This window comes from Papaver somniferum, chromosome 5 (assembly GCF_003573695.1).
Source record: "Papaver somniferum cultivar HN1 chromosome 5, ASM357369v1, whole genome shotgun sequence".
Lineage (NCBI taxonomy): Eukaryota > Viridiplantae > Streptophyta > Magnoliopsida > Ranunculales > Papaveraceae > Papaver > Papaver somniferum.
In genome coordinates, this window is record NC_039362.1 from 143982499 (window position 1) to 144054587 (window position 72089).

A 72089-nucleotide genomic window follows, 5' to 3' on the forward strand; every position below is an offset into this window, starting at 1 on the left:
TAGTTAACCAAAAGGTTAGCCATATGAGCATTTCATATCAACCATGTTCTTCTTCATCATAACTAGTTCAAATGACTTCAAATGAACTAGTTAGAGAGTTGTTTAATTGCAAGGAAATCTTATGTACTACACAAGACACAATTGAAGAAAAGATGATTCGATTCACTTGAATCGGTTCATGAACTTTTATATCCACGTTTTGCAAACTGCATTCCTTAGTCTTTTTAAGTTTAAGTTCAGAAATCATCTTCAGATATATAACCTTCTCAAGTTCGCAGACTAGGTTCGCGGACTTAAGTTACTGGGCAGAGTTTACAAACTCCAGCAGAACTTCTCGGGTATGAGAACTTCGCTGGTTCGCGGGCTGAGTTCGCGGACTTAGCTTCGCGCAAGTATTTTGTCAACTGCAGCAGAACTTCTCGGGTTTGAGAACTTCGGCAGTTCGCGGACTTGGCTCACGCTATTCTTTCGGTTCTCTTGATCAACAAAGTTCGCAGACTTGGGTTCAAGGAATAAGACTTATAGATAAATGTGTTTCCACAAGAATACTTATGTCTACCATTGGTTATGTAATCTAAACTCTCATTTAAATCGTTGAAACATTCTTAGAGGACGTTATACAGTTGTTACACCATTTCTCGTCAAAGCAATATTCAAGATGATTGAAACATATCATGACTTTCGTCACATGGTAAAGATAAACTTGATCGAAGCGAAAATCTTACCAACACATATTTCGAGATATAGATAGGCGAGGTATACTCGGATCAAAATACCAAATGTATATAATCAAAGTCTATATATATAGCATACGACTTCTTATCTCAAAGAGTATGATATATAGTAGATATACTTTTGAGTGATAGATAATTTCAAGTCTTCACATACCTTTTTGTCGAGAAGTTCAACCGGTTCCTTGAGTAGTTCTTCTACTTCTATGATGAATCACCATGAAGTCCTTGAGCTCAACTACACTTTCTATCCTAGTACAAGACTTAGCTATAGTAGACTAGAAATCAAGACTTATAGTTTTGATCACTAACATTGACAAACATGCTTGAGATAGCAACGCATGCGAGTTCGATCGTGCAACGCTCTAACATATGTAAGATAAACTCTCATTTCAATCATTGAAACATTCTTAGAGGACGTTATATAGTTGTTACACCATTTCTCGTCAAAGAAATTTTCAAGATGATTGAAACATATCATGACTTTCGTCACATGGTAAAGATAAACTTGGTTAAAACGAAAAGCTTACCAACTCATATTTCGAGATATAGATAGGAGGGATATACTCGGCTCGAAATACCAAATGTGTATAATAAAAGTCTATATATATAGCATACGACTTCTTGTCTCAAAGAGTAGGAGATAGAGTAGATATACTTTTGAGTGATAGATAAGTTCAAGTATTCACATACCTTTTTGTCGAGATGTTCCACCGGTTCCTTGAGTAGTTCTTCTGCTTGTATGATGAATCTCCATGAAGTCCTTGAGCTCAAATACACTTTCTATCATAGTTCGAGACTTATCTATAATAGACTAGAAATCAAGACTTATAGTTTTGATCACTAACATTGACAAACATGCTTGAGATAGCAACGCATGCGAGTTCGACCGAGCAATACTCTAACAATCTCCCCCTTTGTCAAGTTTATTGACAAAACTATCAATACATATGGAATACAAAAAAGATTAAGAAACTTTAGTAGCTCCTATTCCACATGTCTAATCTTCAACATTCCTCGAAATCTTCGTCACTTCTAAGTACTCCAATGATCCCAAAGGTTGTAAGTTTAGCATCACCGTTATTGAAGATCCGTAGCTATAACAATGAGAAATCATCGGTCTCGATCATTGTTATACAGTGTCATGGTATTATTACACAACGTCAAAGTTCAATTGTATCACAACTTCAACAATAATACTATGGTGATATGTATCACTCCCCCTTAGTCAATACTCCATCTCACATGGAAACCACTCCCGCTTACATAATGATCCGAAAACCATATGTATTTGTAGTGTGAACTACATATTAATTCTCCCCCTTTTTGTCAATAAAATTGGCAAAGGTACAAGAACGGGATCATAATGAAATTTCCGAGAGAGACATTTCATGACAAAAGAAAAAAAATACATACCAACTAATTTAGATGCAATCATAAAGCCAAAGCTAAATGCATTCATCAAGGAGTTTAAAGATACAAGATAATCCCTCTAAAATTCCACATCCGCACACCCTTCAAGATATGACCATTAAGCACAAGTTCAAAAGAACTCTCCCCCATTTGATGTCATTCCCGAAAGAACAACAAGATCAACCTTAATTTTGAAAGAAAAGAAGAATTTTATTGGACACCAAAAACCATGAGAATAATTTTCTATATCCAAAAACTCAATTAAATTAATCACAAGTAAACCCATGATTAATTTAATCGGAATACGCAATCAAATTAAACACAAAAAACTGATCAATTCAATTGATTATTCAACATAAGAGAACTTATGGAGACACGAATATACTCAACTAGATTAATTATAAAAGAACCCATAATTAATATAATCGGAATACACAACCAAACTAATCACAAAAGTAATCAATTTAATTGTCATTTGTTTTTCTCGTCATAAGAAAACTTACGGAGAAATAACTAAATAACCAAACAGGATGATTATTTTTGTTCAATATGCTCGACATAACATATCTCACGAAAAACCAACTAAGCTAAATAAAATCAACTTGGTTGTATAGTGTTCAACATATGATACATTTCGGGGCCTCACAGTAATACATAAAATATGGATCAAGGCTGATCAATACTGCGGAATACACAAGGATTCATTCTATTTTCCACCACTATTTGCATAACGATATTAATAGACATAATCCTTGAAAACAAGAGATTTTAACCTATCTTTCATCAAATATTTGACAATATAAGCTTAAATTTTGTATTTGTCAAAATTCCATTTATTATTTTACCAGTACGTGAATATCGATCACGAACGACTTTACGTTTGACAAACTATGGTACAACCATAGTTCACGGACGTAAACACCAATATCCCATAACACAGTGCAATATAAAAAATCATAAAGATTGATACTGCAAAAACATCATCTTCCAAATAGTTTTAGAATTTAAACCAATAAACCTAAAAAAGAGAACAAGAAGATGAAAAATAATAGCCATCTGTAGTCACAATCATTGCTATTCAAAGCACTACTTATTCTTCCAACTAAACCAAAAGGAAGACATACTAGGAAACCATAAGACCACGAATTACTCATCTTCTTCCTCATCGGAGATACTCCAAGATGCTTGAATTGCATTCAAATCTTCCTTGATCTCGGGAAACTTCGTTGCAACCAAAGATAGTTGTTCTTGGACACACTTCACCCTTGAATCAACCTTACACACGCCCTTATGAATTTTTTGAAGAAGGCTCACGGTGGTAGGGTCACTAAAGTCAAGAGAAGCAATTCTTTGTCGCTTGCAAGCATTTTCCCTTATGCGCCTTAAGGTACACGGAAGAACTGGTTTGGGAACCCCAAGAGTGTTGCCAATTGAATCAAACCCACGGTCACGATAGATTTGACTAATCAAGCAAGGGTAACCTAACATCTTGACGGGTGAAGTCATCGAAATCATTTGAAAGATAATGAAACCACAAATATCGAAACTTGGAATACCGGATTCAAGGAAATAGACCAATTCCGCAAACTCATGACTCCACCAAGAATTTTCAATTGTGGAGGGACAAAGATTGGGGATACCAAGTTATCAAAAAGCCAATAAAGCAATACTAAGATCATTAGTAGGGAACTTTCCTTGACTCCAAAAAACCTTCTTGCCACAAAGCCCAACTGAGATATCATCACATGATGGACGTTCATCACTTGGTCTAGGAAGCCGTACGTTCCCCAACGGGATTTTGGTAATCCTTGAAATTAATTCTCTATCAACAAGAAACCTTTATCTAGCAATCATGGATTTGAACTCCATCTTGTTGTAATCAACAACATGACTGTTGGCATAGAAAATCTTTGTGAGAGAATCAAATCCTTCACCAAGACCATCAAAAATATTTCCAAGCTTACATTTTTTAAAGCAAGCCAAATCCTCTTCATGCCCACTAGAGAAATCCAATCTCTTTTCTAGAATGAACCCTTTTGAGGCAATCTTATCAAACACCCTATCACAAGACTCATTCACAAATCTAATTCTAGGAGAATTCAAGCTAGAGAAATTTGAGCTTTTTGAACACCTTTTTGAGCATCTAGAATTCATCATAGATCTAGAAATAAGCAAGGATCAAGAGAAAAATACTTACTTGAAGTGAGCCTTGAAAAACCTTCCTTTTGATTTCTCCAAAGAAGCTTTAATGGAGGAAAATAATAAAAACCTAGAGGTTCACGTACGCGGACTGTTTGAAAACATGAAGACGTCCGCGAACTTCTTTTATATACCCTACATGGGCTTTGACCCGTGCACGGACCGTGACCCATTTGAGGAGTAGGATTGTTTAAAGGTATAGACAACAAAAGAAAAAGTACCTACTGAAAATCTCTTATCACAAAAACATAAGAAAAGAGAGATTAAAAAAATAATCAACCTGTTACTTGCCCAATTTTAAGTTATATACAAATGGGGTAGAGCCAATCCTGGAATCAGGTGTTGGAAACTGCATAGAATTTCCCATGCAATTTTTCTGGTTGATATATGTACCCATAGTCAGGAGTATAATCGTAATGATAATACTTAGAGTCGTGTGGGTTCTTTTTCTTATTGCAAAGAGATGACCTTTTCTGACAAATGGTTCCTCTGCCTAATTCATACGAATCCTTTTTATTGGCTTCACATGAATCGATGTTGAGAACAATTTGTGCATCATTAGAAAATGATTTGACAGTCACAAAACTCTTGTCAGAACAATTCAAATTCTCTATGGAATTAATCTTTTCTAAGAATTGCAAAACACTTTCAAACGCTCTAAAAAACTCCTTGTCAATGGAACTTTTATGGTAGTATTCATCAAAGAGATTAAGAGTAATTCTTGTGAGAGTCCATACCCTTGAGCGTTGACCATGTTTTCTTCGACAATTATTTTTATTCTTTTCCTTAGATCGTTTCTTCACATATAGATTTTCTGACATGCTAGATGGTATAGGATTATCACGTGCTTCCATAGGAATGAAGTGTGATAATCTCTGAACAACCTTTAAGGAACTATGGTGTGCGTTACAGATGCTACGAGCAATCCTCCCAAAAATATTTCCCATAGGAATAGACTTTTGAGGATCGAACAAACACAAACTTATAAGGTTTGAGGTGTTTGCCTGCTCTGATACCAATTGAAAAAGCGGGGGTCTAACAACACTACCCAATATTTCTCTTAGAAATCTGTATGGACTAACCCCGAAATACTTTCTAGAGAATCAACTAGACAGTCAGACTCAATCTAGATAAAAGTATCCCAAGGAGTTAATATCTCTCTCTTGTTTTGATTTACTCGAGCTAATAGAAATCAACGAGTCTTTAATCAAACACAAGGAATAACTTGGATGGTACCAAAGACCAATATCCAAGGATCAATCAATGACAATCAACAACCAAAGGTTGGATTATTCTGATTGATGATCTAAACGCACAAACTGTATTATTTCAATTATATAAACAAATATAATGCGGAAATAGAAATAACACAGACACCAGAAATTTTGTTAACGAGGAAACCGCAAATGCAGAAAACCCCGGGACCTAGTCTAGATTGAACACACACTGTATTAAACCTCTACAGACACTAGCTTACTCCAAGCTAACTTCGGAATGGACTGTAGTTGAACCCCAATCAGTCTCCCACTGATCCAAGGTACATTTGTACTCCCTACGCCTATCATCCCAGCAGGATAATGTGCACTTGATTCTCTTAGCTGATCTCACCCACAACTAAGAGTAACTACGACCCAAAATCGCAGGCTTTGACAATAAACAAATCTGTCTCACACAGATAAATCTATCAAAGGATCAATCTATCTCCCACAGATAAAACCTAAAAGGTTTTGTTCCGTCTTTTGATAATAATCAAGGTGAATAGGAACAGGAACCAATTGATAATTCGGTCTTATATTCCCGAAGAAAAGCCTAGAGTTATCAATCACCTCACAACAATCTTAGTCGTAGGCTGCTATCTATACCCCTACTCTGGATAGGGGGCACCCTTTATCTTCACCAGAATTTTGGCAGGAAAAACAGAATTCAAATTCAGTTTTGCAGCGGAATTTTCAGGCGAGATTTTGCTGAAGTTTTGGCCGGATTCAATGGGCTCTTTGGATTGGATATATCCTGTTATGACTAAACAGGGCCGGTAGCTGTGACTGGATCGAATGAGTTGGGCTAGATAAGCCGGAAGAATAAATCAGAGGTGTGGAGTTTCACGGGACTGTTGAGATTTCATGAATCGGATTTGGAGTGATTCAAATGCATATTTTTGTTGGGATGGATTTCTTAAATCATAACAGGGTTGGTATAAGTTATTTAACGTAGCAAATTGGACTAGATTATCGGGTTTCCTACAAAACAGTAAGAGAAATATTATCGAGTTTGTGTGGGATTGTTTATGGAAGTTACGTGCAGAGAAAAGAAATATATTTTCTTTGGGAAGATTCGGTTCTATCTTTGGAAGTGTTTGGAACAACTCATATGCGGTAATAGAGAGAAAGAAAAGGAATTATGCTCGAAGCTTTAGAGAGAAGCAAAACAGAGTATAGTGTACTCTCGGGTAATTTGTTGGTGTTATTAAAGGCAGTTACATGGAGAAAATATTCCCTGAGATCTCATTCACCAAATATAGAGGAGTTTGGGTTGAAAAAGGGAAAGAGACGCGTAGAAAGATGCAAGGAAATCCCGTAACTTTGGAAGAAAAGTCCGAGAATTTTGATAGAAGAAAATAAGGATTTTCTCGAGTTTTTAGAGCCCTTTGGTGTATAAATATAGAGGTTCGAGTTCCAGAGAGGGATGTCGAGTAGTTTGGGGCCTTACGTAGTTTAGGGGAAGCTCTGGTACGAAGAAATCACGCTGCATAGAAAGTTGCAGCAACATGAGGAAGCTGAAAAACATTAAACGACCCAAGTCAGTCGCAGAAAAGTGTGTTTTATCTACGACACACATAGTATCGTTCCCAGCAGTCTTACATCTTCTGTATCGTTAGTAATAGTCGATCTGCCACGCATATAAACGTTGCAATTGATTTGTTTTATCTTTTTCTTGTATTTCCACTCTCTTCAAACACTTTGGAGCCATGAATAAATATTTTGAGCATGTTTTTGATATGAGGAGCTAAACCCAACACTGAGACGACGGAGGAATCCCTTTTTCATCATTGTGGTAATTCTATTAATTCTTTATATGACTTTTTGCACTAAAATTGAATTGATTTATGATTTTTCTTGAATGGTTGTGATTTCAATTGATGGGTCATGCTTAGCTTAAGTGTTTTGATGTTCCATGCTTTAGATTTACAGTTATTACTTTCGGAATCTACTGTGGCAAAGAATAAGAGTCAATAATCTTTATCATATGAGCTATAATTGTGTAGAATTGATTTTTGAACCACATGAGTATGAAAATTGGTGAAATTACGAGTCTCAGTACCTCTCTTTATTGTGACAACTTTTTTTTGTGTATATATTTTCTTTATTATTAAGTCTGAAATCGAGTCTACACAAGTCCGAGTTGAACGAACTTTATTTACCACTATAAAACTACATCACTCACCCACAACTAAGAGTAACTACGACCCAAAATCGCAGGCTTTGACAATAAACAAATCCGTCTCAGACAGACAAATCTATCAAAGGATCAATCTGTCTCCCACCGATAAAATCTAAAAGGTTTTGTTCCGTCTTTTGACAATAATCAAGGTGAACAGGAACCAATTGATAATCCGGTCTTATATTCCGAAGAACATCCTAGAGTTACCAATCACCTCACAACAATCTTAATCGTATGGTAGCAAAACAAGATGCTGCGGAATCAATAACAATAGACGAAGATGTTTGTGATTACTTTTTATATCTTGCCTATCAGAGATATCAATCTAAAGCCAATCAATCTGATTGTACTCGTACGATAGAAGATGCAAGATCAGATCACACAACTATGATAAAAGTAATATCGGTCTGGCTTCACAATCCCAATGAAGTCTTTAAGTAGTTAACCTGGTTTTAGAAGAAGAAAACCAAATTTTAAAGGAAAAATGACTTTAGCATGCAAATTAGTATCACACATGAGGTGTGGGGATTAGTTTTGCACAGATACTAGAGTTCCCCTTATATAGTCTTTCAAATCAGGGTTTGCAATTAAGTTACCTTTGTAACAAAGCAATCAATATCCACCATTAGATGAAAACTGATTTAGATTCAAGTTAATATTTCTCAACCGTTAGATCGAAAACTTAGCTTATTACACACACTTGACAATGCACGCTTCTAGGTTTGTTAACCGTACCCAAACGCATGCACTTGTTGGTTCAACAATAGGTAACCAAATGGTTAGCCATATGAGCATTCCATATCAACCACGTTCTTCTTCACCATAACTAGTTCAAATGACTTCAAATAAACTAGTTAGAGAGTTTGTTTAATTGCAAGGAAATCTCATGTACTACACAAGACACAATTGAAGCAAAAATGATTTGATTCACTTGAATCGGTTCATGAACTTTTATAGCCACGGTTTGCATAATGCATTCCTTAGTCTTTTTAAGTTTAAGTTCAGAAATCATCTTCAGATATATAACCTTCTCAAGTTCACAGACTAGGTTCACGGACTTAAGTTACCGGGAAGAGTTTACAAACTCCAGCAGAAATTCTCGGGTATGAGAACTTCGCCGGTTCGTGGACTTAGTTTCACGCAAGTAGTTTGTCAACTCTAGAAGAAGTTCTCGGGTTTGTTAACTTCGGCAGTTCGCGGACTGAGTTCGTAGACTTGGCTCACGCCATTCTTCCGGTTCTCTTGATCAACAAAGTTTGCAAACTTTGGTTCAAGGAATAAGACTTATACATAAATGTGTTTCCACAACAATGCTTATGTCCACCATTGGTTATGTAATCTAAACTCTCATTTCAATCATTTAAACATTCTTAGAGGACGTTATACAGTTGTTACACCATTTCTCGTCAAAGCAATTTTCAAGATGATTGAAACATATCATGACTTCCGTCACATGGTAAAGATAAACTTGGTTAAAGCGAAAATCTTACCAACTCATATTTCGAGATATAGATAGGCGAGATATACTCGGCTCGAAATACCAAATGTGTATAATCAAAGTCTATATATACAGCATACGACTTCTTATATCAAAGAGTAGAAGATAGAGTAGATAGACTTTTGAGTGATAGATAAGTTCAAGTCTCCACATACCTTTTTGTCGAGAAGTTTCGCCGGTTCTTTGAGTAGTTCTCAGTCTTGTATGATGAATCTCCATGAAGTAATTGAGCTCAACTACACTTTCTATCCTAGTCCGATACTTAGCTATAGTAGACAAGAAATCAAGGCTTATAGTTTTGATCACTAACATTGAAAAACATGATTGAGATAGCAACACATGCGAGTTTGACCGAGCAATTCTCTAACAATTTAGTTTCCAACAAATAAATTGTTTCTAACTAAACTCGTCAAGAAAAATGATGAACGTAGTTGAAGCAAAAATCTTTCCAACATATACTCCGAGAAAGATATAAGTGAGTTAAACTCAGCTCAAAATATCAAATGTGTATAATGTAAAAGTATATATAGCTATACGACTTAGTCTCAATAGACGATAAAATAAAATAGACTTCTGAGTGATAGATGAGTTTAAGTTTCCATATACCTTTTGTTGATGAAGTTCCTCAAATCTCTCCTTAGTAGATCTTCGTCTTCAACTGATGAATGTCGTGAATTCTAAAGCTCAAATACACATTCTATCATAATCCGAGACATATCTATGAGTAGATTGAGAATCAAGACTTATAGTTTTGATCCCCTAAACTTGGCAAACAAGCTTGAGATAACAACGCTTGCGAGTTCGACCAAGCAGTGCTCTAACCATTATATACTCTAATGTAACAGTCCTTTAGTAGTTTAATAATATCCATGCTTAAAAAAAACTTTCATTAAACGTTACATTAGGCTTAATTACTAAATCATAAAAACAAGGTAATAGAGCTTCCACCTTCATAAAGCGGCTGGTGGAGCGAATTGTGGAGAGGCTAGTGGAGCGACCTTTGGAGCGGTTGGTGGAGCATCTAGAAGGCAAAAGGGGTCGAACCTGCGAAGACCTCTAAGGATATTGAAACCACCTACAAACTGAAAAGGTCTACCATTAATTTCCTGCCATATCGCTGCAGCTCTTTGGATCAATTCATCTTCAGTTTCACCGATAATCCTGTTTCGGTTAACTTGCATTACCATATCAAAAAATTGGTTGATGGCATGACTAATATGTTGATAATGAGAAGATGCTCTTGTAATATCATGGTTTCTCGGGTTCGATGTTTCTGCAGTGAACATTGCAAAAGTTTGTTGCCAGAAAGTCATTTGCGTAAAATCCGTACCGTAGATATTATTTCTTGTTTTAAAAACATAAGTTATGCAAATTTTTGAATCTTTTTTCAGAGAAATCTTAGGACCACAAACTCTGATTGACATTTTTTGTGACCTAAAATTTTTGAGATTGAATGACGAAGACTGAAGTGAAATTATGAAGAATTTATAGGTGTAGAAGGTGTGACTTTGGAGTTGAAACCAATTCAATTTATAGGGACGGGATTCATAGCCGTTGGATGGACTAGCCGTTGTCGTCTTAGTCTGAACCGATCGACTTTGTAGGATACAATTCTTGTCTCTATTGGACCCGAGTCCCGGCTCTATGTGAGCCGCTCGTTGCAAATAGAACTGATCGTACCAGATTGAGTCAAATAGACCCTGATTTAATGGTTTAGTCATACGTTTTAATGATTTTCAGCCCCAATGTAGGTGTACAATGGGAAAATATACTTACTTGTTGGTCCCATTGGAGTTTCTCTTATGGGATACTATGGGTCACTTCCACCTTACTTCCACCCCCAACTTGTTCACACAATCGTTAAACTGAGCAAGTGGTTGGTAGTATAACACTAGACACGGGGAAGTCCCCCGTCTAGAAAAATAAAGCTACACGGGGCAGTCCCCCGTGTAGGAAAAAAATTTAGCTTACACTGGAGACTGTCTCCTGTATAGCAAAAAAGCTTGCACTGGACGGGAGATGGTCCCCCATTTGCCAGTCTTTTAGATTCATATGCATGACCGTCCCCCGTGTGGTTTTTTTTTTGTTGGATGGGGTACACTTCCCTGACTGGCTTCAAACTTTCATTTTTTTTTTAGTACACGGGATACTGTCTCCCGTATATGGTTTCTTTTACTTTCGCCTATAGTGGGTTCACTCGTTCATTTGAACGAGTCCTCCTTTATATGAAAGAGTTAGTCTCCACTGGGGTACTACCATAGCCCTTGCTCTAACAGAGTGCCATACTTTCGAGAGTGTCCGTGTCATAACCGACTACGAGACCATAACTGAATTTTTAATCACTCATTATCGCCTTATGGATAAAATTAAAAATTATTTTACATGTATAAAAATAATTTAACTAATTTTGACTCGCGAGATTGGAGTATACCAAATAAAATAAAATAGTGTCATTCGGAAGTAAAATTGAAAACTCCTTAGCCAAATATTTTTGAAAATGGCTAGATAAATCCGAAGTGATTGGCACTAATTCAAACTTATGAATCTTGTTAGAAAAAATTTAAATCTAACAAAACTAATTGTTTTTGTTAGATTTAACTTATGAATCTTGTGAGAATTTTTTTTGGAAAATGTTTGGTTTTTGAGAATTTCGTAATGAAATGAATTCTTCTAGTCAAACACTTCGCAAGATGGAATTAAACATGGTTTTGTTGGTTTAATTCGTCAAATGATCGCAAGAATTCAGATTTTCAGAGTCTAGTCTATGAAAAGTCGGCATGCTCGATTGGAAAAAAAGCATACCGACTAATCACTTTCAGAATTTTCAGTCCATGAAAACTGGACATGCTCCACTAAAACAATGCATGCAGACCAAACTTAGTCGGCATGCTCGACTGAAAGAAAGCACGCCTACCAAACTTAGCCGGCACTCTCGACTGAAACAAAACATGCCGACCAAACATTGGTTCTTCACATTTATAGTCGTTATGGTCGAAAATGAATCACACTTACGACTGTCTATTAGTCGTCATCTTATTTTTGCAAAACCATGCCTATGAATAACAAATTGTTCACAGAAAAACTTGTTTTATCTTTTATGGGAGTTATTAATCGTCAAAAGTTTAGCTTTTCAAAACCTGACGACTATTCATACTGCATCACTAGTCGTCAAAGTTTAGGGATGAAGACCATGATGACCTTGCAAATATTTTTCAGAAATAAGTTCTTTGAAAAGTCGTCACTTTATTCACTCTACGATCTTGACGACTGAAAATAAATATGAAAAATCGTCATGTTCGACCAATAAATACCATGACGACCGTATAACTACAATTTCAAATTTTCTCACCTAACATGTTATTCAAACAACAAAACAAAGTATTAGATAGAGTTTGAAAGAATTAACCGGCGATAAAAAATGTTTAATTGATGAATTTTTTTCATTTGAAAACGATGAAATATAGATAAGGAGCAAGGAATTGATCATTGGATGGATGATGAAGGAGAAGAAAAAAAAATAAGATTTTAGGGGAAGGGTAATTGAGTAACTTTACACACATTAGACATCCTTTAGCCCATTATTATGGTTGGGACCAAAATTAGTATACCCCAATTAATGTGGGAATACCCCAATCACGAGTTAATTTTGCGTGTATGGCAATTAGTTGACTTCATGTATACTGACATTAATTAATCGGGTGTAAATTAGCCATTAACGAAAATAGTTGACAAAGGCGTTTTTGAGTTTACTTCAAAATGATCTTATTTTGTCTTTTAGTGATAAGCTTCAAATTAACCAGGAAAAAAATCAGTGACAATTGATACATAATTTACAGCCTAACCTCAATATATGAATTTTCGATAAATGTATAACCTCGCGAAATGAATAATTTTCTTTGGTCCTAACTTGGGCAAAAAAGGGCTAAACGAATAACCTCGCTAAATGCACTAATGAAAAAAAATGGAATCCTTAAAGGCCCTATGAAAATATAAACGAATAATCAGTAAAGTTAATGCGAAAAATATATATAAATAAACCAAAATACTTCATCCAACCCACAATTTTCGTACTTTAAAAAATTCATCTAAAGTTCATTGTTTTTTCCTTCCACCTAAATCAAAATGCACAACGTCCTTAATTTTTTTTTAAGTGCGTGAATAACTTTTAAAATATTTTGCCTGTGTTCCAGCAAAAAAAAAAAAACTTTTGGAATATTATGTTCTCTTAACTTTCTTTCGGAAATTTGCAAACGACAAAAACTATTTTTTAAGAAAACAAAAAAAGTATTAGCAGTGTCTAACCTCTAACTGCTCTTGAGACTGACAAAATATTCATTTAGCGAGGTTATTTATTTATCATTAAGGACGGGCACTAAATGTACGTTAACTCTGAGCTGCGGACTATATGTCTGCCCAAGTATAGTCTAGTCTTCTCCCGTTGCGCTTAACCTCGAAAAATGCCAATCTGTTTTAGTATTTGATCTAGTATTTGGTCAGCTCCATAACTTTGGACGCTCTAAAAGCGGTTCCTATAAAACCTGGAAGGCAATTAAATTCTTTTAGCCGGGTAAACTGATAAACGGTGTGCGCCACTATGAAAAAATCTTAAGCAGTAGAGTTTTTATTGAGCAATTAAATCTTGCCCTCCAGTAGTCAAGACTCTATCATTCGACAACCATTTAATATTATATAAGTGATTTAACAATCTTAGTGTTAATTTTTGCTTGGCTTCGTCTAAGCGGATGCTTGAAATCGGTGTTAGTTGTTGAGGGGTGATTTAACCCCATTTTAGTTGTTATTGACTCATGATGATTTAATAAGCATAAATGTTGTTAATGGATTGAGTATTGTCTTAAACACTGTCAAATTGTTGGTGGTTCAATTAGTAATAATGACTTGTTCGTAACGGAAAAATTCTATCGCTTGGTAAAGACTCTGTTTCAAGGAAAACCGACAATTTGCTAGTTTACCTATCGAGTTTGGCAACTCACTATTATCGCGGGTACGAGGTCTGTAACATAAAAAATGACAAAGATGATAGGCGACTAGTCCTAGGCTTCGGACACGGTGACTTATTTTAAGAAGAAATAGGTTGCAAAGACTTGACCAGAGTTGACTGAGAAGTTTGCTATTAGATTCTAGTTTTCTAGAGAGCATTGCCAAGTTGCAACATACGAGATTTTGCAACGAATGCATACATTGGATTAGGTATAACGAGCATAAGTTTAAGGTTTCGAATAAAACTATTCATACAGTTGCAAGATAATTTGTTCGAAACCAAAACGAAATCCACAATTTAAACTATCAATGTGTTCTATGATACCATCCTAAATCAAATTTAGAATATGTGAACATCAAACTGCGTCAGAAACTTGACGTATATTCATTTTCCACGACATCTCTTTTCACCTCGACGACTACCAACTTCACTTTGTTGTTCTTCGTCGGTCTCAGCTTCCTCCCCGGTAGTAGCACCTCGACTTGTACCTTCACCTTCTTGGCGGGTCCTCTTGGTCACCCTTTCCATTAATGTCTTCTCTAGATAGATTTTACCTTTGGTTATGATTGCTTTCCAACGATCATAAAGGATTTTTTGCTCGACCACCGTCAACGGTTTGTTGCACTTAATTCTCCTCATCATTTTCTTCGACAACTGTCTGCCTTCCTTCACCTGTTTTCATTTAAAACCAAATAATGGGTAATAACAGTGTTTTCCATAACAAGTTTAAAACAATAAATAAACTTTGAATGACACTTACCGTAATATCGTACGCCTTTGACGCGTCTTGGATACCAGGGGCAGACTTCTTCGTCTTCTCAGTTTCCGTTGCCTTTTCTGCAAGTCTTTTTGCTTCAGCATGACTTAGAGCTTCTTTATTGATGACTAGAGGATGAGAAATTTGATTATACCAATCCATATAATTATCACTATGTTGACAACGATAATCACCCAAAGGGGTTACGTGTGTCGTAGCAATTTGGTTCTCTTTCGAGTTATTCCAATGATCAAGACTAGGTTCGGGATCATATTGGGGCTTAAAGAAACCATAGGTGTTCTTAGTTCCTGCTACCAACGACTTGAACTTTTCATCTTTCTCTTTCGGGACCGTTTGAATATAACTTATTTGGCGGAGTACTCTACGAGGATCATACAATGAAAACCCACCAGGATGAAACAATGGTCCATAGTAAAATGACACAGGTGCATGTTGATCGTCTTGGCATTCATCATCAAAATAAGGCTCAAATACGACGTCTTTGGCATTTAAAGAGTCTAACTTCTCTCTCAACTTTATCAAACTCTCGGACTTACCTTTCTTCTTGTTATGCTCGAATGAGTATTTGGCCGAAGTAGGTTTTGTATTAACCCAATTTGTGTCTATTTTGGCTAAGTTCAATTGCGGGAAATGGTCATATACCCACACCTACATTAACATAAGAAAATACACAAATTAGTACCGTTAAAAGTAAGTTCACAATGCAAAATTAGGCACAAAGGCCAAGTTTGGCTATCAAAAAATTATCCACCTAAGCCGAATCTAAAAATTAATTTAAAAAAAATGGTACAAAATCTATCAGGTTTGCCTAACACAAAAACTACCACCACCACCCGAACCTGACAGATTACCATCATATGGTCTAAAGAAAAAAGTTGTCCTAAATTTCACTTACAAACCGAACATCCTCTTATTGCTCCATACTATGAACCTCTGTCAGGTTCGGCTTACATGAAAATTTCCAACACTAGCCGAACCTGAAAGATCCCTATCATATATGGTGTGTAGAAAAAAGTTTGTTGGTCCTAAATTTCACTTTACCAGCCCAACATTCTTCCATAATAAGGAAACCTATAAGGTTTGGTTAACATGAAAATTACCAATACTAGCCGAACCTGACAGATTTCCATATTATGGAGTAACAAAAGAATGTTTGGCTAGTAAAGTAAAACTTAGGACTAGTTGAACCACATAAGTTGTTGTCTGAAATTTTTAATACACCAAATTCGGCTGGCCCTGAATTTTAATATAGTAACGAACCTAGCACTAAAACAATAAAAAAGAACAAAAATAAACTGAAAGTTTAACTTTTTTTTGGCAAGAATCACCTGAAGCAGACTGAAATTTCCTCCGATTTGAGTACTTTGGAGCCTAGAGGCTTTTGCAAGCTGCTCGAGTAAGTATGAAACTGCAGCAGTTCCCCAAGAGTACTGGTGAACAGTGTTAAGATCCGTTAATAGTTGGAGATAATGTGCATTCACCTTATTTCCAGTTAGGTCGGGAAAGATAAGGCGGCCGAGAGTGTACAATAGGTATGCTCTTGCAGTATACTTTACTTTGTTCTCGTCCATCACCAACTTCCCTTCTTTAACTTTCTGCTTTGTGTTCTCAAACTCCTTTTTCAAATTCGTCAACTTGATTGATTTCAACTTCTTTGGTTCTTGACCCATGCCATGACTCAAATCATCCACATCTTTAGCAGCACGACAGAACTCTAATTCAGTCGTCTCTTTATCCCAACCAAGAGTTGATTCGACCAATTGGTAAAGATCCTCCCAAGGCATCGGGTCAACAAAATTCTCAGTCACGCTTTTCCCGGTCACACTAAGGTGTAAAATCTTCTTTGCATCTTTAGGAGTGATTGTCATCTCACCGAAGGCGAAATGAAATGTATACATCTCAGGATAAAATCTTTCGGTAAAAGCGGAGGCTGTCACTGAATCATATTCAGTCTGTGCATAACGAATCGCAGGCCAAAGACCAGAAGCATGTACTAAATCCACTACCTCATCAACCTCGAGCGACAAATCCCACGGCTTAGCCATCTGGTGTCTCAAATTTCGGATCGCATCTCTATGATCCTAAGAAACACATCACATGAATTGATTAGACACACTTGAAAAAAACGACAACTAAACTAGCTAAGGTTTAGACTAGAAATTGCCTCAGTCTCATAGATTTTGGCAGCCCATGAATGCTTGTAGCCAAACAACACCTTTCCTCCATCGAGCGGAAGACCCGGAAGTTTCTCCCCCTTCTTACGCTTGATTAACTTATCGTCAATTGGAATGTGAGCCCATCTACTCCGAGGTTTAGCACGCTGCTGCTTCTCTTTCACTTGTGATGGTTGTTGTTGTGGTACTTTTTCTTCTCTTTGTTTTTCTACTGACTGGTCACGAATTACAACTCCAGGTAAAAGGCCCCTTGTCTTAGTTCTCCTGTTATTTGCCCTCAGTTTTTTTTTATGCTGCCTTGTCGAGGATTAGGAGTTTCAGAATTAGATGGAGTTACTTCCATTGTCCCTTCACCTTTGTCACTAAGAAAAAAACAAGTAGAAAATTAATACTCCAAAATTTGGCTAAAAATCACATACGTTTGGCTCTATAGAAAAAAATTCGGTAGGGTGAAAATAGAATTCGGCTAAAAAAACTATAACAAATGTCACACAGAGATAAATTCACCTAACACGAGAAATAAAATATACAGCCGGGATGGAAATTCAGGAAATAAAAATTATACAATAACATAAAAACTTACCAATATATGCCTTTTCGGTCAACATGCACGACATTTGGTCCAGATACCTCAGTCTCTACTACTTCTTCTCCATTGGCAACATGGATCCAGAATCCTAAATGCGCCCGTACAGAAACATGGAAGGTTAATTAGTAACAGCGAATGTATTGCCCAGAACCAATTAAAGAATGAAAAAAAAAATTCACAATTGGCAGGGCAGAGATGAACCACAAAAGATGATTCAAGCTTCCAATTATACTCTGATTTAAACAATGTTATATGTATGAATTCATTTCAAGGTCAGGCAAAACAAAATAAAACAGCACGTACCTTTGGTACTGTGGAGGTTTGGCAAAATGCATGGGTAAAAGCTGAAGTGTTATCCAGCCATAAAGTATTCTCTAGTGAGGTACCAATACTAGCTGTGGTGGCTATACCAAATGATCGCTCTTGAATCTCTGCGACTGACTCCTCACACGCTAGTTGTTTATTGGTTTTCTCATCTAGCTTTCTATGTGTATGACATTGTTGTACCGGCATTGTAACTAAATTCCTCTCCTCGACGGATTCCATGAGTTCTATAGGCACCAACTCCTAAATCAACAAATACAACATTACATACATTTATTCATAATTTATCAAGGCTGATTTGGGTAATATATATTGCTGGTATAGGAACAACAAGCTACCAACCTCTTTAAAATCTTGTATTGAGTCTAAACAGAATTGAACTTCAACAATACAAGCATCATTCACTATATACCCATTGCTAGGATCTTTAAGCTCTTCTAACTTTATGAACTCATCAAAGCCCCAGTCGCTCTCATCCTTGGTGAACCGGAACATGTCTTCCGTATCTACATGTATATGAATACACAAGAACTAGCATTTAGAACCTGTAAGTTATCGACTGAAACGTATACTGTATGTGTGTAAATAAATATATATATATAATGCAAAAATGCTATCTCTACCTTTTCTTTTCTCAATGTGTTTCTGTTATTTGTTTGATCAACAACGGACAAGCAGAATTTCGCAAATTGCCATTCCTTACATTCAATAGCAACCACGTAGATTGACAAGTAACCGTTCGTATTACATCCCCTGCGAAAAGCCAGCAATCGCCTAACACAAAGATGGCAAATTTTGATTATTCAATAGAAATTGCAACATAGAGATACTAATAGTATTGCAGAGAAAGGGTTGGTCACATATACCATTTACGAGGACCTATTTTGAAAATAGGTGAGAAACGATTTTCATCATCCAATTTTGAAATGTTTTCAATCTTCCATTTAAATCTGGAAGAGGAAGAGACGTGTCTGCATGCTCCATTTGTACTGCAAGAAGCAATGAAGAATTAGGTAAAAAGATCACTTTGCAAAACCAACACTAGCTACCATTCATTTGGGGCAAAACTGTTGCCTAAAGAAAAGCAAAAGAAATATAAATGTAAAGAAATTTTTCAACAACTGTTGAATCGTGTACATACATTGCATACCATTTCTGGAAGTATTTTGCATTGAAAATGTCTAGTTCAATCTGTACTGAGGAGGAGGAGGAGGAGGAGGAGGAGGAGGAAACATTGGAAATAAGGCGTTAGTATCTAGCTAGCAACTACTGCAATGAAGATAGCAAAAGAAAATCAATGAAATGCACTAAAAACCATTAATACCTTCCGACTGAGAAATTCTCTTCACTCTCTTCTCCTGCTAGATTTTCTTAGTTCCCTTTTTGATTCTCTCAGAGAGTAACTAATAATCTCTCGTTGTCTGTACCATTTTCTTTTTCTTCTCCACTCTTTTTTGACTTGTTTCTCTTGCGACGACCACACTCCAACTTGTGCCGGAGCTGTTGATGCTGCGTATGAGAACTGGTGTACTCTTCAGATAGCTAATTTTTGAGCATATAATTAACAAGGATTCTTTAATTACACTGAGCTAGACCTTGAAAAATAAGGACAAATGACAGAGGCTGGACTGGCCTTAACAAAAAAACTCCAGGACTCGAGAACTAGTCAACAGAACAAAGGCTAGCTAACACCAACACCTCGACGACCTCGACCACAATGTCTCTTGCCATCGACTTTACTTTCTTCACCGGTTTCGATTGTAGAAGCACCTCGACGACCTCTTGCATCCTTCACTTTCGCGTCCTTACTGGCTGTGCTTGTAGTTGCATCTTGTGAAGAATCTCGAGTCCTCTTACGGCCATAGAGATGTTCGGCATTTTCACATGGCAAGTTCTCAATTTGTTGACGGAGTACGATTTGATCAGCAACCGTCATTGGAACTCCAGAATCAATTGAGCAACTCAATTTTTTTACAAGATGCTTAGCCCGTGACATCTATATTCATTTAGAAATAACAAATGTTTAATACTATCAAATCTAATAAAATCCACACAAAAAATAAAGAGAAGAACAGTACGTACCACTAATTCCAGAGCCTTGGACTTTGATACGTCTTCGATGATAGGATTCCTCGTGACCACCGCTGAACATTTTGGATTTACCACTTGAGTATGTGAAATAGTTTCGAACCACTTCATGTACATTTTGTCACATTGATCGGCTACGTCGAAAGGCCTTAACTCACTGATATCTACGCAATACCTTAGGCGTTCGTTCCAATGATGGGTGTCTGGTGCTGGTTTGTACTTAGGCTCAAATTTACTCTCTGATGATTGTGTTTGGTCCTTCAATATTTTGAATTTTTCCTCCCCAGGTACGGTTTGGATAAAACCTAGTTGACGCAGGACTCTACGAGGATTGTACATTAGGCATCCGTGGTGATAAAACAAAGGTCCGTTGTAAAAGGCGGTTGGTGACCTTGGGTACAATCCTTGTTGCCTATGTTCCAAGTAGGGGTCAAATGTTACCTGTTGAGCCGTCATTTTGTCCAAAGCCTCTCAGGGAAATTAATTCAATCCCTTTAGTCTTCGACTGAGATTTGGTGAAGGCATATCGACCTCCTCTAGGACTTCCTACCTCCCAATCTTTTTTAATGGTGGTGCCCAACTTCAAAGTTGGAAAGTGCTCGTAAACCCACACCTATGTCAAGACCGAATAATGAATTAGAGAAGAACAAATCCAGCATTAACAAATATTTGACTTATGATAATGACAACATAAGTTACCTGGAGCAGACCCACATTCCCTCCAATTTGGGAATATCCAAGCCTAGAGGCTTGTCTAAGGTTATGAAGTAAATATGACAGGCAAGCAGTGCCCCGTGAATACTCCCCAACCCTATGTAGATCCTTCAATAACTGCAGGAAATTGGCGTTGACAGTTTTTCCTGAACGGTCAGGGAAGATAACAGTTCCCAGAATGTATAACAAGTACGCCGTTGCGGTGCCACGAACTCGTTTCTCGTCTACCTGCTCGAGTTCCCTCGTCTTCCAAAAGTAATTCTTCAAGCTTAGTAATTTGAATTTTTTCATCACCACCTTACGCGGTTGTCCAATTCTAATCCCTTGGTCATTACGGGGGAGCATTTCGTCCATTGAATCTCTGGGTGTTCCTACAGCATTTTGGAACTCAAAATCCAATTGGTGGGACTCCCAACCTAGCGTCTCTTGCGCCAAAGCGTAAAGCGCATTCCATTCCAAGTCCTTCACAAAGTTCTCCTTGACCGATCTACCTTCTACTCGGAGGCCCAAAATTTGTTCGGCGTCATCAGGAGTGATTGCCATCTCACCAAATGGGAGATGAAAGGTATCCGTCTCAGGATAGTATCTTTCACTAAATCCTGATATAGTCACTGAATCATAGGACTCCTGGGCGTTCTGAACTGCAGGTAATAACCCAGATGCCTGCACAATTCGGATCACAGCATCACATTCCAGACTCAATGGCCAATCCTTCAATGACTGGCGTTTCAAAAGTCTTGGATTCGGCTTTGGAAGCTACAAAACAGATCAAAATACATTCACCTTAATAACAAGTCGGAAGAATAATGAAAAAAAATAGTAGCATAAATCATAGCATTGGTTTACATTATTAATTACCAACTGACGATAAATTTTAGCAGCGTACGAGTATTGGTAGGCAAATAACACATTCCCTCCATCCTTGGGCAACCCAGGAATAACACCATCCTTGGGTATCGGTATCAATTTGTCTTCTTGTGGAATGTGCTTTCCTTTGGGAGAAGGTTTTGTGGTTTTCTTTGGATCTCGGACTTGGACTGGGACTTCATCTTCTTCCATGTAGTTTTCATGATCCTCCTCCACTTCAACATCCCCTTGCAAGTCATACTCCTCGTTACCTTGTTCATCCACGGCATTTCTTGAGTTTGAACCGAGACCGATCCATAATGTTTGCTCCCCTCTGTTCCGAGAATACACGTGTTAAGTAAAAAATATATGAACCCGAAATTAAAGAGAAAATTACAAAAAATTTAAGCCTTCCTACGTTGTAAGTCATATAGTAATTCTAATATTCAGAGACTTTAACTAGTTTAATCATTTACCCCATGGTATAGATATCAGTGGAAGTCAGAAGGAAACTCTACCTTTGAACGGCTAAGAATTGTCCTTCCCTAGCTTGTTTTCCTTCTTGGTTTTCTCGTGTGAAAACCTCCTATCAGAATGGCTGGGACATAACATTAGAAGACCTTCCTGTTACCATACAATGTCACGAAAAATAAGTCAGCTTCATGCCTAGTTAGGAAAAAAAAGGAATAGATGAGGCGTTTAATTACTTAACAAGAGGAAAAAATTGGCGCAATAATCAACATAAAGAGATGCATCCTAATAATGTAACTTACACCATCCCACCGGCAACCTGGAGTGTCAAATGCACAAGGAACGTGATATGTATTCTTACAGGAACGTACAAAACAGCCAAGAGCTGCACCCTTTAACCCACAACAACAACATTTGAGCTTTGAAACTCTCGCTAGCTCGAGCTCCAAGTTCTTAACAGTTTTCCCAACATAATACACTTGAGGGGCCCTACATCCCCAAATATGATTATATGATACACTGAGGTTGAGATAAGATTAAAATCAAGAAAAATTTAACAAGAATACAAAAACTTACCACTCTGTGCATTTTCGGTGAACATGTTCGACATTTGGTCCAGCAGATACCTCATTATCTATTACTTCCTTTCCATTGGCAATATGCAACATGGATCCAGAACCCTGAATGCAAACGTACAGAAGCATGGAGAATAAATTAGTAAAAGAAAGAACATATTGCTGAGAACCACTTAATTAAGGAATGCAAAGAAACATTTTTGTCACAATGGACAAGGCGGAGAAGAACATTATGCTTAAGATACTTTAATCATCCTATGCTATTGTAATTAAAACAATATTATATGTATTTGTTCGTTTCAAGGTCAAGCAGAAAAACAACAACATACCTTCGATACTGTAGAGGTTTGGCAAAATGCACAGATAAATGCTGAATTGTTATCCAGACATATTGAAGTATAAGCTAGTAAGGTATCGGTATTAGCCGTGGTCTCTTGAACCTTTGCGACTGACACTTTATCCACTAGTTGTTTATCGATGTTCCCATCTAGCTTCCTATGTGAATCACATTTTTGTGTTGACATTGCAACTAAGTCCCTCTCCTCGACAGATTCCATGAGTTCCATAGGCAACACCTCCTAAATCACAAAACCAACAAATACAACGCATATAGTCATAATTTATCAAGGCTAATTTGGATAATGTATAGTAGTTGGTATAGGAACAACAAGCTACCAACCTCTTTAAAATCTTGTATTGAGTCTAAACAGAATTGAACTTCAACAATACAAGCATCATTCACTATATACCCATTGCTAGGATCTTTAAGCTCTTCTAACTTTATGAACTCATCAAAGCCCCAGACGTTCTCATCCTTGGTGAACCGGAACATGTCTTCCGTATCTACATGTATATGAATACACAAGAACTAGCATTTAGAACCTGTAAGTTATCGACTGAAACGTATACTGTATGTGTGTGTAAATATATATAATGCACAAATGCTACCTCTACCTTTTTCAGTGTGTTCTTGTTATTTGTTTGATCAACAAGTGACAAACTGAATTTCGCAAATTGCCATTCCTTACACTCAATAGCAACCACGTAGATTGACAAGTAACCATTCATATTACATCCCCTTCGAAAAGCCAGCAATCGCCTAACACAAAGATAGCTAAATTTTTAGTATTCAATATGATAACAAAAATTGCAACATGGAGATACTAATATACCATTTATGAGGACCTATTTTGAAAATAGGCGAGAAACGACTTTCATCATTCAATTTAGAAATGTTTTCAATCTTCCATTTAAATCTGGAAGAGGAAGGGACGTCCTCTGCATGCTCCTTTTGTACTGCATAAGCAATGGAGAATTAAGTAAAAAGATCACTTTGCAAAACCAACCTAGCTATCTTTCATTTGGGGCAAAACTGCTGCCTAGCTAAGAAAATCAAAAGAAAGATCAATGTACAAAATTTATAGACAACTGAATCGAGTACATACCATTTTTGGTAGTATTTTTTTGCATTGAAAATGTCTAGTTCAATCTGTACTGACCATGAAGAAGATGAAAAGATCGGAAATAAAGCGTTAGTGCTAGCAGTACTGCAAAAAATATATAAAGAAATGCACTAAAAACCATTAATACCTTCCGGAGTGAGATTCTCTAAGAAACCCTTTACACTGATCTCTTGCTAGATTTTCTTCCCTTTTGATTCTCTGAGAGAATAAAAAATGTCTTCTCTCGTTGTCTGTACTTTATTTTTTCTTCACTCTTTTTTGACTTGTTTCTTTTGTGACCCAATCAGTGAACTAGGCAGAACAGACCATTTCCCCAAACACATAAAGCGGGAGAGAAAATTGCACCTAAGCACGCTACCTGGCTGAGTAGGAACGAGGCCTAGGGTTTAATTTTCTGAATTTCTTTCACCATTCTCTTGCCAAAACTGAATGGACTCGTTTTAGGTGGCGCCATTATTTCACTGGTACGTTTGCAATTTGCAACTTCTAAAATCTGTAGGTTTATTGGTGTATCTAATTGGTAGTGCCATATTTTCAAGTAATACTTTTTTCCTTGGGCTTTCTCTTATCATCGCCCAAAATTCAAAATTGACGCGTCTGCTTGAATCAAGGGCCGAGCCGAGTGTTATGATGATTCAAGGTTGAATCAAGTTAGTGCCATAGAAAATGCCAAATGGTTTGGCGGGGAGATTGGAACCGTTAAATCTTAAAACTTAAAAAAAATAAAATCTGATAACTAATGATATAAACGCCAAATAGTTGGGCGCAAAAACGTAAATTTTGTAGACTCAACATTGCGTTCAAGTAATGCTTTCTTGAATTTGGTGTTTTCGCCACGGTTTTGGTCTTGAATGTCTAGAAGACAAAGCCTTAGAGACACCACCTACCATATCATATCTTTACATTGGCTGGCCTGTCATGCATCTGTATGTGTAATTGGAAGTAATAATTTTTTCTTTTTAACGACAAACTTATAATACGAACAGTTACACATGCAAAAAATAAAGATAAAACAATCTCTGCGATAAATTTGGAGAGAGAGAATGAGAAAGAGACTAGTTAGAACCCATCCCACCACCACCACCACCACCACCTCTACCGGCACCAATCCTCCCTCCTCCACCCATCCCCTCCTCTAATCTCTGCAAACATGCCTCCCCCCTCCCACCAACCAATCTCCTCCTCACCTATCCCCTCTCCCCCACCTATTCCTTTTCAAATAGATCGAAAATCGTTTACTTTAAAACTAAAGATAGTCGGTGGATTGAAAAGAAATGTATCATCCCAGATTATACTATCAGAGAAGGGTCCAAAGTCTGAAGCTTATGGGGCCATTACGATGAACCTTGCGACCAAAATGGAAACTGCTTTAGTGGAAGCGATCAAAGATGGTGAATCTGGTGATGGTCACTGGCACTTCTCAGATCATCCTGCATGGTTAACAATTCAAAAAGCCTTAAACGAAAAAGGATCATTCCTACGTCTTACGCTTTCACGTTTGGATGGTAAAGGTACACTTCGCTCTTTCTTCATTCCTGCAGGTGAATACTGTTCTGGATGGTCAGTAATGGCGTCAGCTCTACACTCTCTCCTACACCCTACATCAATTCACCAATCCAAATCTTTAAACCCACCCATACCACCACCGCCACAACCAAAACCCACAACCACATGTACCCCAAATCATATCAAATCAAAACCATCTCAAACCCCTCCTTATCCCCCATCACATCCCACTCCAATAGCAATATCATCCTCACTGCCATGTGATATGGTGTCAATTTCAAGTAAAATTCAAGTTATTGAAAACCCAAGCTCTTCACCCATACATCCAGGTTCTTTTATGCAGCTTCAAGATAAACTGGAAGATCACCTAGAGTCGATTGAAGTTTGGAAAAAAGGATTGGTTTGCACTGCAGCAAGTCCTATTTTTAATTGGAAAGGTATTGGTTTGGAGATTATGGAGATCGTGCAGACATCTGCTCCATTTGACATAATGCCTATTGATAACCTTAGAGCTATTATACTTTTTGAGGACCAACAAATCAAAACATTCTTCTCACAATCATCATCTGTTGCTCTTGAAAATAACTTTCTCACATTATCCCCATGGAAACCATCCTCTTTAACTCCCCATAATCATAACCGAGAATCATTCTTCAACATAGGTTTTCATGGTTTACCATTGCATTTATGGTCCTCCACCATCATTACTGCTCTTGCTAATAAATGTGGTGATTTAGTGGAAATTGAGAAATCAACCTTAACTCTATCAGAAATCTCAGCCGCAAGAGTTAAGATCAGAAAATTGAAAGGAATAAATGCAATTCCTAGATGGCTGAATCTTGAAACGGCAGTGGGCTTTGCCGGAATTTTAGTTCAGATTGAAGACGTGGTGCCCAGGGATTTGTTCTGGAAGTGGCCGTCGATTACAGTCGATCCAATCCAAGTGATGAAGGACAAAACAGAAAATCCAAAAGTAAATAAAAGAAGAAAAACGGACCAAGCGCCAACTTTGACTCATCTTAGCAAGTCAATTTCCTCATCAAAAAAGTCTGCAGAGCACATGGTTGCATTTAAGACACCGTTAATGAGTCTGCAAAAAGGTATCTTTGTTCCTAAGACAAACAGAAAATCTCGATTATCAAGGAAAAAAAAGAGAGCTAAGCATGCAATGGACTGGTCACCATATCCGACTAGTAACGTCTCTCTGCAGAAAGTGTCCAGCGCACATGCTCAGTCTCAATCAAAATTCAATGCATTAAATGTGTGTTCTGATCTCTCCTCAAGCACGAGAGTGAAAGGATCTTTTAAAATTACAGTTTATGATTCGGATCTAGATGATTCGGACCTCCCAAATCCACCATGGTTCACATCCCCACCATGGGACATAATCAATGCAGTTTCATCTCCATTTTACTACCCAACACATTTCAATGGGCCTGGTCCACTCCATCAACCCATTTCTATCCATCTCTCTGAACCCCCAACCCCATCTGATAATTCTAACTTGATTTCTCCTCCATCTTCTTCGATAATTAGTTCTCCTTCGGCTGCGAAACCTGATCAACTTACCAATAATAATCACCCATTTGTCCCCGATCAACATCTTAACACCTCCGACCTTATCACACCCATCTCAGGAAATAATACTTATGATATTGTGCAAGAACAATCTGTTGCAACAAATATTCCATCTACCCAAACTACTCTATCTATCACCCCTTCACCATCAGCTATGTCCATCACTTATGGGGTAGTGGCCCCAAATTGTGTTGTTTGCTCATCATCCTCGGATGGCATTCTTGGTCCTTGTCCTGCTCCATTATGGCTCATTTCTCTTGTTCCCTATCCAGGTAATGGTGTACAATTATCGTCAAATTGGATAAACCTGGAGGTTATGCGCCTCCTCTCTCTCGGGTCAAGCATCGGTATTGGTTTTGATGCCACACCTAACACCTCAAAGTCAATTTTGCATGCTCTTATTGCAAGAGATGGTCTCATAGACAAATTTAACTCACCTTTTATCTTCCCACCTCTAAATACCCATTCGGATACAAATTTTGCTTTATCTCATTTTGATTCAATTGACCCCAACAACGAGGTTCTCTATGAACTACCCATTGCATCTTTCAATCCCAATCTACCATCGGAAAGTATTGAAGACATCTTACCAGATATTTCGAACATTCTCTCTAACCCCGTCCACAATAATCCAGTTTCTCCATCTACAGAATCCCCCCCCTTATCCCAAGCCTCAATACCCGGTTTGAACCCTGCAGGTGTTTACACAAAATCCTCAACCAGTTTAGATCCCCTTGAATCATCTCAATCTCCTCCTTTTATCTCTGATTCCCTTGATCCCTCTTCTTCCCCCGTATCCCCTAATACACAAGCAAATATCCAGCCTTTGATACCCAAAAAGTTACAAAGAGAAATTCGAAGATTGGACATCAGTGTTCCTCCACAGTCTTCCCCGGAAGGCGCCATGTCTGCAAGGAAAATGGCTCAAAAGAGTTTCAAATGAGTGGTACATTCATGTCCTAGAATGTAAGGGGCCTGTGCTCCCCCTCCAAAAGAGCGGCAGTCAAGCAGTTGCTACAACTCCATAAGCCAACCATCGTAATTTTGCAAGAAACAAAAATGCCAACATGCACAAACTCAGACATTGTTGACATATGTGGTTCAAGATCGATGGGATGGACTTTTCAACCGTCCATTGGTGCCTCTGGTGGCATAATCATAATATGGAATCCCAATATAATTGAAGTTCTATCATCATTAGAAGGTGCTTACTCTATATCAGTTGAATGTAGATTTATTTCCACTGACTTTCGTTGGCTTCTCACAGGTGTGTATGGTCCTAATAACCTCTTTGAAAGAAAACTTTTTTGGAGGGAACTGTACTATATTAGAGGCCTTTGGGAAATTCCTTGGGTGATTGGTGGTGATTTCAACGTCATTAGAAGAATTGAAGACAAGAATAATCTCGGTAGAACAACTCGGAGCATGAGAAAATTCTCTCAATTCATTTCCACCCATGCTCTGATAGATCCCCCACTTATTGGATCCAGATACACATGGTCGAATGGTCGAGCATCTCCGGTCCTAACCAGAATCGATAGGTGGCTATTCTCAACAGATTTTGAGACTAAATTCCCATTCATTACACAATTGGAAAAGACAAGACCAACATCCGATCACATCCCGATAGTGTTGGACTTGGCTGATCCATCATGGGGTCCATCTCCTTTTAGGATTGAATTGATGTGGTTCGAGCATCCTTCTTTTATGACAAGCCTCTCTGAATGGTGGTCGTCTTTTACCTTCACTGGATCTCCAAGCACAGTATTCTGGAACAAGCTTCAATCTCTCAAACACAAGATAAAAGAGTGGAATAAAAAGGTGTTTGGTCTTCTTGATCCCAAGATACAAGTATGTCTACACACCATTGATGTTCTAGACGGCATTGAAGCAAATTTGGGTTCTCTATCACCAACTCAATTCATTAATCGTGCTCAGGCTAAAGTAGACTTCGAAAATATGTCGGTTCAGAAAGATATTTCCATGAAACAAAAGGCGCGAAATGAATGGTTGAGAGATGGCGATCGCAACACTACTTTCTTCCACAAGGTGGCATCTGATAGGAGAAGGTCAAATAGGATCAAGCAATTGTTCATCGATGGCAATATCGTAACGGAAAAAGATATCATTGTCGACCACATCACTGGATTTTATTCTAATTTATTCTCGGAAGAATTCCCCCACAGACCCAATATCGGAGACATCAATCTACCACATATCTCTGAAGATCAAGCTGATGCATTAGACGCAATGATCACCGAGGAGGAAATACTGACTGCTCTCAAAAGCTTAGCAAATGATAAATCTCCAGGTCCCGATGGATACCCCATAGCATTTTTTCAGAAATGTTGGGCCTATTCTCAAGTGTGACTTCATGGCTATGGTTCAAGAATTTTCAACTACGAGTTTCATGGATACAAGACACAACTCAACATTTATTACCTTAATTCCAAAGAAGCATCATGTGGAGACTGTCAAGGACTACAGACCAATAAGCCTTCTCACAAGTGCATACAAGATCATTTCCAAAGCTTTGTCATCACGTCTCCAACCTCTAATGACAAGTTTAGTTGATCCAAGCCAAACGGGTTTCATCTCTGAAAGACAAATCATTGACGGTATTCTAATTTCCAATGAAATTGTGGACTCAAGATTAAAAGACAAGTCTCCCGGTCTGATATGTAAAGTGGATTTAGAGAAATCCTTCGACAGAGTGAGCTGGTCCTTTTTAGAGGATGTATTACGGAAAATGGGCTTCAAAGCGAAATGGTTGAGTTGGCTTAGATTCTACTACGGCTCCCCAACTTTCTCAATTCTTCTAAATGGATCTCCTTTTGGTAACTTCTTTAGGGGTCTCCGACAAGGAGACCCGCTATCTCCTTTACTCTTTGTGCTTGTCATGGAAGGTCTGTCTAAAATTATTGATAAGGCTGTGGAGTCTGGTTTGTGCTCTGGATTCACAGTGAAGCAGGGGACCCCATCTATATCACACCTTCACTATGCAGATGACTCAGTTTTTTTCATCAATCTTGATTGGGAAGAACTGCATAACCTCATGAGTATTCTCAAGTGCATCGAGGCAGTGTCTGGCCTGAGGGTGAATCCATCTAAGACAAAATTAATCCAAGTGGGAATGGTTCCAGAACTTGAAGACTGGGCTGCAAGACTTGGTTGCTTAACAGAGAAGATCCCTTTTTCATACCTAGGTATGCCACTTGGAGCAAAATCCAAAGCAAAATCACTTTGGGATCCTGTTGTGGAGAATTTTGAACTCAGATTACCTTATTGGATGAAAGGCTTTCTCACTAGAGCTGGGAGAGTAGCCCTTGTAAAGTATGTTTTGTCTAATCTTGTTGTGTATTACTTCTCAGTATTCCAAGCTCCCATATCAGTCATCAAGTCACTAGAGAAAATTATGCGGAATTTCATTTGGGATAGCGGTGGATCCAAAAAAACGCATTTGGTCAAATGGGAGGTGATGATGAAACCAATTAAACTTGGTGGGCTAGGTATCAAGAATCTAAGATTAATGAATCAAGTTCTTCTCTCAAAATGGGGTTGGAGATTTGGTAATGAACGTAACACTCTATGGCACAACATCATTTGGAACAAATATGATGGACCTCAGTCCATCTGGGCTCCTCAAATTCCGTCAACTCCTTATGGTTGTTCTGTATGGAAGCATATCGCAACTCAGGATCAATTGGTGGTATCCCTCTCACATCTTTCAATCGGCGACGGTGCAACAATAGCTTTTTGGCTCGACAAATGGAACATAGAAGGCAATTTAAAGGAAATGTTTCCTGCTCTCTTCAAATTAGCAGGCCTCAAACAAGGTACAATCCGCGAGCACATTTCAAGCGACAACCGTTGTTGGTCCTTCCACTTTAAAAGAGCTCTCAAAGAACCTGAAGTTGCCCAACTTATGTCCTTATTGGTGCTCATTGGTGATACTCCCCCAACTTTGACAAACCATCCTGACTCCCGCACTTGGTCTCTCTCAAGCTCAGGTACATTCTCAGCCAAATCTACCTACAAGTTCCTCACAGATATCACTCACGACCCATCAACAGCACAGACCTCTCCTTTTCCCCCACAAGACCATATGGAACCCTCATGTTCCCCCAAAGGTCTGTTTGTTCTTCTGGACTGCTGCACTTGATAAGATTTCCACTCAAGATGCTCTGCAACGAAGAAGTCTCCATCTCGCAAGTCGTTGCCCACTTTGCTTGTCCGAATGCGAATCGTCGCAACACTTGCTTCTGAGTTGCAAGTTCTCTAGACAAGTATGGTCATTAATCTTTCCTAACCACCTCCCTTGGAACCCACCCTCGTCAGTTCTACATTTGGCACAAAGTTGGTCTGCCAATGGCATAAATGGTCCGGCAAAGAAAATGTGGGATTTGGTTCCAGCTGCAGTTTTGTGGGCAATTTGGAATGAGCGGAATAGAAGAATTTTTGAGCAAAAATCTCTCTCTCACTTCCAAGTAAGTGTAGAGGTCAAAACATCCCTTTTGACTTGGAGTTGTGCCTTTGAAAGAGATTTTAAATTTAGGCTAGACTTCTGCATCTTCTCGTGGGATAACATGTTCTACTGAGATAAAACTTTCATTGTTTACTTTTTTCTTTAGTTTTTCTTTCGTTTTTTCCGTTATATCTGCTTGCTGTAATTTTTTCTTCTCCTTTCAATAAAATTCTCCTTTCTCGATCAAAAAAAAAAAAAAATTTTGCAGATTCTTGGCAGCTTTCTGTTGACATTTACCTTGCCATGGAACTGGGGAACTCTGTGGTTCCTAGGGTTGGTTATTAGTCCCTAAAATTCCAAAGTGGATCATGGCATGAAAATGTGCTCTTTAAGGTAGTTTCCACATCTTGTGATTCATCATCCATAACATCAAGGCCATGCTTATTCTCATAGCTCATGAGCGCACCTAATGCTCCTACAAATCCTTCGTGCCGTAAAAACATTGTTTTTGCTGTACCTTTTGAGCTAAACAATCATGTGCATTGAAGATCAATATGTATTACGAAAAAATAAACTAAACTGTAGGTGTAGGACACTTACTGGTAATGAACTGAAGATGACAGGATCTCCAGGGCACATGTATTGTCCTTTATAAATGATCCTCCAAAAAAGATCCTCTTGATTCCATATAGGCGGGCATTCAAGGAGGCAATCTATCACATCATTAGAATATATCAGCCAATGATTATTCAAATTTGTAACATATTTCAGTACTGAAGTTGAGTCAACCATGCAAAACTATAGATCAATGTACTGTAATTTACCTGCGCAATGTTGAGCGAGAACATTTGCAACAGAGACAGAGATAAATCTTCCACGTCGCAATCTTCAAGTGTTTTATTTTCAGATATTGTCTTTCCAAAACTTCTGATATTCATGTTAGGCGGTGCATTCAACTGTTGCCAACCAAATAAGTATCAGACCTTAGACAATTCATTTTTTTATTATCTGTTAAATTGTATGTATATTTCATGACACCCGGTAAGATATTTTAAATTACCTTCTGCGCATGTTTCTCAACATATTCGCGATCACCAAAAGTGTCCTCGACAAACAAATCTATTCTCTTAATGTTTCCGCATTTACTCAACTCTATGATCTCATTCAAGCTGGAAGGAAAAAACAATGCGCAGATTCAAGTCCAGGACATAATTTTTCAGATGAAAGCACAACATCATTGCAGTAATTAGAGATAATTTAGTTAAGGGCCAACCTCTTGCATTTCGTCAACAACCTCCCGAGCCCCCAGCAAGTAATGCCACCAATACGAGTTCCATCAACTGCTTCATAATTGCCATCTCCTTCAATCTAACTCAGTCGTAATAAGGGAGGGTATGTATTAGATTATACATATTAATGTCATTTGGAATAAAAGAAATCGTAATGTTACAGCAATAGTTGGTAAAACACACCTTGAGTATGACAACACCAGAACCAATATTCACGTAAAGATAAGGGAACAAATCATTCTTGTCAGCAGCAACACTTTCCTTTTTTCCTCTGTGAAGGTAAACGCTTCGTTTTGGATTACCTGTTTCACCAAGTCAGTCTTGTAGTCAGAAGTATATCCAAAATAAAACAATTGGAAGTTCTTTTAGTTAATACAATGAGATTGTGTTAGTACTAAACCGGGGAAAAAAGAAGTGCTTTGGTGAACAGAAGATGAGTCAACCAAAATGCTCGTTTTTGGTAAAAACAGAAAACAAAACACAAATAAGCTGAATCAAATTAAGTTCATTCTATGCTAGGAGAAATGTATGGGTTTCACCTTAAGCAAGAAATTTGCTCCAATTGCTAAACAATCCATCTCATCTTCTTTTTCAACCGTAACACCAATCTTTTCCATAAACAAATCCGCAAACTTGTGTGCTCCAGCCCCAGTGACCTACTTACGAAGAAAAACATGTTTATTTTGAAAGTTTGATACCCCAACAGAATGCAGAAAATCAAAGATTGTTTGGTTATTTACTTGAAATCCAAATCTGTTGTTGCTCAAAATATTACCGTACGAATATCACATAAAGACATAATATATGTACCTTAACTTTTGCAGCAATTCCTTTTTGTTTGCTTTCTGGATCAGTTCCTGTTAACACAGAAAACTCCCTCATAAATACTAATACATGGTTTAGGATATTTCTTTGTGTTTTAAGGAATTAATAAGTTTGAATAAATGTTGCTGAACAACTTGGCAATGAAGCTGCTTGAATTTGATAAAATCCAAACACTGATTGATTTCCCTTGTCTCAAACTTTACAAAATGAAGCCATCCGCCATGAACAGGGTGACTTCTATGTTCCAAAGCCTTCATCATGTTAGTATTATCTTCATCTTCAGCCGGTGATTGCTCATGTCTCGAGAAATACACGAGCTTGATTAGTGATCCTGACAAGCACATCAGAAGATATATATTTCATTTACACCTAAAAAAAGTATAATTTGATACACACAAGGAGAACAGAATTTTATGATAGAACTTACCTCCAATGTCGAGAGCCAAATATGGCAAATCCTCTTGAATTCCTGTTCTTTCAGATTTTGGGTTGTTTTCTTCAGGAACATGGTGTTCGGATATTTCAGCCATTGTCTCTGTTTCCTTAGATTTCTAAATTTTGTTGAGCTTTCGACAGGTCAAGAAACTTGAAACTTAATAATTGAAACACAAAATTTGTTATATCTCAATTATAAAAAGAGGAGTGGTTACAGAAAGCTAATCTGTAAATCACATTTTGAATATTAATTTCGCCAGCTAGTTGACATTACAATAAAAAAACACTAGGGTTGAGTCGTTGACATTGTAAGAGAGGGTAGATCATAGAAAAAGAAAGCTCATGACTTTGTACAGGCGTTTATGTGACGTGAGAAATAATCTCGCTGCAACTTGTTGGTTACAGAACATATCACAACTTGCTGATTTGCCAAGGCATTCCTCCATTGTTCCCAATGCCAAATTGATTTGCTATATAATCAGCTCTATAAGTGTTGGCGTTATCATCTATTCTACGTGACAACTGAACAAAATTAACACTAGCGAGATTCACCATATAGATCAAACACACTCTTGATGTTCTTTAATCCTTCCTCAAACTTGGGAAACCTCAAGATTATGCTATTAATTGACTTAAAAAGTATTAGGTTCAGAAGAGCCTCTTTTCTTGATGGCCTCCACCATTTTCTTTTAAGCTTCGGATTTAGTCTCCTATACTTGCTAGATGTATTGTAACTACAAAAAGTGCCTTGGATTCGGTCAGAGAAAAAGACTTCAGAGAGGAACATAAGCAACAGGCACCTGAAATGAAATACATGTGAAGGAGCTCTGTTAGTGATGATGTCATAGCTGCCTCAACTCATTTTCTACAGCCAAAATCTTTATGGACCACTTGATCATAGCGAACAAAGAAAATTCCTCGATTCATATGAAATTGGCATCCATTGCAAGTATTATTCCCCTAATGCAATTGAATCAAAGTTGTTAATAGTACACAAAAACTATAACCTGAACCAGGGAGTTCTAAGCATGCAACACTTACCCCACTGGTACCAAGATAGCCTGCGAAAAACTGTAAAGTGAAACATATGACCGAAGAACATCCCAGAAAACCTGAGATGCTTCTCACGGTAACCTAGAATCTATTAAATTCTACCACATCAACCGGGTAGTTCTAACATTCTTAAGATTTTTCGGTAAGTAGATTAAGGATTCTTAGCTTATACTATGAAAAAGGAGCCACTTACAGTTAGTTGTCCTTAGGAACATTACGTGATAGTACTCTCTAGAAGTGGAAGAATGCAATCAGATGTCAATTCAAGGCGTATGTGAGACAAAAATGACAAAGATGAACTTTAAAAAGAACGAATGCCTCCGGAAATAGAAGAGGATAACCTATGGAAAGATCCATTTATTCCACAGGTTAAAGAGTCGTAGGACGACTCACTTATAATCATAAAATCTAAAATGTAAGAGACATTTTTTTTCGCACTAATGAAGCATGATTCTTGATGAGATCATAAATTGAGGATGAGGTCAGAAATATGAAGAAGGAGCAAAAGATTAAAATTTGGAAAAATGATCTACATGGTGATGTGAAACCCTCACTAATCCACCTCTGGATCCTCTACCAGGTCAGCCCAAATAGAGTTGATGCATACATTGGTTCCAAAAGCAGCATTTTGTTCTAGTTTTGCACAATTCTACCAAGAAAAGTAGGGGGTATTTGCTCAAACACTCGAGAAAAGGCAAGAAATTTCTGAATTTTCACATCCATCAAAAACCCTATCACATCATCATCATTCAAACAATCAGATCATCTCTGAGTGATCGAAAGCAAACCCAATTGATATATATTTCATGCAAGTCAATTTTTTAGAGTAGGAATCAATATGATGCATCCTATTCCAATATTAATAACCCTACCAATACCATGATGAAGATACGAAATTTTCTGTATTCATTTCAAATTAGTTAATTTCAAACCCATGAAAATTGATCTTTTCAGTAGTACTCCGAGTGTACAGTAACAATGAAAAGACATTAGAGAAGACACAAAGAAAGAATGAACATGGAAAGCTTGCCTGGTAATTCTTTCATGGCGTCTGATTTCATCAGAGTATCCGTAACACCAATAAACAAAAACATAGAACGGCATCTCCACCGCGGCCGCTACTTCTTTCAAGCACGAGTGTTGCAAATGGTTTTGCTTCGTTTGGACTTTTGATGTCTTTTAGAGCAACCACAGTCGCGACCAAATTTGGAGACTATAACCAAATTTGGTCGTGAATTCAAACACAGTGAGGGAGACTAAACCCAAATATAGTCCAGTTTGGTTTGAGACTACATTTGGGCACCGACACGGACTATAACCAAAAATGGTGGGGCGTAAGTGTAGTGAGCGCGCGTGTGTAGACGTAGATATAATATGCGTTCCGGATCAGGCGTTGTTATAAGTGACGTATGTCTTTTATTAGGCGTATGTTGAAGTAGCGCCTGTGTTGGGCGTGTGTTATTGAGTCGCCCAAGCATACCTTGATTTGATCAACGCCCCAGTCAAACGTGGATTGTATCAGCGCTCAACCAGCGGACGGATTTAATATCAACGCATGATATCAGGCGTTATTTCTATTTGCACCGCAGTAAACTTTAGTCTTTTACAGTTGTGTTTGAGCATTGAAAATACCAAACTTTTTTGGTCTTTGGTCTTGTTTTTAGTATTTGGTTGAGTCCATCACTGTGGTTGCTCTTAGCACCTGTCTTTGTGACTGGGACCGGGATTCACTGAGAATAAAAGAAAGTCGACGCCGTAGCACCCCAATCGGCATCTCTTTGTTAAATTCCCCGTGATCTTCGAGAGCCTTGTCCCTATTCACCAATTAAAAGTAGGAAAAGGCTTCACGTTGAAACCCCTTATTTAAAGTATTTTAATAATGGCTAAAAAAACCCTCGTTCATTAGCATTGATCATTTAGTTAGATTAGCTAGTCTAGGATTAGTTATTAGATTTGATTAATGATTTTGGATTATAGTTAAGAGATAAAAATTTTAGATTTTGATTCATAAAACAAAAATGAGTAATTTCAGTGAGAAATTTTAGATGGGTGAATTTACATAGGATGAAGAAAACCAAGTTGGTTGAAGTACTTTCAGACTGATTTATGGTTGGATTTTTTCCTTCGTAACCAACTGTAAGACAAATTTACGGTAAAAACCAACTAAAGATAAAACAATTACGGTTGGGTGGAAAAAAAAACAATCATAAATTTGATTACAGCCAGGTTCGTAATATAATTACCAACCATAATTAATTAAACTATTTTATACTAATTTTTCATGAATTCATTGGGTAATTAAAATATTAAATGTGGTTAATCAAAAAGCATTTTAGTTTGATAATTAAAGATTTTGGTCACGCACGAAACGGAAAATCAAAGAACTTTTAGTCCGGTAATTAAAGATTTTATAGTTTTGTTTGGAAATTTAAGACGTGATTAGTTTGGTAACTAATATCTAACTAAAGTCTTGTTTTTCTCTTCTCTCCTCCCTTTCTCCTAAAAGAAAAAATTCTTAGAGTTTCCTCCTTCTTTTTGTTCAGATCTAGTTCTTTGGGTTAGATCTGAGTAAGGATTTTTAGTTTTTATGAATAAAAATAATCTAACTTGTGTTTTTAGGTTTTGTTTTTATTGTTCTTGGTGTCTATGGACACATTTCTTCGTTGTTTGGCCGATATTTTCTTGGACGATTTTCTCTTAGCTTCAATAGCAATTCTTTCAAATCTTCATGGTGTTTTTTGGCTTGCTATTCTCGATTCATCAAGAACATCAACGATTCTGCTTGGCGTCGCTTTGGATTCATCTTCGATAAGAGAGATTTAGGGCACCCGCATTCGTTTGGATCTACAAGATTTTGGGAAAATACTCCATTTCATTTGGAGCATCTCTTCTTGAAAAAGGTGATTATCTTAAATGGTCGGAGTTGTTTCCGATTGGCACCATCATTCATCACTACTACATTTACAAAAATTGGATGTGCGGTTCATGGCTCTTTCTCTTCGCGATGTACTTGCAATTGGTGTCATCATTGTATTTGCTCCAATTGCTAGACAATCCATCTCATCTTCTTTTTCAACCGTGACACCAATCTTTTTCATAAACAAATATGCAAACTTGTGTGCTCCAGCCCCAGTGACCTACTTGCCAAGAAAAACATGTTTATTTGAAAGTTCGATACCCCAACAAAATGTAGAAAATCAACGTTGGTTTGGATATTTACTTTAAATGCACATCTGTTGTAGCTCAAAATATTACCGTATGATTATCATAACATATGTACCTTAACTTTTACAGAAACTCCTTTTTGTTTGCTTTCTGGATCTGTTCCTGTTAACACAGAAAACTCCCTCATAAATACTAATACATGGTTTAGGATATTTCTTTGTGTTTTATGGAATTAATAAGTTTGAATAAATGTTACTGACCAACTTGGCAATGAAGCTGCTTGAATTTGATAAAATCCAAACACCGATTGATTTCCCTTGTCTCAAACTTTACAAAATGAAGTCATCCTCCATGAACAGGGTGACTTCTGTGTTCCAAAGCCTTCATTATGTTAGTATTATCTTGATCTTCTGTCGCTGATTGCTCATATCTTGAGAAATACACGAGCTTGATTAGTGATCCTGACAAGCACATCAGAAGATATATATTTCATTTACACCTAAAAAAAAGTATAATTTGATACACACAAGGAGAACAGAATTTTATGATAGAACTTACCTCCAATGTCGAGAGCCAAATATGGCGCATCCTTATGAATTTCAGCCATTGTCTCTGGTTTTTTAGATTGGGTCTCAATTTTGTTGAGCTTTCAAAAGGTCAAGAAACTTGAAACTTAATAATTGAAACATCAAATTTTTTATGTCTCGATTATAAAAAAAGAAAAGTGGTTACAAAAAGCTAATATATTTTCAAAATTAATTTAGAAAGCTAGTTGACATTACAATAAAAAAACCGGGGTTGAGTCGTTGACATTGTAAGAGAGGGTAGAGCATAGGAAAAGAAAGCTCATGACATTGTACAGGCTGCAACTTGTTGGTTACAGAACATATCACAACTTGGAAATGATTAAAAACTGAAAAATTAATGTGGCCGGAACACTAGAAAATAAAAACGTAGAATGATGTTCTAATTGTCCGACCCGACCATCTCCACCAAAACTGCTACTTCTTTTAAGCACGAGTATTTCAAATGGTTTTGCTTCGTTTGGACTTGGATCCTTCACCTGATGTTGTCTTCTTTCCTCTCTTGGTACCTGTCTTTACAAATTCGATGAAATACTTAAGAGAAGGCAACGAAACAAATAAGGATTCTCATAGAAATCCGACTGTAAAACTCTTTGTATGGAAAGATTTCTTCGATGTATTTTATCTACTGCACATCATATATGAGTGTAGTAGCTACGATGAAATCCAGGTTTGTCGTTAATCTGATTTTTTTACCATGGAATTTTTTTGTCTTCGCACTCATTATTTTAACTTGTTTAGACCCAACCAGTACGAAAAAGAGGGGGTCTAACAACCATACCCAATATTTCGCTTAACAATCTGTATGGACTAACTCCAATATACTTTCAAGAGAATCAACTAGACAACCATACTCAATCTTAAGAAAATTATATTAAAGAGTTATATCTATATTTCTCAATTCAATCCGCAATCAGACAAATAAGAATTTGAATATAAGAAATAACTTGGACGATATCAAAAACCAATATCCAAGTGTCAATCAATTTAATCAACAACCAAAGGTTGGATTTACAATTGATTGAACTTACGCACAACCTGTGATATTTCAATTATATAAACAAATATAATGCGTAAAATAAATAACACGGACACCAGAAGTTTTGTTAACGAGGAAACCGCAAATGTAGAAAAACCCCGGGACCTAGTCCAAATTTGAACACCACATTGTATTAAGCCGCTACAGACACTAGACTACTCCAACTTCGGACTGGAATGTAATTGAGCCCTAACCAATCTCACACTGATCAAGGTATAATTGCGCTCCTTACGTCTCTGAACCCCAGAAGAATTCTACGCACTTGATTCCCTTAGATGATCTCACCCACAACTGAGAGTTGCTACGATCCAAAGTCGAAGACTTGATAAACCAATCTGTCTCACACAAAAAAGTCTATTGGATAGATAAATATGTCTCCCACATACAAACCTATGAGTTCGTTTCGTCTTTTGATAAATCAAGGTGAACAAGAACCAATTGATATAACGGACTTATATTCCCGAAAACATCCTAGAAATATCAATCACCTCACAATAATCTTAATCGTATGGTAGCGAAACAAGATATTGTGGAATCACAAACAATGAGACGAATATGTTTGTGACTAACTTTTATCTTGCCTATCGGAGATTAAATCTCGAGCAAATCTTAGAAATATAGTACTCAATCACGATAGAAAACAGCAAGATCAGAACACGCGACTACAAAGAAAATAGTTGGGTCTGGCTTCACAATCCCAATAAAGTCTTCAAGCCGTTAACCTATAGGGTTTCGTGAAAAATCTACGGTTAAAGGAGAATCGACTCTAGTCGCAACTAGTATCACACAAGAGGTGCGGGGATTAGGTTTTCCAGTTGCTACAGTTCTCCTTTATATAGTCTTCAAATCAGGGTTTGCAATTAATGCTACCTTGGTAACAAAGCATTCAATATTCACCGTTAGATGAAAACTTGATTTGACTCAAGATAATATCTTTCAGCCGTTAGATCGAACTTAGCTTGTTACACACAAATGAAAAGTGACTTCATTAAGATATGAGTAACCGTACCTAAAGGTGTACACCTTTTTTGGCTCAACAATAGTTAACCGAAGTTAGCCATATGAACACTTTCATATCAACCTCATTCATCTTAACCATAACTAGTTCAAATAACTCAAATGAAACTAGTTTTAGAGTTGTTCAATTTTTTATATTCTCATAAAAGTATACAAGACAGAATTGAAGCAAAATCAATTTTGATTCACTCGAATCAAGTCATGAACATTATAGCCACGGTTTGCAAAAGATTGCATTCTTTATTATTATAAATGTATTAGTTCATGAACAAATCGATTTTAGAACGTATCTTACTCAGGTATTGTTAGAACACTGCTCGATCGAACTCGCAAGTGTTGCTATCTCAAGCTTGTTTGCCAAGTTTAGTTGCCAAAACTGTAAGTCTTGATTTCTAGTCTACTTATAGCTAAGTTTTGGATTAGGATAGCAAGTGTAGTTGAGCTCTAGACTCCACGGCATTCATCATGCAAAGACGAAGAACTACTCAAGGAACTGGTGGATCTTCATCGACAAAAATATATGTGGATACTTGAACTTATTTATCACTCAAAAGTATATCTGTTATATCTCATATCTCGAGACAAAATTCGTATTGCTATATAGAATTTGATTATAAACATTTGTTATTTCGAGCCGAGTTTATCTCGCTTATCTATTTCTCGAAATATGTGTTGGTAAGCTTTCGCTTTGGCCAAGTTCATCTTTACAAGTGACAAAAGTCATGTTGATCATTTCAATATCTGGAAAATCGCTTTGATGAAAAATAGTGTGTGAATAACCTCTATTTAACATCCACTAAGAATGTTTCAATGATTGAAATGAGAGTTTAGAATATATAACCTTGAATGGATATAAACATTGTATGTGAATTCATACTTGTGTAAGTCCAAAATCCTTGAACCAAAGAATGCGTACTTTAATGGTTTAGGATGTCCGGAAGCTAAGTCTGCATACCCATACTGCCGAAAGTTCACATCCCTTGAATTTCTGCTGGAGTTTGTGAACGGGAAACAAACTCAATTTACTTAAGTATGCATACCGCTATGCATACTTGAGTGGGTTGTTTTCTAAAAACAGTTTATTCGTGAACTAAAACATTTATAAATTAAGGAATGCAATCTTTGCAAACCGTGACTATAATGTTCATGAATCGATTCAAGTGAATCAAAATCGTTTTTGCTTCGATTGTGTCTTATATACTTCTATGAGATCTAAGAAATTGAACAACTCTCTAACTAGTTCTATTGAGTCATTTGAACTAGTTATGGCGAAGATGGATAATGTTGATATGAAAGTGCTCATATGTCTAACCATTGGTTAACTATTGTTGAACCAACTAGGTGTACACGTTTAGGTACGGTTACTCAAGCCTAAATGAAGTTACATTTTATTTTTGTATAACAAGCTAAGTTAGATCTAACGGTTGAAAGATATTAGCATGAATCTAATTAGGTTTTAATCTAACGGTGAATATTGAATGCTTTGTATCCAAGGTAACTTAGATTGCAAACCCTGATTTGGAGACTATATAAAGGAGAACTCTAGCAACTGGGAAACCTAATCCCCACACCTCCTATGTGATACTAGTTGTATAATTTAGAGTCGATTCTCCTCTAAACTTAGGTTTCTATCGAGACCATGTAGGTTAACGTCTTGAAGAATTCATTGGGATTGTGAAGTCAGGCCCAACTATTTTATTTGTAGTTGCGTGATCTGATCTTGCTATTTCTATCGTATTGAGTACAATTGTAAAATTGGCTCGAGATTAATTTCTCCGATAGGCAAGATAGAAAAGTAGTCACAAACATCTTCATCTCATCGTTTGTGATTCCAGAATATCTTGTTTCGCTAGTCGATTAAGATTATTGTGAGGTGATTTATATTTCTAGGCCGTTCTTCGGGAATATAAGTCTGGTACATCAATTGGTTCATGTTCACCTTGATTTATCAAAAGACGAAACAAAACTCGTAGGTATTTCTGTGGGAGACGGATTTATCTATTCCTGTAGACTTTTATGTGTGATACATATTTTTTTATTAGAGTCTTCGACTTTGGGTCGTAGCAACTCTTAGTTGTGGGTGAGATCAGCTAAGGGAATCAAGTGTGTAGTATCCTGCTGGGATCAGAGACGTAAGGAGCGCAACTATACCTTGGATCAGTGTGAGATTGATTGGGGTTTAACTACAGTCCAGCCGAAGTTAGTTTGTAGTAGGCTAGTGTATGTAGCGGCTTAATACAGTGTGTGTTCAATCTGGACTAGGTCCCGAGGTTTTTCTACATTTACGGTTTCCTCGTTAACAAAACTTCTGGTGTTTGTGTTATTTCTTTTCCGCATTATATTTTGTTATATAATTTAAATATCACAGGTTGTGCGTTGAATCAATCAATTGGTAAATCCAACGTTTGGTTGTTGATTAAAATTGATTGATCCTTGAACATTGGTCTTTGGTACCATTCAAGTTATTTCTCTTTTATTCAATCAGGCTGCAGATTTATATTTGTTTGAGTGAGGATTGAATCGAGAAATTGAGATATAAATCTTTGATATACTTTTTATTAAGATTGAATTTTACTGTTTAGTTGATTCTCTTAAAAGTACAAGTAGAGTGCACGTGTGTTGCACGTCGGCAAACGCTAGCTTTTTCGTACGTATTTTCTTTTTACGCAAAAGTATGACATACTACAATACCATCAAAACTTCAACTCTTTAAGTCGGAAAAATTCCTTGCAGATTGATGAAACCCCCTGTTACGCAATGATGCTCATCATGTTCACCTTCTTGTTCTTCCTCTACAATCTATGATTAGATTAAGCATTCTCCAATTGACCTACAATGCATATATATGTGGCTTGAGTGATAATCATTCTTGTAGAATCATGCAGTAAGAATTACTAAGAGTTGTTATAGAGACACATATGCTTAACTACAAAGGCTCAGCAACCCTGAGTGTCTCGGTTGTCCCATAAATAAGTCAATTGTGATGTGACAGACCGACAGAGATCACCGCAAAACTCTAGGTTTGTGTTCTTGTCATAATTATATTCTTAGCAGTATGGCACTTTGAGAGCTGTAGATTTATGAGAGTGCACGTGCATTGGTGTACACTTTTTATACTTCCCCTATATCTACGTAATTAAGAAATTTTGATTGTATAATCATCGAACACTTCCATTGCAGAGTTAGTGCCTAGGCCTACAAAATAGTACCTCATAAATTAGTTCCTAGGCCTACAAATCAGTACCAAAGAAAGAGAAGTGATATAATTTATGAAGGCAACCAAACCTAGATAGGTACATACCGTACATTAAAGCTGGACCTTACTCATCTTAGTCTTTCATGATTTCTGTTTTCCACGTTTTGTTGCCTGCCTGCCTAGCTCTATACTGATTTCGCCTAGGCTATTTTGTAGAAACTTCACCTCATCCGTCATGTTTTATCGACGATTTATTTTTCCAACAACACGCTTTTCTCTTTCAGTAGATTATTGTTCATCGGTCATCATTTTTCTTTGAGTGGCAAAACCACTTTGGGATGTCTCCATCTGTGTTTCGAGTTATACAACAGGGTGCATCAAACCAAATTAATCCAAATCCAAATGCAAATATAAAAATATTAATGACAATACAAAATCACTCAATTCAAACCACCGTCTCTTGACCACTGTTCTTCAATAATATGGGTTTATTGTTAGAATCAAATATTTCTCCAAAAATGATATCATGCAAATGAGAAGTAAAGTATCAAATTAATCCTAATAATCTGAATTTTGTTTACATAATTAACAAAATCTCGTGTTTTACTAAACTGATGATTGCACCATCATCTTCATTTGTTTATAATTTATGTGAGAATAAGTAAATGTGAATTCTTTCTAACAAAATCACTTTACATGATTAGATCACTTTATATGAATTAATAAAGTTATTACCTAAGTATATTAACGTAGTCACTAAAACAAAAATGACTTTCATAGAAATTTCATCAAACATGGTTTGTGCACAAAATTGTCACAGCCATTCTCCACATATTAAGTGTCACACTTTTGAGATGGCATGAGAAACTTATGTCGAAATAAAAAAAATGAAGTAATTAACTTTTCAAAATCGAACACTAACCTGATAATAATGGTGATGAATTACTGAACTGAAATTGGAACTCAATTTGGGTGGTCATCAAAATCATCAATTGATTTGGTGCTGCCCTGGAATAAGTGTGGGGGAGAAAATGAAATAAATGAAACCTAATCAAAATTATACCAGTATGGTTGTTCGAAACTCGATTTGAAAGAGAAGATGAAATCAAAATCAAGTTGAACTAATCATTAATACTTTCAAATGTAAAAAAAATGAGAAGATGATGGAAGAGTACGGAAAGAAACGAATTGTTTATACTTCCAAGGGCAGATGTAACGACCTTGTTTACTGAATGACACGGCTGGTGTACGAAAAAAACTGCGGTACACGAAAAATACGTGCGGGAACCAAATTTCTAAGGGTTTTCAGCTAAGGCTTGCTTGCCTTAAAGAGGGGATATATTGGAGTTAGTCCATACAGATTGCTAAGGCCGAGTCTAATCGTGGTGCAAGACTCAACTTTCTTGTTGAATCCACGTCACCAAAAACCAATGCCCAACTGCAGTGAGGATCCAAGATTCTACGTCCATACGCGGTTTGAAACTGCGCAGCACACAATTAGAAACGGAGCATCATTTATCAACCATTAGATCTCCAATAAGACTAGGAATCCAACGGTCTATATGGTACTGATAATTGAGTTTCTATAAAGTAGTGACAAAACGCACCTAGGAACTGCGTTTGAGGCTTTTTTGATACGCAGTTTCTAACCGCGGGCCCGGATTACTTCCATCTTGGATCCAAGCAAAACTCCGCACTCTCTGGGAATCAAGAGAACAGTGCTCGAATAAACGACACTTCAACAGTCCCAATCTTGAATCTTGGGTGCCGTTAGACCCAGCCTAAGAGAAATATTGGGTGAGGTTGTTAGACCCCCGCTTTTTCAGGTATGCATACGGGTATGCATACCTAAGTATCCGGACTAAGTTTGGTTTATCCAGTATGCGAACATGTACGAAGATGTTTGTGACTAATTTTTATCTTGCCTATCGAAGATTAAATATCGAGAAAATCTTAGAGAAGATAGTACTCAATCACGATAGAAAACATCAAGATCAGAACATGCAACTATAGAGAAAATAGTTGGGTCTGGCTTCACAATCCCAATGAAGTCTTCAAGTCGTTAGCCTACATTGTTTCGTGAAAAACCTAAGGTTAAAGGAGAATCGACTCTAGTCGCAACTAGTATCATACAGGAGGTGCGGGGATTAGGTTTCCCAGTTTCCAGAGTTCTCCTTTATATAGTCTTCAAATCAGGGTTTGCAATCAATGCTACCTTGGTAACAAAGCATTCAATATTCACCGTTAGATGAAAACCTAATTTGACTCAAGATAATATCTTTCAACCATTAGATAGAACTTAGCTTGTTACACACAAATGAAAAGTGACTTCATTAAGATATGAGTAACCGTACCTAAACGTGTACACCTTTGTTGGCTCGACAATAGTTAACCGAGGTTAGCCATATGAACACTATCATATCAACCTCATTCATCTTAACCATAACTAGTTCAAATGACTCAAATGAAACTAGTTTTAGAGTTGTTCAATTGTTTATATTCTCATAAAAGTATACATGACACAATTGAAGCAAAATCAATTTTGATTCACTCGAATCAAGTCATGAACATTATAGCCACATTTTGCAAAAGATTACATTCCTTATAATTATAAATGTATTAGTTCATGAACAAACCGATTTTAGAACTTATCTTACTCAGGTATGCATACGGGTACGCATACCTAAGTACCCGGACTAAGTTTGGGTTCGCCAGTATGCAAACGGGTACACATACCTTCCAAACTCAGCAGAAATTCCTGGACCTGAACCTCACGCCATTACACGTACCGGTATGCATACAAGGTTCCCAGACTTTCACTAAACCAACCAGTACGCGTACGGGTATGCATACCATGGTTCCCGGATTTGGATTACATATATGCAAGTACGCATACTATGTTTATATCCAATTGTTCTAAACTCCATTTCAATCATTGAAACATTCCCAGAAGACGACAATAGTTGTCTCACACAAACCAAAATGGTAGAAACCACAATAGTAAGGAAAATTTTAATTCGTTTTTCATAAACCAACCCAGATATACATGTATATACATGAAAACAAAGTGATGTACTCACTTTGGCCCCAAAGCTCAATGCACCAAGCTTAAGAAAGCTTAATACCTTAATCCAACCTTAAACTATGTGGAAAACAAATCAAAACAAAAGAGTGAGCCACAACCAAATAAAGAGATAACGATACGATAACACAAGTATAAATAATGCCTAAATACAATTACGATAATATATCAAATCGAATAAAACATAAACAAAGCGTTAAGTTGTTGAGTACATCCAAATTGAAGTATCAAAGGTCTTACAAATCTAATACACAATCAAAATCATCTAAAACCAGTGATTTCACATTAATCTATTGTGAGGGTCCGAATAACCAATTGTCGTAGTTTATAAGAAAACTACCCTATCATCCCAGACGATCTTCCGCATGTCACCATTAATATGTAATTCCCATTGTGGGCCCGACAAACTCATCAGTAGGGTTCGTAACCGAAATAATGCTCAATGCAATTCATAAATAGTTCACAAATATCGATATATACGAGTATCGAACAACCATCAACAAATTATTGATTCATAAACCATGTAAATAACTTAACTTATATTTTCCCGCATAAAACGAGATCATAAATACATGCAAGTATCAAATCATAGAACTGAAAATAAATTCATAACTATTAACTATGTTGAAATCAAAGATATTGTACGAAAGATTCGTTTTAAACCACTATTATTCAAAACTTATCATGGGCTTCTCTTCAAATCAAAACTCAATAAACTTTAAACTTTAGAAGCTAGAAAAGACATTGTTTCGTACAAAAATCATTATCAAAAAGAGGTAATCGAAAAACTCAAAGAACAAAGGAAACATAACGCAAAACAAGAACATAGATTTCAGAAACTTCAGTTTGGACGGCTTGTGTTCAAAAATTTATGTAGGATTCATTACACAATGAAATTGAGTAATTATTATATCATTTTAAACAAAAAAGGATAATATATCATATAAAAATTATGAACAAAAACAATAAATTCAGGAACATGTATAAATCACTCCAGTAAAACCTGTCAGTGTGTTTGCTTCAGAAAAACTACAGATTTGATAGTTCAAACTTAAAAATTCACACAAGATTCATTACTCAACCAAATTCATTGGTTCTTAGCTCATGTTAAATAATAAAAGAAAATCTATTGTTTAAAAAATATAAGAAAATACAATAAGTTAAATAACAAGTCTAAATCACGCTGTAAACAACTGATAGTAAACATTCTGCAGAAATACAACAATTTTGATAGTCTTTACTAAAAGCTTCATGCAGGCTTCATTTATTATCAAAATCCGTTGATTCCTGATTCATTTTAAAGAACAAAAATCCTTCTTTCATATAAAAAATATAACTAAAAATAAGCGTCACATGAGCTGTGTGAGAATGTATCCCAAAAACAGGACAGAAAATTGTTTCAAAAATCCCTGAATTGCTTTTAAATTGAGCTTTAAGAGAAAGTAAAGATAATTCCGATATATTGAGAGTACCCATGGATAATTTCAGAAGTAATATAGTTTGAACATCAAACTAGAATAAAACTCTAACTTGTTTCATGAACCCTAGAATCAAAATAAAGAGGAACATGTATGAATTCTTTTTAAAACATCATAAATCCATCATATAGATTATCGTAAGAGTATATATGAAAAAGCTTGAGTTCAGTATGAAACCAAAAAATCAAATTAGCGAAAATCAATTGAAAAACAGTTTCAAAGAAGGATTTTCCCCATACCTTTTGTGCAATTGAAGCTTCCAAAGCAACCAATCAAACGATGTAAATAAGCTTCAAATTTTCAAGTTTAATGTACTGCTGGAGGAAAAAGAAGAATCAAGGATGAGAAGGAAGATCCGGTTTCTATAAAAAAATTCAGTAGAAATATATTTATCAAATAATATAAAATGTCCAAAACTCCCTTCTTTTAACTTAAAATAAACACACAACCAATACAAGTGTCGTTTTACGGCAAGTTCGATTATAAAAACTCTATTAATGTCCGCACACATTACGGGAAGGCTCACACAAAAATAAATATAGTTTCCTCAAACAAAATTCAAGTGTTTCTCAACCGAAACGCAACGATAACTAGAGTTCACGCTCCATACTGCGCTACTTCTAGTCTTCCAATCCAAATGGATTGGGATCGCACCCTAATACTTTAAGCACGGGTATTACAACGCTTGACCTCCAAAAATTTCAATTTTTTATAGTATATATTTGGTATTTGGTCAGCTCCATAACTGTAAATGCTCTAAGGGTGGTTCCTACGAAACCTGGCAAGAAATTCAATCTTTTTAGCCGGGTGAACTGGAAAATGGTGTGCACCACTATGAAAAAATACTTAAGCAGTGGAGTTTTTATTGAACAATTAAATCTTGCCGGCCAATAGACAAGACTCTACTACTCCATAATCATTTAATGTTATATAAGTGATTAATTTTTGCTTAGAGTCGTTTAATTAAGCGGATGCTTGAAATTGGTGTTAGTTGTTGAGTGGTGATTTAAACCCAATTTTAATTGTTATTAGTGATGAAGATACACGGTTGATATAATAAACGTAAATTTTGTTAATGGATTTAGCATTGTCTTAAACATTGTCCAGTTGTTAGTCGGTGGTTCAATTAGCGATAATGACATGTTCGTCAGAAAAGATTTTATCGCTCGGTAAAGACTCTGTCTTAAAGAAAAAATGACAATTTGCTAGTTTACATGTTGCGCTTGCCAATCTTCCGGCTCCATAAGAACAACTCTTATGAGATTTAATTTTCGAATTTGGTTAAAAATTGTTGGTGGGAAAACCTCAATTTTAGAATTTTCGCACTGCAACATAAAAAGAAACGCGCATTTTTTCTTAATCCGCGCGGCTCGCGAAATTGAAGTGAAGATGTTGATGGCTTATCCGGTGTCTTGTGGTGCATCTTAAGGCGCCCAACATATCACTTTGAAATCTCAATAAATACCTCATATCAAATTACACCTTCTCCAAACCTCAAATATCACATAAATCTCTTCAGATTTCATTTTAACTTTTTAAATGTCTGGACCCTTGTTAGTTCATCGTGCTCAGTATGCTCAAGAACAAGACTTTGCAATTTTCACAAATTATGTGTTACAAACTCAGCTTGTTATAGCATAAACATCGAGTGTGTATTTCTGACAGAGTACCCGTATCTCGAGTCGTCGTGCTATATGTAACTTATAATTAACCAAGAAGTAAATGACTTTGTAACTTTAACCATGAAAGTTAATTGATCGAAGTGAGGGATGAAACAGACACTCAGTTGGTAAGAAGGTTTGTATAGGAATGACAAAGATGAAAACCGATAGTTTGTATTTCAAATGTTTATCGAAATCCTTAAGGTACCGGGAAGGTTAAACCCTTTTTTTGTTGGACGTTATTTCTCCAATTACATCTTAATGAACATGTTAATTGAGTGATCAATTGATAATAAATGGTTGTTTATAAGCATATGTAAATGTAGTGTTAATTTAAGACTTGTATGATTTGGTTTCAACAAAAAACAATATTTTTCATTAATTAAAAATTAATATTAAATTACATTAAGTAGTAGTAGAATTAAAGTTACAAGTCTTACGATGTTAATCATCATTTTGTTTATCATTGTGATTATGGGTCGCAGGCCCAAGATAGTTCCACTTGTCAACAAAATTGAAAATGTTTTGTATTTTTGAAAACCATAAGTGGTTGGTAGAAACATTTATGAGGTTCATTGTGGTATAGCAGGATGATAACCTTCATTCTGGTTCTTAGTTGGAAATGATGCAGAAAAGCATCTCGGATTTGGTTGAATCACTTGGTGTTGTGTCACAACAACGATTTGTCCTTCAGTATAGGTCACTTATGTATCTCCCTTAATTTTTGTGCCATGACTCACGGTGGCTAAAAATATTGCCAGAAAATGTATGACCGTCAGGTTTTAAACTTGAACTCAACCAAACAATATAAAATCCATCTTTCATTCGAACCATCTACATGAAAATCCGTCATTTGTTAAATTATCCACCACAAATTGTTACACTCTAGCTTCGATTGATATTTAGTGGCATCTACAGTGTAATAAAGATAAGTATGTTCCATATTTTTCGAAACTATTAGCATCCTGGCTGGCATCCCTTGTGAAGTTATAGTTGGAAACCTTAAATTAAAGGGTATATTAATTAAATGTCCTTAGTTTTGACATCCAACAAATATACCCTTACACAACAATAAATATACCCTATCATTTAAAAACCTTATCCATATAAAAATAGATTACCTTAATACCCTCATTTATATAATATTTTTTTATTTCAAAATACAAAAACTTTCTTTCTCTATCAACTTCAACGCCACCATTCCACCACCACCAACAGCACCGCCGCCACCACCATCACTTACTAACCACCACCACCACTAATATTCCATTACTACCACCACCTGCGTCGCCGCCACAACAACCACAGTCGCGGCCACTCCACTACTGTTGCCGGCCCCACCACCACCACTCCGTCATTGCCACCACTCCACCACCGTCACCACTCCGCCGCCACCACTGTCGCCGCCGCCACCGCCACCAAATTTTGGTGTCAACAACTAAAGTTGATCCAAAATTAAAAGTTCAAAAATAACTTTACTAGTATATATTCAAGTTTTCGTGTATCAACAAAGAAAGTTGATCCCAATGAATGTCAACAACCAAAGTTGATCCTAAAATCTGGTGTCAACAACCAAAGTTGATAAAATTTCTTTGTTTAAAAAATAACTAAAAAATACTCCCAATTTTTTTGGGTCGACAATGGAAGTTGATCCCAGTGAATAAAGTCAACAACTAAAGTTGATCCCAAAATATGGTGTCAACAACCAAAATTGATCAATTTCCTTTGTTGACACAATAAGTAAAAAAATACTCCAACTTTTTTGGGTCAGCAATAGAAGTTGATCCCAGTGAGTGGATCAACAACAGTAACTGATCCCATAAAAAATGGTGTCAACAACAGGAATTGATCCATTTATTGGATCAACAACAATAGTTGATCCCATAAAAATGGTCAACATTAGGAGTTGATCTCATAAATAGTTGATATCATGCATTGTTGGTGATTTCAGTACCTGATATATACATAATCCCCAATGTAGTAGTCCCCAAATATACACAATCCCAATGTAGTAGTCCCAAAATCTGCTCCTGAAGCTAAAATCGTTGCAAAATAAGCCACCGCCAGCAGCTTCACAACACACCACCACCATCACCTTCATTACAAAATCATCCATCACCACATCAACAACTACCACTACCACCATGACATCCACCGAATGCAACGTCCAAAAACTAAAAAAAATCACTGTATGCCGACATAGAATCAAAAACCAGACCATTTTTAAATTAATAAGAATTAATCATGTACATACATCCTCTACCATCGTTGCCACCAGAACCACCGTCGCCGCCACCATTATCATCATTACTCCCCTTTTCATAATTCTATATATATTCCCTGTAATTCCTACACATTCATCTAATCATTTTAATCACAATTCATTAGAAGCATTAGAAGCTTCGGATTTGAACACACCCATTACTTTTCAGAAACAACAGGTTAATCATCTCCAACATATCCCATTGATTCACACAACATAACCATCTCGAAATTCAATTGACCTCGCCTGCATCTCTGTATATCAGTTTTGGATACGATTTGGTTCTCTAGTTCTACTTCAATATTCAATCACTCATACCACATCAATACCCATTCTGTCTTCTTCTTTCTCTTTCAATTCTGCCAAAAATCTTAAGCAATCACCCATCAGATCCACCTCCAATTCCTTCAAAATCAACCATCCAAGGCTGTAACAATTTCAATCCCATATCAATTTGTTCAACTGAATTTCATCTTCTTGAACTCAATCGCCCATTAAGCTCATCATTTACACTGTTTCCGATCAATTTTATCGTAGCAGCTCTCAGATCCCTTTTTTTTAATCGAATCAATCACATCGCCATCTTCAATGCCAACAACGACTACCAATCATTCACAGACTTTTCTCAAAACTTGATTTCAAAACTCAAAAAATAAAACCTGCATTTCTTTGGATCTGATTTTAAAAATCAATTATAGAAGAAGAAGAAGGTTTCATATGTTACTGATACTTCTCGATTGTCGGCGGAGAATGTAAGAGTATTTGCAGAGGCGGTGACGATGGAGATGCTGCTAGTGATGGTGGAGTGATGGAGATGGATATTTCGCTGCTAATTAGAAATGAAGAAGAAGGAGAAGAAGAAGAAGAAGGAGAAGAAGAAGAAGAAGAATGAGAAGAAAGGGAAGTAAGTAGGGATATATAAACGATAGAAGGGCATATTTGGAATAAATAAAACCTTAATGGACCCCTGAGGGGATTAGGGATGGAGAGGAGTATTTTTATTGTAGGATAAGGGTATTTGTGAAGCCCGTGAAAAGGAGCTACATTTATATAATTACCACTAAATTTAATCAAGGCGTATTTCATGAAGATGGTGAAAATTTTCCATTTGTGGGGTTGGTCATTAAGCATGGTTCATATGGACGTGGTTGGTTAGGAATGACAGATGTATCATGTCTTATCCGATATAATATCGCCATATTAAATCCATAGACGTGAATATTATGAATATCAATTATCGGTTTCACAATTATCTAAACCCACTTGAGATACGATGCTTCAGTAATATGCATTTGAACGTTTTATTCATGTCGAACCCATGGCGCCTATCGGAAGCTATATGATGCAGAGATCTCATTTAAAAATTACTTTGTAACTAGAAAAGTAGTCTTTTCTAAAATACCAAGTATCTCCATTCGATAATGGGGGTAACAAAAACAACTCCTCGTAGTGAAAAATCCAGAAGAACTTGTTCCTCATGGTCTGATAACTCATCATAACTGCTCAAGGATGAACAATAACATTTTCGAATCTCCTTGTAATTTGTTAGTATCTTTGAGAAATAATAGAAAAGATTTCATCGTCACTGGTGTTCTTATCCCGGTTGCACTTGAAGTTCATGTATATTGGAGCTCTTTGGGTTTTATCTTTAAAAACCAATTTACTAACATGGAAGTAGGTATTCCACCAACACTGAAAGTAAATTCGTAATTTAGTACTTGACCATTTTTTTATTCAGTAAATTAATCAATTTGTAAAACATATTTTAGATATTTACCTTTATGATCGAGGTTGAAACCAGTGAAGTTTGTGAAAAATAATCAATTTGTATATGTAACCAGTAAAGTTTGTGTCCCCTTTTGATGTTGTATCGAGGTCGTATGATATTTCTATTAAAATTTCACACCCCAATCATAATATGGTGCAACATCCAAATTTTGTAACGTTTCAAGCCAACCAACTCTTGAATTACTTGTTGAGTTAGGAAAGAACGTTTGACCCAATAACTGGATCACAAACACTCTTTCGATTTCATCATATTCAACTTCATTATTTGAGTCCTCCTTGGATAGTAGGAAAGTCTTCAATGTTGAACTATGTATTCCACCCCCTTTCAAAACTTTATGATCATTCTTACATCAGATGCCAAATGATAGACATATTTTTGTGTCTGATTTGTCTTGGTTTCATATACTGGTACTTATTATGGTGTTTTATGTGTGTAGGTGAATGTTTTTTTGGGAAATAAACATTTTTGGAAAAATTTGCTCAGAAAAGTAATAAAGGCAATTACTAAAGACACCCATGGATAACTGCTAAAGAAACCCTAGCAGAGGCAGATGATAGGGGCACTCCAGTTTCTTCTCAAAACTCAAATTGAAATTTGGCGGGGAAATTTTACAACGTGCACGCAGAATTAGGGATCAAATTTTGGTACTGCTTGGGAGAGATTCAATCACAGATTTCTCTTGGGATGGACTTGATTGAGCTAAACAGGAAAGGTATAGTTGTTTGATTCGACTAAATTGGGGTGGATCATCAAGTTATATCAAAACAGAGAGGATATATATTCTCAGGTTTATTTATGGGAAGTATGTGTTGTAATTGGAAGTTAGTGTATGGCTGGAGAGAGTTGGACGTGATCTAGAAGGTGTTCTCAATGAATTTGGATAAATTTGACAGCTGCAAATGCATGAAGAAAAGTATACATCTATGAACTTCAGAGAAGTAAATGGGGATTATATGGAGTTATTGAGAGAGATTTTGGTGCTGGTGAGGTATAAAAAGGTTTTCGGGATGTCATAGAGAGGATACAAAGAGTTTGGGAGAGAAACAAAGTAAAAATCATTGTAGAGAAAAAATTTATGATGCTGCAGAAGAGGAAGAACACGAAAAACATTATCATCCCAAGACACTTGTTAAAACACCGTTATCTTTTCTCAGCGAAACAACGGTCACTTCTGCGACATTCTTCTATGTGACAGTGAGTTGCAACGCTTATAAACGTTGCGAATTCCCGGTTTTATTATGTTTTTCTCTTTTCCCCATCTTTGTAAACACCAATTGAACAATGAAAAATCATTTTGAGCATGTTACCAACATGAGGAGCTAAACCCCATTACTGAAGCGACAGAGGAAGCTATTTTACCAATAAAAAAAGTGATATTCCTTATTTATTTAATTTATGCAATTATGATTTTTATTGATGGTATATGCTTAGCATAGGGCTTTGGATATCTCGTGATTTCGATTTACAACTGTTATTCTAAAAATCTACTTGTTGCAATATCTTAAGAATCAAACTGAATTGATGAATTACATAATTATAATTATTGAATTAAATTATTTTGGTAATTGGTAAATAGTGAAATCTTAGCCTCAATACTCTTTCAATCTTGATATCATATTTGTCTAAGTTTTTCTATTTTTAGTTTTAAAATTAGAACTAAAATCAACTTTTACAAGCATGAGTAAGGAACACTTTTTTATCACTATAACAACCACATAAAAAACGAAAGAATTGTCTTTCATTTTTGGCTTGCCACCCACGGGGTTCCCACAACACTTGATATTCTACAAATGACATCAAATAAAGGTGGTAACTCCTATAACAACAATGTATCATTAATTGTTTTGACTTAATCAACAACTATATTCGGTGAATCAAACTCAACAACTTGATTTTGATATCAATCGGCGTTTGTAGCAGGCGATAATATTCTTCCATCGTTTCGATATTTTTATCCTTATGATATTTATGATGCTCTTCATTTTTATTTAAAATATTTGGAAGTTAAGAGTGGAGTGACGTGAGTGTAAATGGTTAAAATGGGAGGAATTTATATTGTTCAGAAAATAGTGCCTGAAAACATGGAGGTACCAAAATACACCACCAACTTTTTCTTAGGCAACCTGTATGGACTAAACTCGAATACAATTTCGAGAGTTCAACTTAATGAATCTCAATCAAGGAATTATATAAAGAGCTTATATCTCTTTCTCTCACAATTAGAATGTTTATAGAACCAAGTCCATGAACCTAATTATGTGTGAGAGTACTTGGACGATTTCAAAGATCAATATCCAAAATCAATCAAGTCGTATACAGGAACTGGTCATAGTGCAGAAGAAAGTCTATCGTCAGGTGGATCAGATCTATCTAGTCCATTCGGTAAGTCAGTTCTGCCAGGTGATAAAGGAAGTTCTTGGAAGGTGGGTCAATAAATTCAGGAGAAACTGGGTCTGAGTTCGGTTGGTCGATAAATATGGATATATCTACTTTGATTGATTAACGTACCACCTGTGATATTTCAATGATAAAGATAAACAATATAGAATGCATAAAAGAAATAACATAGACACCATAAATTTTGTTAACGAGGTAATCGCAAATGAAGAAAAATCTCGGGACCTAGTCCAGACTTGAACACCAAACTGTATTAAACCGCCAAAGACACTAGCCTACCATCAGAACTTCAGACTGGAATGTAGTTGAGACCAAATTAAACCGTCACAGCAATTCAGTTACAGTCGCGCTCCTTACACCTCTTGAATCCCATCATGACTACGTGCGATTGATTCCTTAGTTGACATCCTTTACATCCTAAGAGTTGCTTCAACTTAATTTAAGACTTTAAACCAATCTGCCTCCCACAGATAATCATATATGTGATTTCGGTTTTGATCAAAGATCTGAAAAGACGAGGGTACCCAAATATACCTCAATCTAAAACTTTTCCACCTATAAGTCATTTCTCCGAACGTGATTGTCTATGGACTGATTCGAGATAATACAACTAATCGGTTCACATTTCGTGTGATCGTCTATGGATACGAGATCGAGACAACGCGACAACAAGATTAAAAAAGCGGGGGTCTACAACACACCCAATATTTCTCTTAGCAATCTGTATGGAAAAACTCTAATATACTTTCTAGAGAATCAACTAGACAGTCAGACTCAATCTAGATAAAAAGTATATCAAAGATTTTATATCTCAATCTCTCGATTTGATATACATTCAAGCAAATAGAAATCTGCGAGTCATCAAATACTAGAGAGATAACTTGGATGGTACCAAAGACCAATATCCAAGTGTCAATCAATTTAAATCAACAACCAAAATGTCGGATATTCTAATTGATTGAATAACGCACAACCTGTTATATTTCAATTATATAACAAAATATAATGCGAAAAAAAAATAACACAGACACCAGAATTTTGTTAACGAGGAAACCGCAAATGCAGAAAAACTTCGGGACCTAGTCCATATTGAACACACATTGTATTAAGCCGCTATAGACACTAGCCTACTCCAAACTAACTTCGGTCTGGATTGTAGTTGAACCCTAACCAATCTCACACTGATCCAAGGTACAGTTATGCTCCTACGTCTCTGATCCCAGCAGGATACTACGTACTTGATTCACTTAGTTGATCTCATGCAAAACTAAGAGTTGCTATGACCCAAAGTCGAAGACTTTAATAAACAAATCTGTATCACACAGAAAAGTCTATGGTAATAGATAAATCCGTCTCCCACGAATATACCTACGAGTTTTGTTTCGTATTTTGATAAATCAAGGTGAACAGGAACCAATTGATAATCCATACTTATATTCCCGAAGAACATCCTAGTATTATCAATCACCTCACAATAGTCTTAATCGACAGAGCGAAAAAAGATATTGTGGAATCACAAACGATGAGACGAAGATATTTGTGATTACTTTTTATCTTGCCTATTGGAGATATAAATCTCAAGCCAATGATTACAATTGTACTCATACGATAGAAACAACAAGATCAAATCACACAACTACGATAAAGTAGTATCGGTTTGGCTTCACAATCTGAATGAAGTCTTTAAGTCGTTAACCTGTTTAGAAGAAGAAACCAATGGTTAAAGAAGAAACGACTCTAGCTTAACACAACTAGTATCACACAGAATGTGTGGGGATTAGGTTTCCCAGTTGCTAGAGTTCAGCCTTATATAGTCTTTCAAATCAGGGTTTGCAATCAATGTTAGCTTGGTAACAAAGCATTCAATATTCACCATTAGATGAAAACCTGATTAGATTCAAGCTAATATTTATCAACTGTTAGATCGAAAACATAGCTTGTTATACACAAATTAAATGCACGTTTCTAGGCTTGTGTAACCGTACCCAAACTTGTACATTAGTTCGTTCAACAATAGTTAACCAAATGATATCCATATGATCACTTTCATATCAACCATATTCTTCTTCACCATAACTAGTTCAATTGACTCAAATGAACTAGTTAGAGAGTTGTTCAATTACAAGTAAATCTTATGTACTACACAAGATATAATTGAAGCAAAAACAATTTGACTCACTTGAATCGGTTCATGAACATATAGACACGGTTTGCAATTGCATTCCTTAGTTAATATGAATAATTTCACAAACATCGTTTTTAGATATAACCTACTCAAGTTCGCGGACTGGTTCGCGGACTTAAGTTCCCGGATGGATTTCACAAACTCCAGCAGAAATTCTCGGGTTTGAGAACTTCGCCAGTTCGCGGACTTAGCTCACGCACTACTCCGGTGCACTTGATCAACAAAGTTCGCAAACTTCGGTTCAAGGAATAAGGACTTATACATATATGTGTTTCCACAACAATGCTTATATCCTCCAATGGTTATATAATCTAAACTCTCATTTCAATCATTGAAACATTCTCAGAGGACGTTATATAGTTGTTACTCACAAACCATTTTTTGTCAGAGCAATTTTCAAAGTGATTGAAACATAACGTGACTTTTGTCACTAGGTAAAAATCAACTTGGATAAAGCAAAAGCTTACCAACACATATTTCGAGAAATAGATAGGCGAGATAAACTCGGCTCAAAATACCAAATATGTATAATCTAAGTCTATATAGCAAAACGACTTTTGTCTCAAGATAGGAGATAAATATACTTTTGAGTGATATATAAGTTCAAGTCTCCATATACCTTTTAGTCGATGAATATCCACCAGTTCCTTGAGTATTCCTTCGTCTTGTATGATGATTGCCATGGAGTTCTTGAGCTCAACTACACTTTTTATCCTAGTCCGAGACCTTAGCTATAGTAGACTAGAAATCAAGACTTATAGTTTTGATCACTAACATTGACAAACATGCTTGAGATAGCAACGCATGCGAGTTCGACCGAGCAATGATCTAACAAAGATAACTTGCGTGATTGACTATGGATACAAGATCGAGACAATACAACAACGAAGTATGATTACTTGATAATAGGTTCGGACTTAACCAAACACAATAGGATTGCTATCGAGTAAATAAGAATTATTGTTTGTGTATTTTACTTCTAATTATAATAAAACAATTGCGGAAATAGAAAAGTAAAATACACAACAAGATTTTGTTAACGAGGAAACCGCAAATGCTGAAAAACTCCAGGACCTTGTCCAGAATTACATACTTTCAGAATTAAGCCGCTATACAAAATCTAAACCAACTTCGTATAGTTGAGACCAAGCAACTAAATCTATAGTTCACCTAGTTCCCTCAGTATCCCTGCGCCTCCAACTTGTAATAAGTCACACACTTGGAACAATTCCTTTGGTTCGTATTCTAAACAGTAAAGGAACAACAATTCTGTTTGGTAACAACTCTTTTCAAACAACGTGATATGAGTTTGAAAAAAGGCTCTTCCGTTTATCCCAATAAACTCCTTCGTTAGGTTCTTAGATCTATCTATTCAACAACTACCAAAGTAATTGTTTAGACTATACAATCAATACTATTAATTAATCACAAAGAAATGTATTGATGATGATCTGCTAAACTAATCAATAAAGGTTATCACAAAGATAAATCGATTATAGTTGGATCCCCAGCCGATCAAGTTTTGTGCACACCAAAGATTATGAACTCATGTTAGAGCACTGCTCGGTCGAACTCGCATGTGTTTCTATCTCAAGCATGTTTGTCAATGTTAGTGGTCAAAACTATAAGTCTTGATTTCTAGTCTATTATAGCTAAGTCTAGGACTAGGATAAAAAGTGTATTTGAGCTCAAGAACTCCATGGTTATTATCATACAAGACTAAGAACTACTCAAGGAACTGGTGGAACTTCATCGACTAAAATGTAACTTGTCTATCACTCAAAAGTCTATCTACTCTATCTCATATCTTGAGACAAAAGTCATTTTGCTATATAGACTTTGATTATACGCATTTGATATTTCGAGCCGAGTTTATCTCGCTTATCTATTTCTCGAAATATGTGTTGGTAGGCATTCGCTTTGGCCAAGTTCATCTTTACCTAGTGACGAAAGTCATATTATGTTTCAATCACTTGAAAATGGCTTTGACGAAAAATGGTTTGTGAATAAAAACTATATAACGTCCTCTAAGAATGTTTCAATGATTGAAATGAGAGTTTATATTACATAACCATTGTTGGATATAAGTATTGTGTGGAAACACATACATGTATAAGTCCTTATTCCACCAAAGTATGCGTACTTTGCTGCTTAGGAAAACCGGAACAGAGTCCACGAACCCAGTCCGCGTACTGGCGGAGGTTCTCTTCCCGAGAAAATCTGCTGGAGTTTGTGAGCTATTTACAAACTTATTCCGGGTACTTAAGTCCGCATACTTAGTTTGATTATTTTCTAAAAACGATTATTCGTGAACTTATAATTATATTAACTAAGTAATGCAAGTTTGCAAACTGTGGCTATAAAGTTCATGAATCAATTCGAGTGAATCAATCGTTTTTGATTCGATTGTGTCTTGTATACTTCTATAAGATCTAAGCAATTGAACAACTCTCTAACTAGTTCATTTGAGTCATTTGAACTATTTATGGTAAAGAAGAATATGGTTGATATGAAAGTGATCATATGTCTAACCATTTGGTTAGCTACTGTTGAATCAACGAATGCACATGTTTGGGAACGGTTACACAAACCTAAAACGTGCATTTCATTTGTGTGTAACAAGCTAAGTTTCGACTAACGGTTGAAAGATATTAGCTTGAATCTAATCAGGTTTTCATCGAACGGTAAATATTGAATGCTTTGTTACTAAGCTAACATTGATTGCAAACCCTGCTTTAAAAGACTATATAAGGGAGACCTCTAGCAACTGGGAAACATAATCCCCACACCTCATGTGTGATACTAGTTGTATAAGCTAGAGTCAATTCTCCTTTAACCTTAGGTTTCTACCGAGACCCTGTAGGTTAACGACTTGAAGACTTCATTGGGATTGTGAAGCCAGACCGATACTACTTTCTTGTAGTCGTGTGATCTGATCTTGATGTTTCCATCGTATTGAGTACAATCGTAACGATTGGCTTGAGATTGATATCTCCGATAGGAAAGATATAAAAGTAATCACAAACATCTTCGTCTCATCGTCTGTGATTCCACAATATCTTCTTTCGCCGCGTAGATTAAGATTATTGTGAGGTGATTGATAATACTAGGTTGTTCTTTGGGAATATAAGTCCGGGTTATCAATTGGTTCCTGTTCACCTTGATTTATCAAAAGACGGAACAAAACTCGTAGGTGTTTCCAAGGGAGACAGATTTATCTATTACCGTAGACTTTTCTGTGTGATACAGATTTGTTTATTAAAGTCTTCGACTTTGGGTCGTAACAACTCTTAATTGTGGGTGAGATCAGCTAAGATAATCAAGTGCGTAGTATCCTGCTGGGATCAGAGACGTAAGGAGCGTAAATGTAACTTGGATCAGTGTGAGATTGATTTGGGTTCAACTACAGTCCAGACCGAAGTTAGTTTGTAATAGGCTAGTGTCTGTAGCGGCTTAATATAGTATGTGTTCAATCTGGACTAGGTCCCGGGGTTTTTATGCATTTGCGGTTTTCTCGTTAAGAAAATTATGGTGTCTGTGTTATTTCTATTTTCACATTATATTGTCTATCTTTATAATTGAATATCATAGGTTCTGCGTTAGACTCAATCAATTAGAATATGCAACCTTTGGTTGTTGATTTACATTGATTGATACTTGAACATTGGTATTTGGTACAATTCAAGTGTTTTCTCTTGTATTCAATTAGACTCACATATTTCTATTTGCTTGAGTAAGAATTGAATCGAGAAAGAGAGATATAACTATTTGATATACTTTATTAAGATTGAGTCTAGTTGATTCTCTTGAAAGTATATTAGAGGTTGTCCATACATATTGATAAGCGAAATATTGGGTGTGGTTGTTGTACCCCCTCTTTTTCAATTGGTATCAGAGTAGGCAAACACGTTTAAAGACCTGATAAGTATATGTTTGTAGCGAACTAACTATATGGACAGTAAAGTCTCTAGAAACGCTTCACCAGGATTAAAAACCAATCGTAGAAGAAGTTCTGATAAACTGGTTATTCTCCAGAAAAAGTTGGATGAACAAATCCGGATCAAATTTGATCTTGCTGCGGAAATTGCAATACTTAAGGATTTGAAATCTATCAAAATTCCTTTGATGGATTTGAATAACTCCAGTTGTTCTTCTATGAAGAACAGTCGTAAGTCAGATGATAAACAACATTCAAATATTGTGAAAACTGATATGACTCAGAACTGCTCAGACGAGCTTAAATGTGTTGGCCCATGTTTGTTTTGTGATTCCTCCAATCACTTTCAACTTACTTGTATGTCTTTCCAAAAGATCCTGAAAGTTGCAAGTAATCTTCATAAGAAAACTAAACAACGGGTTGCTTCTCTAAGAGGATGTACAAAACTAACAGGAAACCCTAAACAGGAAAGTACTGATAGTATGAGAGCTTTTGCTTTAAAATCAACATCACCCTTTCAATGGTTTCTTGACAGTGGATGTAGCAGACATATGACAGGTGATCTCACATGGTTTGTTTCTTCAAACGACTATGAAAGAGGACCAGTGACATTTGGAGATGGAAGTTTTTACTACATAAGCAAGTAGGGGACGCTCAAACTACCCGGCGTACCTGAAATCCATGATGTAGTATACGTAAAAGGTATGACTGCAAACCTTGTTTCTATTAGTCAAATTTGTGACAAAGGCCATCGAGTTGTTGGTAGGCTTTTAAGAGTGTAAGAAAATAAGACAATGAAGCAGCCTACATGTTATACCTGCAAGTGCACAGGGTCAGTTGTAGCTTGTGTGCAAGAACAGGGTCATTCCACAGGGACTTGAGTGTGATTGAAATCTTCCTAGCTAAAGTTATCCTACAGTGAGCTAAGGGCAGTAAACTATGGTGACAGTGACAATGAACTAGAGTGGTAGTGAGCAGTGATGGATGAAGGCAGTGAATAGTGATGCAAGACAGAAATGTTGACAGTGAGTAAAAGTGAAGATAACACAAGTGAAAGAAAACAGTGAAGAAATTGAAAACAGTGGGAATGGAAGTGTATGAAGATGGATGAGAATTCTCTTTCACATAGCTAGTTCACCTGGGTTAACCTTGTCATGTGGCTAGTTAACTACCTAAAATCCTTAGATAACCCCTAGCATTGCCTATCTGATTAAAGCATAAACAATCACAGGTCATTTAGGTTCCTAGGTTTCTAACTAATATGGTTTGTTCATCCCTTAGATTATTACTAACTCCTAGCATTAATGGTCTGTTTAAAGCACCACTAATCACAAGCCAGTGAACCCTTGGAATGTCACTAACCTAAGTGTTTTGAGCTCAACAGGGTCTAACCCAAATGGTTAACCAACATGGTTCAATAGTCTTCTCTAAGATTTAAACAGGAAATTAAACTAACTAACATGTGAGAAACAAAAATTGAAAGATGGAATTAAACAGCAAAGAACAAATATGAACAGAAATTGAAGAACCCTAAATTTCTTTGAAATGGAAATTGAAATGAAATTAACCCAATTAGGGGGTATCTCGGATGACCCAAGAACAAGTTTTGCATTCTCTACAGCTTCCCTTTTATAGCTTACAACAAAATCCCTAATTTCACAAAACCCTAAATTTGCAAACCCTAACTTTTGGGGAAAATCAAATTCGACATACCCATGTGTAAATTGGCTTCCACCCATGCTTCTTGATGTCCCTCTGATGCTCTTCCTGCTCTTGTTGCGCTGTTGGCCTAGCCCTAGACTTCTGTGAACCCTAGCTTCTCTCACTGCCGAGTTTGTAGCATCAGGACTCGATGCTACAAACGAGAAAGGAAGAGACAAGGGTGGTGATGGAATACTGAGTTTGTCGGGGGAAGGTGGTAGTGGTGGTGTTCGAGATGGTGATGGAAGAGATGGTGGTGATGGAGATGGCAGAGTTTTCTTTTGGGAAGATGAGAAGAAGAACCCGATGGAGAAGAAGGGTCTGTTTGGTTGGGTAATAGGGTTCGGTGACTAGGGTGTTAGACGGACGTATCAAAGGTTGATGCTCAGCGAAGCGAAAGCGTAGGATGAAAAGATGATGGAATGATCCAACGGAGCGATAGGAACGACCGTTGGATGATGAGATACAACAAAACTGACGGCTTCAGATGGAGTTAGGTACTATAGTGTTTGACAGGAGCTTCGGATTTTGATGCACAATGATGGGCGACCGTTGGATGACAAGATGGATCCAATCTGACGGCTCTCATGGAAATGGGTATGGATAATGGAAATGGATTTGGGTAAGGGTTTGGGGTCTTGGGTATGCCAAGACCATATCTTCTTTAAGAACAATTCTTCTCTCTCTCAAGCCCACTTCTAGTTGATCCGGCTCTGCAAACATCATTCTTCGCTTCCTCCTAGCGAGAGTCTTTGCCGTTCCTTTGCTCTTTTCGCTCCGTGAGATAACCAGGCTTATTAGTACCTAAAAATGCAAAATTAATTAAGAAAAGTATTTATTCTTGAAAACAACGAAAACACAGAATATGGGATAAAATGTAGAATTAATGCACAAAAGATGAGTTAAATGCCAAGAAAATATATAGAAATATGCACTTTTTAGCACTCTCAAATACCCCCAACCTGAATTTTACTTGTCCTCAAGTAAACAAAACTAAGGAATCATACCTATACCACTGTCGCTGGTCTCTCGAATGCATTTAGCGTATGCACAAGCCTTTTAAACCACTAAGTGTCCCTAGTGGACGAGTTGAAGTCTCGTGAAGTTTGCTTAGAACGTACCTACAAGTTCTAGACAAAATATAGCTCAGATTCCATCAAATGACATGCGCAAGTCAGTAGAAGCTCACAGCAAAATGGAGATGTCACTCTAGCTATCGAAGCACAATCCTAGCACTGATAACAACTAAAGACATGTGATAAGAGTGTAAGTGTATCTACACATGTGTAAAGAAAGATCGGATGTTATGACTACTAATCACCAAGATAGTTTTTCTCAGCTAAGACCAAGGTCGAAATCTAGCTAGCTGTCCGGACTTTACGAGAATTGTGAATGAGTAGGAGGTATTTCACAATTACTCGCGTTGTACATCAATGGCATACACCCTTCCTTGCTTATTACAATGAAACAACAAAATGACTCTTTACATGACTCTTATTTACATTGACTACTCTTTTATTTTTGGAACAAGAGAGGATGAAATTGAAAAATACTTGATTTTTTCATTTTTTTGATTCTTTTTTTTTTTTTTTTTGTTTTTTTTTCTGAATATATACATCATTTTTTTTTTTTTTGAAAAGGAAACACTTTTGATACATATACAAAAGGAAATAAAAGATTACATGACACTTTGCAAGAGGTAGCCCTTTTTGATGCACCTAGTTAAATTCGATGGTTGTCTTTCTTAATGTAACCTCCACCTTCTATCCCAACCAACCAAAGAACAAGCTAGTCAAGTTTCGTTCAGTATTCTAAAGTGTGGCAACTAAAACTTCCGATAGAACACCTCAAGGATGAGGCTATACATGTTTGGTAGATCGTGCGCGTGCAAGTTTCTCACTATGTGAATTGTGCTAGAATCAGGGTGCCTAAATATCTAGACTAAGACTCCTAATAAAATACATATTTGTACAAGAGTCAACATTTCAAGGTAAATGAGCTCCATTTTTATGTTTTTCATTTTCAATTTTTTATTTTGCTTTTTCATTTTTTTCAAAGAAGGAGTTCTTGCTTTCAATTATGGATATTATCAAAGTATCTACTTTTCACCCCCAAACCTAAACTAAACATTGTCCTCAATGTTTCAAAATATGAACAAAATTATAATACAACATATGAAGAGGATCATGTTGAGTAGAGAAAAAGGAAAGAGAATACCCGATTTCGGCGAAAGCAATATTAGAACTCCGTTATTCAAGGCAAGAATCCAACATATGTCAGCCGAGATCATATTGGATTAGCAAAATATATACAAAAGGAACAAAAGGGTTTTAAGAAATTTTATCTACTGGATTATATACAAAAATTCACCATACACTAACAATCTAAAGAGTTGAGGATCAACCCAAAAGACAAAGTGTAGAGGTTTCAACAGCTTCACACAAATATAACAGGAAATAAACGCAAGTGAAACTGTGAAACAAAATGAGCTACCCCCAAACCTGGATTTTTCAACAGATAAAATTTTGGATACAAAATCTCGCAGTTTTGGGGTTCATCATGCACAAGGTCTAATTCGAAATGAACTTTGCTAGGGACGGGTACACATGCTAATTCCAACTGTGGTTCCTCAAAGATATTATACTTAGATGCAAAATAGTCCAAAAGGACTTGGGAAGCACACAGTTCCAAACCTAGATTAGGGACTCTCAGAAAAATTGGTTTGACAATATGGGTACAAACCAACTCTAGGTTGGGTGGAAGGGTATCAGATTGTGACTTAGGCAAGAAAGTGACATCTAAGTGTCTCACATGCATGAGATCAAGAGTATCAATATTATCAGTCACATCAGCATTATCTAAGTCACACTCAAGATGTGTAGCATGCTCATCATCACAAAAAATTTGCACAAGTCCTAATTCAGAATCGTGGTTATCCGATATATTCAAATTATCATCAACAGAAGCAATATATTGTGGCTTAAGTATGGAATCAGACACATCAACTATGTTTTCCTGCATAGGATCATTAGTGTCAACAGAAGATTTACCTAAGTCATGCTCTTCACAGGATAATTGCACAATATCAAAATCAGTATCAACATCACATGCATATGGAATATTAGAAGAAATATCATTCATGAAGGTCGGGGCAGAAAAGCCTATGTATTTGAAACCAAAGGTTCCACAACATTTTCAGCATAGACATGTTCTTCTAACATAACATTATCATCATCATCATCATAATATGCATACTTGTCCCTATTAGCAGTTGTGGTGTCATTAGTCAACTCATGTTCCTCTAGATTAGGTTCATATTCAATATCATACACATGAGAAGGACTAGACATGCTATTTTCAAAGTTCAATTCATTACCACCTATATCATGTGATAGTGTCTCAGTTTCCCTAATGGATTCCCATTGACGGGTTTTCTCCGCAATCTCAGCTAAAAATTTCCATGCATCATCCACAGTTTTATCAAGAAATTCACCATTACACATACACTCAACCATGGCTCGAGATTTAAAGTCTAGTCCCTCATAGAGGATAGCGACAAGTCTCCACTTCTCAAATCCATGGTGTGGACATTCGCTCAACAAATCATTAAAACGTTCAAAATAGTCAAAAACAGTTTCCTCATCCAATTGGACAAAACAATTGATACTTTGACGAATAGCGATGGTCCTATGATGTGGAAAGAATTTTTTAAAAATAGATCTGTGAGTTGGTCCCAAGTGTTGATTGATTGTGGTCTCAAACCGTAAAACCATGTTTTGGCCCTTTCCTTTAGAGAAAATGTAAACAAACGCAATTTCAGAGAGTCTTCGGACATATGATCAGGTTGCATAGTCCGACAAATTTGTTCAAACTCTCTTACATGAGTATAGGGGTTCTCAGAATCGAACCCTCGAAATAAAGTAAGTATTTGTATCATGCTTGCATTTATTTTAAAAGGGTTATTGGTTTGAGGTAAGACAATACATGATAATGGAATTTTTATTGTGGGATACATGTATTCATGGAGAGCATTAGGTTGGCCCATATTGAAAAGACACAAAGCCCACTATTTGGTTTTAAAGGGTTTTCAAAAATTTGGTTTTTTATGGGAAAATTTTGGTTTTTATGGGTTTGAAAACTTTGGTTTTTATGGGATTAAAAATTTGGTTTTCGAAATTAGGAGAATTTTTTTTTTTTTTTTTGTGTTGTGATTTGAAACCCAAATTTTAGTTTAAAAGAAACTACAAGCCTAACAAACAACTAAATTACAAGCCCAAATAAAGAAAGAAATAAAAATAAAACTAATTATTACAAACCCACAAAAAAAACTAAAATATTACAATCCCAAATAAAAAATAAAAAAAAAAATAAAATAATTATTACATGCCCAAAAAGATAATTACAATTACAAGCCCAAAATAGAATAACAATACAAACCAAAAAATTACAAGCCCAAAAAATTTGGGTTTGGGTTTAGGCTTACCTTTTTGGAGGGAAGCCCAGTTGGGCTTTTATCCCTTTTCTTAAGTTGCACAAGCCCAGTTGGGCTTTGGATCTTCCTAAACTTTTGTTGGAGAGGCCCAGTTGGGCTTTGGCTTTCCTTTGGCTTTACAACAGAAGCCCAGTTGGGTCAACCCAACAGCACCAGGCAGCTTGGAGAAGGCAGCACCAGCAAGAATGGCTAGCTGCACCAGGTTCACTCCAACTGCACCAGGTCAGCCTAGCAGGCAGCAGTACAACAGCAACAAGCAGCAGCAGGGCTACACAACACAGGCTCAGCTCAACAACAACAGCTGTAGCAGCTCAAGGCAAGTTGCACAGCACAGCAGCCTTTGAACAGCATCACAACAAGGTACCTGGACAGCTCAAGGAGAAGATTAGTTTCTTGCTAGAAGCTAAGAAGTTCAGCTGCACTACACAGCAGCTACTAAAACAGCAAGTTACACTAAAATGCAAGAATGCAATGCATGATGAGTATGCTAGAATGAAACAATATGCAAAAGAGTATGCAATGATGCAAATGAACTAATATGCAAAAACAGCCAAGAAAAATTCAACACAACACAACCAAGTCCCCGGCAGCGGTGCCAAAAACTTGGTAGGCTTTTAAGAGTGTAAGAAAATAAGACAATGAAGCAGCCTACATGTTATACCTGCAAGTGCACAGGGTCAGTTGTAGCTTGTGTGCAAGAACAGGGTCATTCCACAGGGACTTGAGTGTGATTGAAATCTTCCTAGCTAAAGTTATCCTACAGTGAGCTAAGGGCAGTAAACTATGGTGACAGTGACAATGAACTAGAGTGGTAGTGAGCAGTGATGGATGAAGGCAGTGAATAGTGATGCAAGACAGAAATGTTGACAGTGAGTAAAAGTGAAGATAAAACAAGTGAAAGAAAACAGTGAAGAAATTGAAAACAGTGGGAATGGAAGTGTATGAAGATGGATGAGAATTCTCTTTCACCTAGCTAGTTCACCTGGGTGAACCTTGTCATGTGGTTAGTTAACTACCTAAAATCCTTAGATAACCCCTAGCATTGCCTATCTGATTAAAGCATAAACAATCACAGGTCATTTAGGTTCCTAGGTTTCTAACTAATATGGTTTGTTCATCCCTTAGATTATTACTAACTCCTAACATTAATGGTCTGTTTAAGGCACCACTAATCACAAGCCAGTGAACCCTTGGAATGTCACTAACCTAAGTGTTTTGAGCTCAACAGGGTCTAACCCAAATGGTTAACCAACATGGTTCAATAGTCTTCTCTAAGATTTAAACAGGAAATTAAACTAACTAACATGTGAGAAACAAAAATTGAAAGATGGAATTAAACAGCAAAGAACAAATATGAACAGAAATTGAAGAACCCTAAATTTCTTTGAAATGGAAATTGAAATGAAATTAACCCAATTAGGGGGTATCTCGGATGACCCAAGAACAAGTTTTGCATTCTCTACAGCTTCCCTTTTATAGCTTACAACAAAATCCCTAATTTCACAAAACCCTAAATTTGCAAACCCTAACTTTTGGGGAAAATCAAATTCGACATACCCATGTGTAAATTGGCTTCCACCCATGCTTCTTGATGTCCCTCTGATGCTCTTCCTGCTTTGTTGCGCTGTTGGCCTAGCCCTAGACTTCTGTGAACCCTAGCTTCTCTCACTGCCGAGTTTGTAGCATCAGGACTCGATGCTACAAACGAGAAAGGAAGAGACAAGGGTGGTGATGGAATACTGAGTTTGTCGGGGGAAGGTGGTAGTGGTGGTGTTCGAGATGGTGATGGAAGAGATGGTGGTGATGGAGATGGCAGAGTTTTCTTTTGGGAAGATGAGAAGAAGAACCCGATGGAGAAGAAGGGTCTGTTTGGTTGGGTAATAGGGTTCGGTGACTAGGGTGTTAGACGGACGTATCAAAGGTTGATGCTCAGCGAAGCGAAAGCGTAGGATGAAAAGATGATGGAATGATCCAACGGCGCGATAGGAACGACCGTTGGATGATGAGATACAACAAAACTGACGGCTTCAGATGGAGTTAGGTACTATAGTGTTTGACAGGAGCTTCGGATTTTGATGCACAATGATGAGGCGACCGTTGGATGACAAGATGGATCCAATCTGACGGCTCTCATGGAAATGGGTATGGATAATGGAAATGGATTTGGGTAAGGGTTTGGGTCTTGGGTATGCCAAGACCATATCTTCTTTAAGAACAATTCTTCCTCTTCAAGCCCACTTCTAGTTGATCCGGCTCTTGCAAACATCATTCTTCGCTTCCTCCTAGCGAGAGTCTTTGCCGTTCCTTTGCTCTTTTCGCTCCGTGAGATAACCAGGCTTTATTTAGTACCTAAAAATGCAAAATTAATTAAGAAAAGTTTATTCTTGAAAACAACGAAAACAGAATATGGGATAAAATGTAGAATTAATGCACAAAAGATGAGTTAAATGCCAAGAAAAATATATAGAAATATGCACTTTTTAGCACTCATCAAATACCCCCAAACCTGAATTTTACTTGTCCTCAAGTAAAACAAAACTAAGGAAATCCTACCTATACCACTGTCGCTGGTCTCTCGAATGCATTTAGCGTATGCACTAAGCCTTTTAAACCACTAAGTGTCCCTAGTGGACGAGTGAAGTCTCGTGAAGG

The 72089-nt window shown here is 36.7% G+C and overlaps 3 protein-coding genes and 1 long non-coding RNA gene across 9 annotated transcripts; all 4 read right to left on the reverse strand.

The window, feature by feature from the left end:
• Positions 1-14421: 14421 nt before the first annotated feature.
• Positions 14422-23297, reverse strand: LOC113283041 (protein MAINTENANCE OF MERISTEMS-like). Of its 6 annotated transcripts, none has more exons than XR_003327295.1 (15): positions 23167-23297; positions 22839-22942; positions 22565-22751; positions 22310-22415; positions 21804-22125; positions 20931-21701; positions 20226-20844; positions 19468-20139; positions 19285-19339; positions 19010-19132; positions 18767-18917; positions 18486-18649; positions 18123-18386; positions 17814-17907; positions 17103-17592 (listed from the first exon to the last, which is right to left on the reverse strand). XR_003327295.1 is itself a non-coding variant. In XM_026532189.1 (13 exons), the coding sequence occupies exons 11-13, from the start codon at positions 17099-17101 to the stop codon at positions 14663-14665; spliced, it is 1671 nt and encodes a 556-aa protein (XP_026387974.1). In that variant the 5' UTR covers positions 17102-17137; positions 17221-17592; positions 17814-17907; positions 18123-18386; positions 18486-18649; positions 18767-18917; positions 19010-19132; positions 19285-19339; positions 19468-20139; positions 20226-20844; positions 20931-21311; the 3' UTR covers positions 14422-14662. The 6 variants fall into 6 exon arrangements, 4 of the variants coding, with proteins under 4 accessions (XP_026387974.1, XP_026387973.1, XP_026387972.1 ...); XR_003327294.1 differs by having other exon boundaries at positions 21792-22125; XM_026532189.1 differs by lacking the exons at positions 21804-22125; positions 22310-22415; positions 22565-22751; positions 22839-22942; positions 23167-23297 and adding exons at positions 14422-14950; positions 15039-15704 and having other exon boundaries at positions 16385-17137; positions 17221-17592; positions 20931-21311.
• A 73-nt stretch (positions 23298-23370) lies between these two features.
• LOC113283042 (MATH domain and coiled-coil domain-containing protein At3g58370-like) lies at positions 23371-24454 on the reverse strand. Its single transcript, XM_026532191.1, has 6 exons — positions 24428-24454; positions 24283-24326; positions 24010-24133; positions 23792-23936; positions 23517-23680; positions 23371-23415 (listed from the first exon to the last, which is right to left on the reverse strand). Exons 2-5 carry the CDS (start codon positions 24305-24307, stop codon positions 23618-23620), a joined length of 357 nt encoding a protein of 118 aa, XP_026387976.1. The 5' UTR covers positions 24308-24326; positions 24428-24454; the 3' UTR covers positions 23371-23415; positions 23517-23617.
• Positions 24455-32131: 7677 nt separating this feature from the next.
• LOC113279783 (pantothenate kinase 2-like) lies at positions 32132-34493 on the reverse strand. The gene is made up of 9 exons (XM_026528449.1): positions 34391-34493; positions 33949-33995; positions 33710-33794; positions 33322-33440; positions 33123-33217; positions 32910-33018; positions 32674-32805; positions 32450-32562; positions 32132-32374 (listed from the first exon to the last, which is right to left on the reverse strand). The coding sequence occupies exons 1-9, from the start codon at positions 34491-34493 to the stop codon at positions 32191-32193; spliced, it is 987 nt and encodes a 328-aa protein (XP_026384234.1). The 3' UTR covers positions 32132-32190.
• A 9291-nt stretch (positions 34494-43784) lies between these two features.
• LOC113277924 lies at positions 43785-44788 on the reverse strand. Its single transcript, XR_003325223.1, has 2 exons — positions 44558-44788; positions 43785-44086 (listed from the first exon to the last, which is right to left on the reverse strand). It is a non-coding gene; the product is annotated as an uncharacterized LOC113277924 (long non-coding RNA).
• Between the last annotated feature and the right edge of the window lie 27301 nt (positions 44789-72089).

Excerpts from the sequence above, each read along its gene's own strand:
- LOC113283041 (XM_026532188.1), bottom strand. The coding sequence starts at position 17,101 with ATGGCTAAGCCGTGGGATTTGTCGCTCGAGGTTGATGAGGTAGTGGAT. Across the intron at positions 15,705-16,384 it reads GAAATTTCAGTCTGCTTCAG|GTGTGGGTATATGACCATTT; the intron begins GTGATTCTTGCC and ends ATGTTAATGTAG. Across the intron at positions 14,951-15,038 it reads CAAAGGCGTACGATATTACG|GTGAAGGAAGGCAGACAGTT; the intron begins GTAAGTGTCATT and ends AAATGAAAACAG.
- LOC113283042 (XM_026532191.1), bottom strand. The coding sequence starts at position 24,307 with ATGCAAAAAAATACTACCAAAAATG. Across the intron at positions 24,134-24,282 it reads AAAAAATACTACCAAAAATG|TACAAAAGGAGCATGCAGAG; the intron begins GTATGTACTCGA and ends TTGCTTATGCAG. Across the intron at positions 23,937-24,009 it reads AAAATAGGTCCTCATAAATG|GCGATTGCTGGCTTTTCGAA; the intron begins GTATATTAGTAT and ends TCTTTGTGTTAG.
- LOC113279783 (XM_026528449.1), bottom strand. The coding sequence starts at position 34,493 with ATGGCTGAAATATCCGAACACCATGTTCCTGAAGAAAACAACCCAAAA. Across the intron at positions 33,996-34,390 it reads TTTGGCTCTCGACATTGGAG|GAACTGATCCAGAAAGCAAA; the intron begins GTAAGTTCTATC and ends CTGTGTTAACAG. Across the intron at positions 33,795-33,948 it reads GAATTGCTGCAAAAGTTAAG|GTCACTGGGGCTGGAGCACA; the intron begins GTACATATATTA and ends CTTCGTAAGTAG.